This window comes from Lissotriton helveticus, chromosome 8, assembly GCF_964261635.1.
Source record: "Lissotriton helveticus chromosome 8, aLisHel1.1, whole genome shotgun sequence".
In the NCBI taxonomy this organism is placed as follows: domain Eukaryota; kingdom Metazoa; phylum Chordata; class Amphibia; order Caudata; family Salamandridae; genus Lissotriton; species Lissotriton helveticus.
In genome coordinates this window covers 33,437,911-33,509,999 of record NC_136069.1, presented here as the reverse complement: position 1 = coordinate 33,509,999, position 72,089 = coordinate 33,437,911, and the positions used below count along the sequence as shown (strand labels likewise).

General features: G+C 44.0%; 1 protein-coding gene across 1 annotated transcript; it reads left to right on the top strand.

Annotated features, from left to right (window-relative positions):
• The first annotated feature begins 43,162 nt into the window (after window positions 1-43,162).
• Window positions 43,163-59,405, top strand: LOC144771449 (uncharacterized). Its single transcript, XM_078655886.1, has 2 exons — window positions 43,163-43,273; window positions 55,300-59,405. The coding sequence occupies exon 2, from the start codon at window positions 57,106-57,108 to the stop codon at window positions 57,595-57,597; it is 492 nt and encodes a 163-aa protein (XP_078512012.1). The 5' UTR covers window positions 43,163-43,273; window positions 55,300-57,105; the 3' UTR covers window positions 57,598-59,405.
• Window positions 59,406-72,089: the final 12,684 nt, after the last annotated feature.

Below are 72,089 nucleotides of genomic sequence, written 5' to 3'. Positions count from 1 at the left end.
CCTCCCAGGGCAAAATCTGCAATTAATGCGGGGGTCCTCGTGGCCCACCACAACCCTGGGGACCACCAACTTCTGAGGTAAAATAAAACATTAATGTTGGGGAGACACCACCTCCCTGGGACTAAAATGAAATTCTTTAAACTTAAATTTGGGGGCCCACACGGCCCCTGCAGCCCCGGGGACCACCACCTCCGGGGCTGTTTTGTGCACTACATGGCCCTGGGGAGCGCTACCCACAGGGACTTCTCCTGCTATGTCCAGGGGGCCCACCCCTGGGACATAGCTGTTTGCTGTGGCTTGGAAGGAACTTTGCTCCTCCCGCCAAGCCATAGCAAACTGTGCTCCTCTTTCAGCACGCAAGAACATTAAAAATGCTCTTGCTTGCTGAAAGCAGAGCACAATTGCTTTTACAGAGAGGGAGCTGCATGTTTTGCAGCTCTGTCTCTGTAAAAGCAAGGTGGCTCTGGAAGGTGGCGGGGACCATAGGGGCCTTGATGATCCCCCCCAGAGTAGGTGTCCTGGGTGGGAATAGGGTTCCCAGGCCAAAATCGGCCTAGGAGAAGGGGCACGCAACCCCTTGTTTTTTTTAAACAAAACGAAAAGAAAAAGGCCGTAAAAATATATTTTTTTTAAAAAGGCCGGACCCCAGGGGATGGAGTCCCCAGGTCTGAAATTGGCACAAGGAAGGGGGTCACACGGCCCCCTTTCTCTAATAATAAACATTATAAAAAAGTGCTCAGCAATCACCAGAGGCCCTGTACCCTTTTACCACCACTCTGCAAACGCACCTCTTGGTGCATTACTAGTTGAGGGCCAACTACCCTTGCTGTTGCCTCCAGTGAGTCCCACACAGTGAGATTGCTGAGAGGTTGTTGGAGGCCACACCCCATGTCTCCACCACTCTGCAAACGCACTTCCTGGCGCACTACTATCTGGGGGATAAAGTCCCCATCACTTTGAAGAGTCCTTGAGGGCCATCTACCCCTCCTGTTTCCTCTAGTAAGTCCAACACTGCAGGATTGCTGAGAGGTTGTTGGAGGCCACGCCCCCTTTCTCCACCACTTTACAAAAGTGCTGCTTGGTGCGCTGCTGGTTGAGGATGAAGTCCCCATTGCACCAGGGGGTCCTTGGGGTCCAACAGACTCTCCTGTTACCTCCAGAAAGTCCTACATATTCCTGAGAAGTCTCAGGAGGCCACGCCCCCTTTCACCACCACTGTGCAAACGTGCCTCCTGGTGCACTGCAGGTTGGGGGATAAAGCCCCCTTGGGTCTAGAGTGTCCTTGGGGGCCACCAAGCCCACCAGTTACCTGCAGTAAGTCCCACACAGAGGAATTGCTGAGCGGTCTTCAGAGGCCACGCCCCTTTTCTTCACCACTACGCAAACGTGCCTCCTGGCGCACTGCTGGTTGGGGGATGAAGTCCTCTTAACTGCTGAGGGTTCTTGGGGGCCAAGAAGCACTCTGGTTACCTTCAAAAAGTCCAAAACAGCAGGATTCCTGAGAGCAGGTCAGAGGCCCAGCCCCCTTTCTCCATCACTCTGGAAACATGACTACTAATTTAAAAACCATAGAAATTCATTTAAAAAAACAAAGGTTACAGGGACATTATAGTTAGGAATTAGAATTTTAAAAAACGTAGAAGTTCACTGAAAAATCAGGGACATTATAGTTAGGCTCAGATTTCCCTCGTACAAAACCAGTGGAATTCAGCAATTATAGTTACCTGAGTTAACTGTAACTTATTCCCCCGCAATGCACTGCTTATGACCTCACATATCACATCACTCATGACATGGTGAATGAAATCAATGGTGACATCATCAGCAGAACCCCTCACATACCCACTCACACCCCCATACAATCTCTTGTATGCCCACTCCCACACAACCACTCACATACCCATTCACAGACAAATACCAGAACTCACACACCCACTCACTCCTCCATAGAGGCACTCACACACCCACTCACCCATACAACCACTCGCACAACCATTCACTCACCCATAAAACCACTAATACAACCAGTCACTCACCCGTCCAGCCACTCACCCATACAGCCACTAATACAACCATTCACTCACCCATAAAACCACTAATACAACCAGTCACTCACCCGTCCAGCCACTCACCTAGCCACACACTCACTCATACACCTACTTACACACCTACTTATTTACCTACACAGAAACTCACACACCCACTCACTCACATATACAAGCTTTCACACTCACTCACACACCCATACAACCATCCAAAGAAGCACGCAGACATCTGCTCTCTCACCCATACAGCTATTCACACAGACACTCACTTAACTAAACATCCACTCAATCAGCCACTCACTCACCCATACAGCCACTTACACACAATGGCACTCACTCATAGAGCCATTCAGACGCCCACTCACTCACCCATGCAGTCACTACACACCCACTTACCTACCCGTACAGCCACTACCACTCACTCACTTAACCATACAGCCACTGACTCATTCACTCAGTCACCAATACCGCCACTCACACAGCATCTCACTCACCCACACAGCTACTCACACACTAACTTATACACCCATACAGACACTTACACACCCATACACACAAGGATACATACAGTCACACAGTCACCCACTTAATATATGTTAGAAGTAGTATTACTCAGTAGTAGTGCACCTACTATACTAATTTAACTTTTGTAGTAGGTTGGCATGGATGGCACTGTGCTAATCCTATTTTGAAAAACTTTGCTGTAGAAATGGCAAAATTATTTGTCCCTTTCTATCTCTGCATGGGTGGCACTGTGCTAATCCTATGGGAGGCAGGAGCACTTTCCTCGCTTCGGCAGTTTACGACAGGGAGAGTGAGCGGGGAGATAGCAGCGGCACAGCTTCAGGTGAAGCGAGGTCCCCCTCAATGACCCCGAACACCTCGTCATTACCAACGGTTCCTGCTTTCTTCACGGCCGAGCTCAGCTCCGCCGCAGCGCCGCAGCACCAGCATCAAAGGGCCAGGCCTTGCTCCGCCTGTTTCCCAGCCGGGCTTGGCTCCGCCGGGCCCCTCCCACCACCAGCGACACCCTCAGCAGCGCCAGGAGGCTCCTAAAGGCAGCGCCAGTCCCTCGTCCCGCGGGACGTGCGCGGGAACGCGCCGGGAGAAGCCTGGGACAAGGGCGGGACAGTCCAAGACAGTCATAGACAGGAAGAGGCAGGGCTGGGCCATATACCCTGGTCAAATCGTGTCAGGACTTTCGGAGTTTTAGGACATACAGATCCGGTAAAGTGTTGACTTGATATAGCTTATCTTTTAACCACCTTGTTCTGTTTTTGGTCATATATTTTGTTTTATATTTTAGTATTATTAATTTAGGTAATAGGATAAACCATGCCAAGTGGCACAAAAGAGAAATTCATATTGGGGGTCGGCCCTATTGATAATTACCTGGTGAAGATGGTGAATAAAATCAATAATGATAGGAGGGCCTCCTTGGGAAGGGGTAGCCCACCTAATCTTACCCAAGATCTCCCGATCCCCTTGGAGAATCCCCAAGAGGTTGCTATCACTGAAATGGATCCCACTGTGGTTACCACGGTGGTTGCCCAGGTTCACATCGAGCCTCCAGTAGTTGACTTAAACATAGTGAGCGATGATAGTGAAGAAGTATTGCCTAGCACTAGACCGGTCAGAACCTGTAGGAAACAACAAAATAAAAGTGGGGGGAGCACTCAAAAAGAAGGGCAGATACCCCCTTACCAGTAAAGAATAATACAGATGAGTCCATAAAAGTACAGGGTGAAAGCAATCTGGCCAATAACATATTAAATTCAGATCATATTTCCCAACTACTTTGTTAATTGGAAGCCAAGTCTGAAGCTAAATTCGAACAGTATCTTCAACCCCTAGTGCGCATACTTGATAGTGTCACTGCCGAAGTAAAGAGGCTAGGAGGGCTGTTATCCAAACAATTAGCAGTGGTTGATAGTATTAAACAGGGAGGGAAGGACATAGGAGGGACAGTAGAGGAAGTTAGAGCTGCTAATCTGCAGCAATCTACCCTGCCCACAACTAGAACAGATCCAGTTACAACGGCCCGTACCACTGTAGTGAGTATAGCTACAAGACCGACTACAGGGCCTGATGTCACCTCCAGCGTTAATTTGGCAAGAAGACGTAAGTCTATAAACCTTCCCCCAGAGTGTACTCCCTACTTAGTTGTCCTAACCAATGTTCCGCCACATGATAAGAATTCAGCCCAGTCACCTGAGGAAACGCATGACTCCCTTAAAAACAAAACCGTGTCATGGTTGAATAGGAGGTGTGGTTTCCCTATAAAATTTGCCCCAGACATTATAACAACTAGAAGGGCAAATTGTATTGGGCCCTCTAGAAAGACGTGTATTGGGGACTGCATAATTGTACATTTCAGACACCCACAACATGTGGCTACAGTTCTGTTAAGGGCAGCCTCCTGGACGTACGATGCAAATAGTATTTGTGTGCGACCACTTGGTTTTTTTTATAATCACAGCACAAGAGTGCCCCCACATAGTGAGAGAATGAGATCATATACTCCTGTCAGGGCTCAGACGCCAGGCTCATCTCAGGGTCCCGGTGGAGATAATTTTTTTAATTATGGGCCTAATATTGTCACACATAACAGATTTGATGTACTGTCTGGTTTAGAGTTGTGCGATTGACGGGAGGATGATGAGGGTCCGGGGGAAGAGTCTCCTCCAATCCTGGTTCCCTCGGTCCATGATCACCTTACTTTGACTCCTCTCGTTATCCACTGTAACCCTGTAACTAAGTGCAATGTTGTGGGAGAACGGTTAAAATGTTAAGTTGGAACGTTGCTGGTTTGCGTTCCAAGCGAGAGGATAGTAATTGGTTAAATTTTGTTAAACAACATGATATTGTGGCTCTCCAAGAGACATGGGATAAGAACTGTGACTTTTGGATGGACGGCTTCACCTAGGATTCTGTTCCTGCATTAAGATCGTCAGCTGGGAGAGGTAGAGGGGGACTCGTGCTATTGGTATATGTAAATGTAAGGGGGAAAGTCAAAAGGGTAAACTGTGCCACCCACAATTTTCTTATCCTGGAAATAAAGCTCACAAACAACATAAAAGTAATTCTAGTGAACTGCTATAACTCGCAGAATAGGGAATCCCCAAATGAACATTTGGTGTGGCTGTCAGATTTTCTAAGCACCTTTAACCACTTGGATGCTGAGCCTGTGCCTGGACTTTAATGTAATTTCCATTGAAATCAATGGAAACTCCATGACGAGCTGGGCTCGTCATGAGCGTCGAAGGGGTTAAGGAAAAGCAAACCACTTTTTGCCAATACATTTTGTTGGGCGATTTTAATGTGCTCTTATGTAGTCAGAATTGTTTACTAACTGATAATGATGGGCCAGACTTCACATCCCCGCAACATTTTGAGCATACCTGTAAGGGGGAAGCCCTGGAGAATCTCCTATCTAACAGCGATTTGTTTGAAGCAGGGTTTTTTGATTAAAAATACTCGTGTTCCCACGTATATAGGCAGGGATTGTGAAACAATAATCAACTACATATTTCTTTCTTCAGGACTTTTAAAATATGTAATTTCATATAACGCTATACCTTCTTGTTTTAGTGACCACAATCCAGTGGTCATTGAGCTGGTAAACGTTTTTTTTCTTTTAAATAAAACTGTTCCGCCACAGGCAGTAGTGGAGGTTAAAGCCAAAGATCAGGGGAGGAGGTTAAACTGGAGTAAGGTTGTGCTGGAAGAGTTTTTCAATATCATCTCCATTAAGGCCACCCAGGATCTAAACATCTGTGGAGATCCCCTCTTAAATGGGGAGGAAGTAATAACCTCTTATGAAGCTATTTGCTCCCAAGTGGCTAAAGAACTTACGCCTAAAAGTCGATCAGCTAAAAATAAACCGGTAAAGGTCTGGTTTGATCATAAATTCACTAAATCCTATAATCTCCTCAAAAAAACTCTTCGGGAGCAACCAAGGAACAAAGCTCTGGTTGCCCAGCTTAGAAGAGAGTACAAAAAAGTAGTACACGAAAGGAAAAATGAAATTAAAGATGACGCGTGGGTTGAGCTTATGGATAAAGCAACCCTAAAAGATAGTGCAAAATTCTGGTCTATTAAAAACACTCCCTTGTTTTCCAGTACTCAAAATAATGTTTTAGAATTAAATATAGCAGAGGAGGACTGGTTGAGCCACTTTGAACAAATTTATGGAAGTCATCTAGAGTTAGATACTTTTGTGGTCCCAGCCTCAGAATCTCCTGTTATGCCAGTAAGGTCTCATTTGGCGGAAGTTGTTAAAGCAATTGAGGGCACAGCAGGACGAAAGGCACCAGGCCCAGATGGGGTACCCCCAGATATGTTCAAGGCAAACCCGTTGTACTGGGCTAATATCTTGACTAATGTCTTTAACACTTCGGCTTGTGCAGGATTCCCTAAATCTTGGTCTCCATCAACAATAATCCCAGTGCAGTGGTGGAGGAGTTACGCGGGCAACCGAGATGGCCGCGTGAGCACAGAGTTCTCCGGACCCCCGCCGCTCCCGGCATAATATCCTGCAAATATCCTGAATTCTTGGACGGATTATTGAATAGGAACCTGGGCTGAACTCATAACTCGTTTCAGATTTTGATTTGGACCAGGGGAACCGAAACTACGTCGACTCGAAATTTCGAGGCCCACTCTGGGGTGAGCCGGGGGCTTGGTGGCGTGTGAGGCCGAGTCCGAGTTGAACAACAACGGCAGCGGGGTTCGTCCCAGGCGCTTCACTCGGACTTTCGGTTTAGTTTCTGGCTCTGACAACGTCGTGGGACGGCCGCATCTGGCTGGAGTTTTGTCCAGTCACTGAGAGATGTGAGAGAGACCTTCGCATCCACTTGGAATGGTTTGGGCCGTGTCTCATTTTGAATCGCCCTTACGAGTGACTTTTGTCCGGTGGTGCCCTGTTCGCCTGCGGCCATTTTCACCAGGTCGCGAGGGTCCCTCTGGGGCTCATCTTCCAGCATGGCTGCCAGGGGAGATACAGAGAGACGGAAGACCAAGACGCCGCTTCGTGGGGGTCCGGTACAGTCTAACATTATGGACCGGTATACCCAGTCTAAACCGTCCCCTGGAGCTGTCGGTCACACCCCGGGTGAAGCAGGGGACCCTCCGGCCGCTCCTGCTGATCTGTCCCTGCAGGACGTCATGGGCGCCATTTCCAACATGAAAGAGACTATCGGCCAACAATATGAAGCTCTGGCTCACAAAATCGACACAGTGGCCATAGATGTGAACCTGATTCGAGCCGATCTGTCTAAGACCAACGAGAAGGTGAAGTCGTTGGATCTCAAGACGACGAGTCTCACGACCGACGTGTTGGAGCTCCAGACGGAGCTTGGCAATCTTAGATCAACTAACTTGTCCCATCGTCTGGAGGATTTCGAGAACAGGGCGAGACGCTGTAACGTTCGTGTCATAGGTGTTCCGGAAAATCCTGAGGCCCACTCTGTTGATCTCCTTGTCGAGGACCTGGTCAAGAACTACCTTGCTCCGTCCGGACTGAGCAAGTTCTTCGCGGTGGAGAATGCCCATCGTGTGCCGGGTGGAAAGTATAAACCGGATGCCTTGCCGAGGCCCATTGTAGCCAAACTTTTCCACTACAGAGATCGAGACGCTATCCTGCAGGCCTCGAGGGTGAATGGCCCGGTGGCCTTTGAGAATGCTACTGTGAATTTCTACCCAGACTTCACCCAGCTTGTTCAGAGACAAAGGATGGGCTTCCGCGGAGTTAAAAAGCGCCTTCGGGACTTGGGACTGAAGTACGCCATGCTTTTTCCTACTAGGCTGCGTGTGGAGTACGAGGAGCGGACATTCTTCTTCGATCGACCTGAAAACGTGAGTGACTGGCTGGACTCCTTGCCGGACCGGACCGACCGGACTGATCGCACCGAGCACCCTGGTGGTGCTGAGAGTGGCGTGTCTTGATGTGAGCTGTGCATCGGCCCCTGAGCTCCGGATACAGGACATTGTTTGCCGGGGTTCCGTTGAGGTTCCGTAAAAATTATTACGACGTTCTGGGCATTACCGAATATGGACGAGTTTGGTATCTACGAACCGTAAATGGTGAGTTCGGTAAGTGTACGCATTTTCGCTACACTATCTGATAGGGTTCGCCTAATATTACGTGTTCTTCATCTGAACCCTCGGGTTCCATTTTAGATACGGCATCCATTTTGTTTCTTGCCCTCACGTAGTCAGCGAGCAGGTAACTGTTCGCCCCCTGACCTTCTAGTTCCCAAGCCTTGCGGAAGATGCATATTCCTTTCATGCGTCTTTATGGCCGGAGGAATGACACAGCGAAGGCAGATGGCTCAGCTTGAGGGTAATCTGGTCGTGCCGGTCTATTGTGACAGCCGTGCAGGCGATGGGATCCAGCTCTTTGATCCTACGATCATGCTTCCGATATTGCCCACACACTCTTTTCTCTACACGTGTCTGACTTCCTTGCAGCTGCTCTTGTCTCTTCTTCTTGGTCATTTACAACTCTAATGGGTGTGCCTAATGGTGGGAAGATGTGCTTATACAGTTGGGAACCGGCATTGCTACTGTAATTATGTTCCGGGATTCTGAACACATGAAAGCGACCCTTTTGAAGTTTACTGTGGGAACTGGATTGTAACCTTTTGTTCACATGTTGTGCAATGGCAACATTCTGTATAAAAGAGAGCGACCTGCATATGCAATTTGAAGCAGACTCGCAGAACCTACATGCCGATGTACTTCTAATGACTCTTGTTTCCCTGCAGTAAATAAACGCTGATCTTTGACGCCGAAGGAAGTGTCCCGTGTCTCTGTCATTGTGCGCCGAAACAGGTATCCCATGAAGGTTATAGGTGTTGTTCCCTGGCACCGATGGTTCTGTTAAAAGTCCAGTCCTTCAGTTGGCGCCCAACGTGGGGCGACATCAGCGGTACTGGTCCAAAGCCTGACGATCGTGAGGAACTTCGTGTGAAATCTCCGAGGGAAGGTGCACCCCGCTTCATCGATCCTGTTGTCGAAATAAGTGGCCCGAACATTTTCCCTGCGAAGATTCCCGCCTCCTGACGGCTACGACGGACCGATGCCCTGACTGTCGACCTGTCTTCGACGCCCGGCGCAGACCTTACGTACAAGCGAGACGATAGACGGGCCTTCCTGGTGACGACATTGAAGTTCTGAGTTAAGTATTTGTGGGTCGCTCCCAGTCCTTAGTGGTTGTTCTAGCTTCTTGAAGCTTTGTTGTTAGCTTATTAAAGCTTTGTTGTTCTAGCTCATTGAGCTTTGTTGTAGCCTTTTAAGGCTTTGTTGTATTGCATGGTTCCATTGCATTTGTGGTTCTTAGTTGTGGTTCTTAGTATTTTATTTGACAGTTGCAATTGCCAAAAACCGAGGGTTTTGTCTTACACGAGGATTTAGCACTTCGGTAACCCTTGAAGTTTGATACTAGGTTAGTGTGCACGATGCCTAGCCATAGTGGTTTGTTTGTTATCTTCAAATGTTGCGCAATGGATTCCCGGTTGGAGGACTCGTGTCCGATACCTCCAGTTGGAACTCCGATATATGAGCTCTACAGTCGACATGGTGTGGGTCCTATTATATATAATGAATACTGGGTCCGTTACACGAAGAAAGATGGTGTCCTTAGTTGGCCACCACATGGAAGTTTTGAACTTACGATTTTAGATAATCTTGAAGCTAAATTATTTCAAAAGAAAGCTAGGCCAGCTATGTTTGATTCTTTTCGGCTGTGGCGTAAAGAGGCCAAGCAGAAGGAAATCAAACAGCTTAAAAAGGATCGAAGAGAAGGGTTTGTTCCGATAATGCAAGTTGTACAACAAAGTAAACGAGAAAAAGAAGAAAAAGAAATGGAAGTTTCCACTAGACTACATCACATGAGTGTAGATAAATGTTATCCGGTTTTACCGACTGGTCTAGATAAGAAAGAAGAAGATTCGAAGGAGGATTCCTTGTTAGCGTATTTAATGAAATCGCCACCTCCTTATGAACAGGGTGCTACGGCTCCTGTAGCTCCTCCTATAGCTCCTCCTGTTGTTCCAGCGGCTGCGGGTCAGCCCGTTGTTAATCCTACGTTTGTCCCACCACCTGTCCTCTTTCCTACTGCTCCTGTACCTGTACCTCCTCAATCTGTTATTCCTGGTACTCCGACTATCTTGTCTGTTTCTACTATGCCTTCCTTCGCTTCTAATGTTGTTGCTCCTGCTCTTCTTTATTCTTCTCCTTCTGTTCGTAATCGTATCCCTAACACTGTTGCTACCCTTTATTCACCGCTTTCTGGTCAGCTATTCCCGTCTGATCTTTCGGAAACTCCTCAGAGACGGAGTCAGATCCCTAGTGGAAGGGAGAAAGAGACGTTAGTGACTATGGCACATAGATGGATAAGACACCCTGCTAACTACACTCCACGTGTGGTCTTCGACACGTTTTCTCAGTTTAATGAGCCTACGCAGAGATTCGTGTTCGAAGAAATGTGTAACTTTTTGAGGGAAGAATGGTATAACGATGATCTAGATAACGTACCGCCCGATATAACTGAACTCCAGAGTCACTTTTCGAACGGTATGATTGTAGGGGGTGATGTACGACGTGCCTTTGAACGTTTGTTAGCGTTCAGATCCACAGTGCATTCTCGAGTGTCATTTGATGATGCCACTGAGAATTGGAAAGCGGCTCCTGGTCAGTATCCTATGAGAGAGGTTCCGCCACTTTGGGTGCCTGGTGATCCGCAAGCTAACCCTGCGGTTTTACCGCATTTTCGAAGAGTGTGGATACACCTCCCATGGAAACGATCGGAAGTTTTGCAAGTGAAGCAATCCTTGCCTGATCTGCGTAAGAATCCGGCTGGTTATTATAAGGAGCTATCCCAATTGGTGGAAGCTTCTGTTATGAACCTTGCCGACATCGACATGTTGTTTGGTAATGTCGTACCACAACCAGTTTGGGCGAAAATTCGTCAAGCAAACCACGCAAATGAGTTAGGTGGCGATTGGGCTGCACTGATAGCGGCTGATGCATTGCAAGTCGGTGGGGCTAAGCCTGAGCAGTTGATCTTGGATTTACCTCAGAAAATCATTACGCTCATGAAAACTCTCATGCCAGCGATGAAGGTGAACTGGGATAAGTTATCAGCTTGTAAGCAAAAGAAAGACGAGAGTGTCTCGGATTTCTTCACAAGGTTTGAGGAAGCGTTTGTCGACCACAGCGGTCAGGACATGGGCGCTGAGGGAGGCCAGCGGTTATTTGTCGACAAGTTCGTGTCGAATTTGTTGCCTGAACTATGCAACAAATTGAAGAATTCAGAAAGTGCATGGGCGGTTTCAACCACTGCACAGATATTAGCAACGGCTCAATACTATGAAAATAGGGAAAAGGAAGAAAGTGATCGTGTAGATAAGAAAACGAAGGAGCTCAAAACGAAGGTGTTGTTGCAGCACGCGTATCCTCCACGATCAAACCAAAATGATTCACAACAGCAGTATCGACCGCGAGCACAGCCCGATAGGATGCAGCCGCGTTCTGACAACTCTGACTATAGATCTTCACTTGGGTATAATCAGTGCGCATATTGTAGAAGAGAGGGACACATAAAATACGATTGTCCTGCTTTACGGGACCGTCTAAATGGTGTGTCGACACGAGGAAACCGTGGTGGTGGTCCTCAACAGGCATCACAAAGTAGAGGTCGTGGTTCACCCCAAAATCAGATTGCTCGCCATCAAAATCAATTAGACACGAATAATTGTTTTGACCAGCGAAATGCGGGGTCAGTTCGATCTGCACAATATAATGTGGACGATTATTACGTAGAACATGAGACTGTTGCAAACGACCATTACTAGGACAGCCACCGACAAAGAGAGGGAGTAGTATCAGTTCCGGTTGATCAGAGTGGGCCTTACGTTGCAGTGGCTACATCGGGCATAGTTGAGCCTTTTCTGTTAGACACTGGTGCGACGAAAAGTTCCATCATGCATTTGAAACTCCCTGGCGCACCTATGTCTGGCTTAACGAACGTTTCCGTTGGATTCTCTGGCGCCCCTGTTAGCAATCCTGTCTCTAGCCCTTTGCCCCTTACGATTGGCCCTCGTGAGCTGAAGGCTCCGCTGATTCTATCTACCGGCTGTGGTGAGAATCTTTTGGGTCTGGATTTGTTGAAACGACTATATGCGACTTTGTATTGTTCTCCCGAAGGAGTGGAGCTCACATTAGGTCGGAGAGTGATCTCTCCTATGTACTTGTCGAGCGATAAATTCCCACCGGAATTGAGTTCCCTTCCTGCGTCTCTATGGGCAACAGGTCCCAATGATGTGGGTCTGTTAGACATTCCACCTTATGTGATTCAATTGAAACCAAATGTGCGATTACCACGTTTACCTCAATATCGTATCTCTCTTGATGGTAAGCGAGCGCTGTTAGCAATCGTTCATGATCTAATTAAGAAAGGTGTTGTTGAAGAAACTCGTGGAAACGTGTGTAATAGCCCTGTATTGCCTATTTTGAAACGAACTGACCCATCCAAACCTCCTGTGTATCGTTTCGTAATAGATTTGAGAGAAGTAAATAAAATAGTGATTCCACAATTTCCCGTGGTCCCTGATATCACGGCCTTACTAACAATGATTCCGGCCTCTGCCTCCTGGTTCACGGTGATCGATCTAAAGAATGCTTTCTTTAGTATCCCGATTGCTGAGGAAAGCAGAGACCTATTCGGATTCGCATTAGGTGGTCGCAGTTTTAGGCTAAAACGCGCTCCACAGGGCTACTGTGAGAGTCCGTCAATCTACAGTCAAGCACTTAAAAGTCAGCTTGATGCCTTTGTTTTACCGACGGGTGCGGCTTTGATTCAATACGTTGACGACCTTCTAGTGGCAGCTGATACAGAAGCTATTTGCAAAACGGCTACAGTATCATTATTGCATTATCTGCATGACTTACATCACAAAGTATCACCTTCTAAGCTACAATATTGTTGTCAAGAAGTTACCTATTTAGGTCACTTATTGTCAAAAGAAGGGAGAAGGTTGACCCCAGAGAGAATCGCAGCGATTTCCCGAATGACTGTGCCAAAAACCCAGAGAGATGTTCGTGCCTTTTTAGGTATTACGTCCTACTGCAGACAATGGATTCCAAATTTTTCATTGTTGGCGAAACCATTGATAGCCCTTACGTGCAAGGATGTTTCATCTCCTTTGCCTTGGACTGAAGAGTGTCAGAAAGGTTTTTCTGAATTGCGTGATGCGTTGTGTTCGGCTCCTATGTTGGGTACTCCTGACTACAGTAAGCCGTTTACACTATACGTTCACGAGAGGGATGGTTGTGCATTGAGTGTTCTGACACAACCTTTTGGCGGCAAACAACGCCCATGCGCCTATTTTTCCTCGACTTTAGACCCAGTAGCTAGAGCCTTGCCGAGTTGTTTAAGAGCAACAGCGGCAGCTGCGGCGTCCATTCGACAGTCCGCAGGTCTGGTCATGGATAATATGCTTACGGTGATGGTCCCGCATGCAGTTGACACTCTTTTGAACCGAACGAAGACTCAACATTTGACGAGCGCAAGATTGTCTGGGTATGAGTTAACGTTACTGGCAAGTCATATACGGATAAAACGATGTAATGTGTTGAATCCAGCAACATTGCTGCCGATCGACACAGAGTCAAGTGGTGAAGCACTACATGACTGTTATCTAAAAACTGAGGAAGAAACAAAGGGTCGTATTGACCTAAAAGATACTCCATTGGTAGATCCCGATGGTACTTTGTATGTGGATGGTTCCTGTTTTTTTTTTCTGTTTGAAAGCTTTAATAAAAGATAAACAAGTAGTACAATAAAGTGACATTAGCCAAGTATGATAAATGAAAAAGAATGTTCCAAAGGAAACAGAGATAGCCAATATCACAATGCAAGAACAAGCATTTTAAATTATTTTTGTACGGGGAGGAGGGGGGGAGGGGAGGAGAGGAAGGGAAAAAAAAAACGTGATAATAGCCTAGTGAATGAATAAAAGACAAAAATCAAATACTATGAGGATCAATCATGAATAACAATCAGAAAGTACAGTATAAAATATCATATTAGTAATGCAAAAAGGAGGAACGTTTATCAAATAGAAAACATGTTTAAAGTTAATAAAATGACAACAGTGCAATGAAAAAAGACCATAAACTACAGGCAAGAGTATTTGTATTCAAGGGGGTTTGAAATTATCCGAGGAGAGCGGAGAGTAAGCCTTTTTGGCGGATTGATCTAGGTATAAAGTCAGAGGTAACCAGTATAATTCAACATTACGGGAAGGTTTGCAAGAGGATGCAAAGGCGACATCAAGTCTGTGTGATTGACATACCAGATTCCACCAGCAATTTAGAGACAAATTGGTAAGGGATTTCCAATTAGAGACAATGTGTTGTAGTGCAAGGGCTAGCATAAGATCAAAAAGACCGTGGGAATGTGAAGGAAGATCCAAGTCCTCTGAAAGGCTGCCAAGAAATACAAAAGAGGCGGAGAAGTGAACAGAGACGCTGAAAATACGGGAAAGGCGAGAGCATAACTGGGACCAAAAGGTACGAGTTGAAGGACAGAAAAAGAAAAGGTGTAGAAGATCTGCATTAGGAGCATTACAGGTCCAGCAGTTAGGTACAGAAGTAGGTTGAAAACGAGAGATAGAGAGAGGAGAAAGGTACAGTCTGTGATAAAAGAAGAATAGGGATTGAGTAAGAGAAGCAGTACGGGAAATCCTCAAAGATCTGGCCCATATTTTGTTCCAAAGAGAGGTTGACCATGAGGAGCCTAAATCTGACTCCCAAGACAGTTCCAACTTTGACTTAACCCGGTCCGGGTCGGGGGCTGAGAAATAACGGTAAATAAGGGAAGCTTTAGGAATAAGTGAGAGGATGTTGAGTAAGGGAGAAGAGGAAGATGATATCGTTTCAGAAGGAAGAGAATAATAACACTCTAGAATTGTTTCCATAAGGATGAGGAATTTCTTTGCAAAAGAAGGAGGGCAATGGAATTGAGAACTAAATTGAGGAAACGAGCAAGGGGATGAACCATCAAAAAGATGATGGACCCAGATGATACCTTTCGCTCTCCATGAAGGCCATGCGATAGGTCTGTTATTTATCAATATGAGTGAGTTATACCATATAGGTAATAGTAGGAATGATTTCTGAGAGACCGAGGTAGAGGAGACTAAAGGCCGTAGAAGAGAAGAAGTATGTTTGAATAAAAGGGGGTTGAGGCACGGGGCTTTAGAAGTAAAGCGAATTGCCTCTTGGAAAGAGTATGGGAGTAATAATTCCTGTTCTACAGAAAGCCAGAGGGGAGAAAAAGGGGAAGATTCCTGAGATAGCCATCGGGAAGCTTGTCGAAGGGCAAAGGACTTGTGGTAGAGGCGAAAGTCTGGAAAGTTAGTTCCACCAATAAGTTTAGATTTACGAAGGTGTAATAAAGATATTCGAGCCTTTTTCTGTTTCCAGAGAAATTTGGACAGTATAGAATCAATACGACGGAAATATAAGCTCGGGATGCGGACTGGAAGCATGGATAATAGATAGATCAAAATCGGGGCAATCATCATTCTAATGGAGTCAAGACGGCCCCACCAGGAAAGAAATAAAGGATTCCAAGAAGATAGTAGAGAGTCTATTCTAGAAATAACTGCATTCATGTTTAGTTGAATAGACGAAGAAATAGAGCTAGAAAAAAGAACTCCAAGATATTTAATTTTCGTAGAATTCCAAGCAAATCCGGTGGCTGTAAAAAAGTGAGGAAGGCAAAATTTGGTTAAGGGAAGAATTTCTGTCTTGTCAGAATTTATTTTATAACCCGAAACCAGAGAAAATTTTCCAAATTCATTTAATAAAGATGGGACAGAGGTAACCGGGTCCGAGATAAATAAAAGAATATCGTCAGCATAAGCAGATAACTTAAGATGTTGTTTACCGTAAGGGAATCCAGAAATGGAAGGATTATTACGTATGGAAGCAAGGAAGGGTTCAAGCGCCAAAATAAATAAAAGAGGGGACAAAGGACAGCCCTGACGAACTCCACGTTGGAGCGTGAATGGGGAAGTGAGTTGACCATTGACGAGAACAGAGGCTTTGGGCATAGAATATAGCAAAGAAATATAAGAGATAAATTTGGGGTTGAAGCCATGCCATTTTAAGGAGGCCATGAGAAAGGACCAGTCAACCCGGTCAAAGGCTTTCTCAGCGTCTACCGAAATGGCTGCAAGGGGAATTGATAGTGAGGGGGCTTTACTTAAAACATTAAGGAAGAGTCTAGAGTTATCTGCTGTTAGACGGCCCTTAACAAAACCACATTGCTCTTTCCCTATAAGATGTGGTAGGAGCGGGTCAAGGCGAAGAGCAAGTAGTTTTGCAAAAATTTTATAATCTACATTAACTAAAGATATAGGCCTATAATTTTTACAAAACTTAGGATCTCTACCATCCTTAGGAATAAGGCATATGGTAGCATCTTGAAATGAGCCTTGGGCTGAACCAATAGAACAAAAAGATTGAAAAAGAGACAGAAGTTTAGGTAAGAGGAGATCCGAGAAATGTAGGTAAAATTCAACTGGAAAACCGTCGGGTCCTGGGGTTTTGCCTTTAGTGAGGGAGGAAAGAGCCGTGGATAACTCCGAGGTAGTGAAATCAGAATCCACGGTTGAAAAATCAAGGTGGGAGGTATCCGGATGAGATATGGTAGCAAAATACGATTGAAGAAGGTCTGGGGTGGGAGGGTTTTCAGGGGTATATAAAGTTTCATAAAAAGAATGAAATTGTTCTAAGATTTCCGCATCAGTATGTAAAAGAACATTGGAGGGAGAATAGATAGAGTCAATATGAGTTCGTTCCTTACGCGATTTCAAATAATTAGCCAATAATTTCCCTGACCTATTGCGACCTCCATAATATCGTGCGCTGCTCCGGAGGAGAAAAGAGGAAGCTGAGTCTGTAGTAAGTTTGTTAAAAGCAATCTTAGCCGTAAGCAGTTCCGGAGGTATAATCTTAGTAGAGGAAGTATAGAATCGATGTTCCAGTGACTTAATATGTGCAAGAGTAATTTTACGCTTTTGAAGGAATTTCCTCTTTTTCTGAGAGACAAAATCAATAATAAATCCGCGGGCTGTTGCTTTGAAGGAGTCCCAGAGAATATGAGGGGGGGTATCAGGTGAAGAGTTGAGGTGAAAGAATTCAGAAGCAAAGGAACGAAATGAGGAAGAAAAGAGAGGATCAGCAAGCAGAGAAGGGTTAAAACGCCAACGAGAAGACTTAGGAGTAGGAGGAAGAAGATCAAAAACAGTAATAATAGGAGCATGGTCAGAAATAACAATAGGCTCAATAGAGGAAGATATAAGGTGTTGAGATAGAGATGAAGATAGAAAAATGTAGTCTAAACGAGAGAAAGAAGCATGAGGAGGAGAGAAAAAAGAGAAATCCATAATATCTGGGTGAGTGAGTCTCCACGAGTCCACAAGATGAGTTTGAGCGATGGTATCAAGGAATTGTTTATGTGGTTTGTGAGGGGAGAAACGGACAGAAGATCTTCGGTCTAAAAAGGGGTCAACAATTTGGTTACAATCTCCACCTAATATGAAAGAATCATCCTTATATTGAATACATTTTGCTGTAACGGAAGGCCAAAAAGAGGAATCAAAACAAGTAGGGCCATAAACATTGAGTATCGTAATTGGGATATTATTAATAATTAGTTTAGCTAATACCCATCGCCCCTCATCATCCTTTTCCTCTACAACCACTTTACACTGGAGACGTTTATGAATTAAAATAGCCACCCCATTCTTTTTTTGGGAAGCAGGAGAAAATAAAACAGTGCCAACCCACAACCGCTTCAACTTTAAGGATTCAATATCTGAGAGGTGGGTTTCTTGAAGAAGAACAATATCTGGATTGTAAGAGGAAAGGTGTGAGAGTACTCTTTGCCTTTTGATGGGGTGATTAAATCCTTTCACATTCCATGAAACAACTTTGAAGGTGAAAAATTAATGAACTGATCAAAATCAAACATTGCGAAAAAATACTGTACAATTACTAATTCAAACTGTAGAGAGACAATAATCATAATGATTATCAAAAAGATAGAAAGAAGAATAGGAAGAGGATGAAGCTGAAAAAGGAAAAGGGAAAGGGAGAGGGGCAGGAACAGAAAAAGAAGAGAAGCGAGGGAGGAGGAGGGAAGAAAAAAGAGAAGGCATAGAAGACAGTACAAATCCAAAAGGATGACTGTATTGAACATACCTGGACGGGGTGTTACAGACAGGGGGGAGGTGGGGAAGTGGTGATGCTTACAAGACGAACGGACCAGGATCAGGAGCAGGGCCACACCGAGACCGCACAAAAAGGAACATAGATCGGGACAACATGGTGAAACATCCCCTATATATCCATCTGGGGAAAAAGGAAAAGTTATTAAGATATGGAACATGCAACGTAAAGTATAAATCCAAATTTGTGAAATATGAGAAAGACATACATAAGGTATACAAGAAGGAAGATATTGAAAAGGAGGAGAAACAAAATGAGAGAGTTACAAACTATGAGGAGGAATACGTAGGGAAAAATGCAATTAGAAACAGATTACTGGGAAATCAGGACATGCAGACAACAAAAGCCCAATTACTGGGAAGGCAAGACATGCAGACAACAAAAAACCAAATTTCAGCCACTCGTCGAAGCAGAGGAGGAGGCGTCCATCTCGTTCTCGCTATGTAGAAGGAGAAAGTTCCTTAGTTCACCAGGATCCTGAAATGACCAAGTCTTATTGCGATAAGTCACTCTGAGAGTACAGGGGTGGAACAGGCCATATCGCGCTCCCATGGAGCGTAGAGAAGGGCGCATAGCCAGAAATTCTTTACGTCTGGAGGCAGTGACATTAGAGACATCCTGGGATAAGTATACACGTTGACCTTGCCAAGTCACTTGCTTTTTATTCCTGGCTGCTGAAAGAATCATAAGGAGATCTGTGTATTTCAAAAATAAGATGATAACTCCACGAGGTTTGGAAGAGGAGTCAGTTCTTGCACCTAATCTATGAGCTCTTTGTAGACTAATGGAGGTAGAAGGTGGTAAGTCCAGAAGTTTCGGCAGAAAGGTGGTAAAGAAAGATACTGGATTGTCTCCCTCAAGATTTTCCGGTAAATTGTAAAGACGGAGGTTGTTTCTTCTATTTCGATTTTCCAAATCTTCTGTGTGTTTTTGTAAGGAGAGGACAGTCTTTTCTGATGCAACTATACGTTGAGTGTTGGACTGAAGTTCAGGGATGTGCTGCTCCACAATAGAAATCCGGGCATCCATATCCTCCCATTTGTCTTTCAAGAGTTGCATATCTGTACTTGTTTTCTCAATAAAGGGACGCATTGCTCGTAGTTCCTCCAAAATTTGAGCAATAGGAGAGGTTGAAGAGTCGTCGTCTGGTGTAGGAGAATGCTGTTTAAAGCGTTTGCCTGTTGGAACAGGTGGAGAAGGCTTACCAGTAGTCGTATGAGCCAATGACGTTTTCTGTGAAGACATGTTTAGAGAGGTCTTGGATTTATTGGCACCAGATGTAGAAGCCACCGAGGTGGTCAACGAGGGCGTGAAAAGAAATTGAGGTTGATGTATTTTGACCATATAATTAACTGGTAGTACCGCTATTCCCTGAGAGGTAAAGAAGGGTGCACTGTAAATTGCCAGAAGGACCTCTGAAGAAAAGGTGGTGCACCTTGAAGTAGCAAACGTATCTGGATGTCAAAATGAGAACAAAGATATGCCTCAAAGAAACGTGTGGAGCTCACATGAGAGGGCGCCAGGGAAGCAGAGCTAGAAATACACTGGTGGCTCAGAGAAATAAAACAGCAACAGTGGAAACTCCTGGAAGTGTGTCACATAATAGCAGAGGTGAAGACAAATAGCCAGAAATCTTCAAATTATCAGCGGAGCATGAGGAGGAGCATGTAGAAGGAAGAAAGCCGATAACATCGAGAAATGACAGCGCCAGTCGCAGAAGTAAAGCGCTGTGAAAAGCGCATGTGAGCCTGTCCTCTCAAGTCAGGAAATAAGGAAAACGTAATAAAGGCTTCACATAATGAATGTGCTCACCACTGGAAATCAGCGCTGAAGGATAGGTTGGTGTCTGGTGACACTTCGTGAGGCGGCAGAGCGTTGCAGTTAGAGCTCCGATGTTGAAGAGAGCCTCAAAATGGCGGCTCCGTGAGGGGATGCGAAACCATCGCGGAGAATGTTGAAAACGGCATAACAGGAGCCGCAAAGCCGCTCCGCCGACTCCAGCGATGTTCCGCCAGCCAAATCCGGCGGTAGAGATGAAAAGCGGTCCCGTTTACATCAGGGAAACACGCTGTGTGGTTCTCGATGCGGCGGAGCTCCGCAACTAGCCGGCCATCTTGCGCGGCATCCAAGCCACGCCCGATGGTTCCTGTTTTAAGTTGCCGAATGGTGATGTGACGACTGCGTATGCTGTAGTAACATTGAGTACGATTGTAGAAAGCGCAAGATTGAGTCAGAATTCGGCTCAGGCTGCTGAGCTGATCGCATTGACAAGAGCGTGTGTGTTGTCTAAAGATAAACGGGTAAATGTGTTTACAGATAGCCAGTATGCGTTTGGTGTGGCACATAGTTTTGGGCGGTTGTGGAGAGAAAGAGGATTCCTTACGTCGCATGGCACGAAGATTCAGCATGGTCAGCTTGTGAATGACCTTTTAGATGCACTCACATTGCCTAAACAGGTGGCCGTAATCAAATGTAGTGCACATCAGAAAGTGACGGATGACGTGGGTCGTGGTAATGCGTTTGCGGATGAAACGGCTAAAGAGACAGCTAAAGATTTGACGAATCGAATGTATGTTACGAGTTCAGTGAGATGGCCAACGGAGACTAGTATGTGCGAAGACACGATTGAGAGTGTGAAGGGAATACAGAATGAAGCCACTGAGACGGAAAAGACTAAATGGAAAGAGAGCATGGGAAGACTGGATGAGAACGGATGTTGGGTTGATTTGTCAGAAAAGCAGAGATGGATGTTACCGGATGCATATGTGCTCGCTGTCGTTACAATGGCTCATGGTACAGCACACATAAGCACAAAAGGCATATGCAAGTTGTTGTCTCATGTATGGAAGAATGATGGGATTACTAAGTGTGCAGAGAGAGTGGTTAAGAATTGTATGGTGTGTTTGATGCACAATCCCGGTAAGGGCACTCCCACTCCACCTGGCCATTTTGCCCCTCCTACGTACCCTTTCGAAGTTATCCAGTTGGACTTCATCCACATGGAGAGATGCAACAACTTGAAATACGTGTTGGTTGTGGTATGTGCATTCCCCAGATGGATTGAGGCTTACCCCCTTAAGGATAATACTGCCTTATCCACGGCAAAAATTTTACTCAAGGAGTATTTTCCCCGATATGGAATGCCTCGGGTTGTATGGTCAGACAACGGAAGTGAGTTTGTGGGAAGTGTGATGAAGAGTGTGTGTCGTGGCCTCGGTATAAATCAAAAATTTCATAGTGCCAATCATCCACAATCAGCGGGCTTGGTGGAAGGATACAATGGCACCCTAAAACTAAAATTGGCTAAAATTCAGGCAACAACTGGTTTATCATGGCCCGACGCTTTGCCTCTAGCTCTCCTATCGACCAGGGCAACTGTACACTCACGAGTAGGGCTTAGTCCATACGAGATTGTGTTTGGCCGTCCTGCTAATATATGGGGAGTCCCAAGGCCTAAAGAGTTTGATAGAATCGAATATCCAATGTTGATTGATTATCTTCATGATCTGACTGCTAAATTGAGTTTGATTCATCAACAGGTCTTTGAGGCTCTGCCGTCACGAACAGAGGGTCCTGGTCATCGGCTTCAACCAGGGGACTGGCTCCTTGTCCGCAACTTCGGACGAAAACGGAACTTTGAGCCGAGATTTGTGGGACCATTCCAGGTGCAACTAGCTACGAGGACGGCAGTTCGGCTGGAGGGACGGAAGCACTGGGTACACGCTACCCACACCAAAAGAGTCCCGCTTCCTTTGCCGTCGGACACCTGGATGAGAAGAGGTCTTTCTTCATCTGAAACCGACACTCCACAATGCTTTGTCCCATTCAGCGAAGCTCAGCTTGTATCTGACGCCCTTGTTGATTCCCCTCAAACAATTTCCTCTCCGTCAACTCTGGAAAATTCGAGTACTGAACAATCATCTGAACAATCGAACACTCGTTTGCCATCCAATTCACTATTTGAAGATCAAACTCGCCCTGGGAGCAGCCGATACTTTCTTTGTCCACGAACAAGACACTAAATAAAAAGATTTTTTTGTTTTTAGGTTTCACACTTGCCCTGAACATAGTGGACATTGTATATTGTGTATTTTTTTTCCCTTTTCGTACAGCCAAGAACATTATAATAAATTGAATGTTCAATTTAGCTAGAACCTATCATCCAGGTTGGCCGTAGGGCCGTGCGGGTACTTCCTTCTGTTTAGCAGCTATCGACACTAGGTCGGTTTCTTTTGTCGATTTCTGGGAACTCCTGGGAATTGATAATCGCTACTAAGAACGAAGTGCGTCAAGAACGTCGCGGACGGTCGTTAGGGGATGGAATCGTCATTGTCTGAGCTGTCGAAAAGAGAGAAAATGTTGGCGCAAAGATCTGCATTAGGTAAAATGTTTCGTACAAAATGGTTTTTGCTACAGGTTTTCATATTGTTCCTGACTGTATCTATGTTACTGGTGGGGGGAGTATATTTTGGGTCCCAATTCTTACTGCCTTCTACTATACCTACTCTTCCATCTCATGTGCTAAATTTCGTTTCAACTGTCTCTCCACATTCCTTTCATCTTCTGCCTCAACACGAACAAGCCAGACGTGCGGAATTTAGAAACAACTCCTTTATTCAACTCTTGCATCAGCATCAGTTAGTGGTAAACACTACCAATTGTTGGGTGTGTGGGTTAATGCCACATACCATGGATAAGGGTATTCCGTACTTGGTGCTGCCTTATAGTTCCCACGGGTCAGCTCGAGCATTGCAAACTATGTTCCGTAGCGCACTAGATTCCTACCCCCATCGAGAACCACGCTCAGCAAACTTTGGTCCTGGCCCGTACCACAAGACTCTGGCGAGAGCTATTGCTGATTTAGATAGAGATATTTTTGACGCATCGCTTATCCCAGAGGAGGAGGTGCGAGCATATAAGGAACTAAGTGAGGCTAAGTATAGTGTATCAGTGGGTGATAGGCAGCTTAAAAGCTCATCACCGATATGGATTGTACCTCACCTTGGTAACTTCTGCCTGACAGGTCTTGGTCGAAATCCGAGAGCTCAGTTTGGGGAGAGTGCGTGTACTGGGACATATGTCTTACCAACGCTCTCATCCCCTGTCTTTCTAACTGCCAAGGGTACCTATTTTGTATGTTATGATCGAGCCTATACGTGGTTACCTCATGACTTCTCGGGTACCTGCTACATTGCAAATCTTTTGCCTCCGACTTTCACTGTGGCCTCAGATTATCACAGAACTAGAGTTGTGAGAGGTGTTGTCAACAAAGAAGATACTGCCGGTCAAGAAGCAGGAGACTTCTTTAAGGGTTTCCTACCGTTCTGGGGCCCTATGGTCAATAGCAGGAACCTGAGGCAGTTAACTCGTGTAGTAGAATCAACTGCCAACATAACTGCAAGTGCCCTTGGTAATTTGACAGCCGAGCTTCAGGCGGATAGACTGATGACGTTACAGAACCGTATGGTTCTAGACGTTGTTCTAGCAGATAGAGGTGGTGTTTGTAAGGTCATCCATTCGAGCTGCTGCATATTCATACCTGATAACGCTCCAACGGTTTATCAAGCCATCTCTAAGTTGCACAAAATTTCGGAGTCCATACACGTGGGCGAAGGAAATTGGACGCTTCTGGGATGGTTTTGGGGCCTGATGGCGACTTGGGGTTGGAAGATTCTGATGATCATAGGGGTTGTTGTGACGTTTCTATTCACATGTTGTCTTTGTGTGCAATGTGGTCCTGCTTTATGTGGCCTTTGTGCTACAACGTATATAAGACAGCCAGTTGTCACCAAAGAGGCATTGATGGATAGAATAATGTATCAACAACATCTAAATGATCTTATGAATATCGAAATCAATTATGATTCCGACTAGTGCTTGCCTACATGAGGGCAAAAGGATCGTCTGAGGTTCCGTAAAAATTATTACGACGTTCTGGGCATTACCGAATATGGACGAGTTTGGTATCTACGAACCGTAAATGGTGAGTTCGGTAAGTGTACGCATTTTCGCTACACTACCTGATAGGGTTCGCCTAATATTACGTGTTCTTCATCTGAACCCTCGGGTTCCATTTTAGATACGGCATCCATTTTGTTTCTTGCCCTCACGTAGTCAGCGAGCAGGTAACTGTTCGCCCCCTGACCTGCTAGTTCCCAAGCCTTGCGGAAGACGCATATTCCTTTCATGCGTCTTTATGGCCGGAGGAATGACACAGCGAAGGCAGATGGCTCAGCTTGAGGGTAATCTGGTCGTGCCGGTCTATTGTGACAGCCGTGCAGGCGATGGGATCCAGCTCTTTGATCCTACGATCATGCTTCCGATATTGCCCACACACTCTTTTCTCTACACGTGTCTGACTTCCTTGCAGCTGCTCTTGTCTCTTCTTCTTGGTCATTTACAACTCTAATGGGTGTGCCTAATGGTGGGAAGAAGTGCTTATACAGTTGGGAACCGGCATTGCTACTGTAATTATGTTCTGGGATTCTGAACACATGAAAGCGACCCTTTTGAAGTTTACTGTGGGAACTGGATTGTAACCTTTTGTTCACATGTTGTGCAATGGCAACATTCTGTATAAAAGAGAGCGACCTGCATATGCAATTTGAAGCAGACTCGCAGAACCTACATGCCGATGTACTTCTAATGACTCTTGTTTCCCTGCAGTAAATAAACGCTGATCTTTGACGCCGAAGGAAGTGTCCCGTGTCTCTGTCATTGTGCGCCGAAACAGGTATCCCATGAAGGTTATAGGTGTTGTTCCCTGGCACCGCTGGTTCTGTTAAAAGTCCAGTCCTTCACCGTAACTGTGTCTATGATGTTTTCCTGATGTTCCTTTCGGGGTGGCGGGTGGGACGGGGCCCTCTCCTCCTCCGAGGTCTTTTTGTAGAATGGGGGTGTTTGGGCGACAGGCACACTGCATTTTGGGGTGGCTATTTAGTCTACTGCAGGGGTGCAGGGAGGCGGGAGTTGTAACGGGTGTTGGTGGGAGGGTGGGCGGGGTGTTTGTGGTTGTGTTTCTTTTTTCTCGAGGCGACGTATTGTTTGCATTTTCGTTTCAAATGTCTTGCTCTTTGTGGGGTGGCTCTTGCGTTACTTGTTGGGATGGGGGTAGTGGGTTGAGGTTCATATCTTGGAATGTCAATGGCTTGGGGGATCGTATCAAGCGGGGGGTGGTGTTGCGATATCTGCGACGATTGTCTCCTGACGTGGTGTTTTTGCAAGAGACGCATCTGGTGGGTAACACTTGTCATGCTATGAATAGGTGGGGTTATCGTCTAGTTGCACACTCTGGGTTTACTACGGGTGCCAGAGGGGTTGGTATCCTGATTCGGTCTTCCCTCCCCCTTGAGATTGATGACGTACTCCTTGATGATAGGGGGCGCTACGCCGCCCTCACGGGCAGATACGAGGGTAGGACCCTTTCACTCCTAACTGTTTATGTCCCCCTGGGCCTTCACACCTCCACCTTTTCAGATGTTGGCCGTGTGTTGCTGGAGCTTCCTGATTGTGTCCTTCTCATGGGTGGTGATTTTAACTCTGTGTTTTCGGGCTTGGTTGACCGTCGCCCCCCCAGAGATACTCCTCCGTCCCAGTCATGGCTTGGTGGTTTCTTGGACACCTTTGGTCTAGTGGACTGCTGGAGACTCATGCATCCCACCCAGCGCCAATATACCTTTCACTCCGGGGCACATGGGAGTCTATCTCGACTTGACTATTTCCTCATGCCCGCTGTTCAGACTTCCTTGGTCCGGGAGATTAGACACTTGGCCCGGGGCATTTCCGACCATTCTCCGCTTTGGCGCTGCTTTGACATGGGGGTAGACGCTAAGGGGCGGGTTGCCCCTATCAATCCTTGGTACCTGCGTGCTCCTAAGACTCGTAGCCAGTTGATTAAATCTCTGGATCACTACTTCCTGGACAACCAGGGGTCAGTTTCCTCCTCTGTGTCTTTGTGGGAGACCTTCAAGACTGTTATCCGGGGGCAGGCGCTGTCCCTTATCGCTGAAACTAAGAAAGCCAGGAATCGGGAGGTGGTGGGTCTGGAGGCCGAAATATTGGATCTGGAGGCCGAATTGTATTTGGGTGTTACCCATGAGAGACTCCATGCCCTTGGTCTGAAACAGCTTGACTATAAGTCCCTTGTTACGGATGCTGCCAAGACGATGTACAGGGAACAGCAGGGCAGACTTTACGATGTAGGGGATAAGGCGGGAAAATTGATTGCCTGGCTAGACAAGAAGGAAAGAGCAAATCGTGTTGTCCCTGTGGTACAGACTTCGGATGGTGTGAGTGTGACTGACCTGGTTGAGATTGTGGAATGTTTTGCGGCTTATTTCCGTACCGTATACTCTCCAGTGTCTGACAGAGATGAAGAGGACTCCCACTTCCTGTTACGCGACATTGAGCTGCCCTGCCTCTCCGAGGTGGAGCGGGTGTGTATGGAGGCCCCGTTCTCTACTGATGAGATTGCGACTGCAATTCGATCTCTCCGTCCGGGCAACCTGCCTATCGAGGTGTATAAACTGCGACCGGATAGGGTCGCGCCTTATCTCCGCGATATGTTTATGGAATCGCGTGCTATGGGCGCCCTCCCTTACGATCAGCGCCTGGCCACGATTGTGGTCATTCCTAAGGAGGGTAAGCCTCGGGATCTTTGAGCATCCTACAGGCCCATCTCCCTGCTGAACGCTGAGCCTAAGGTCCTTGCCAAGGTTCTTGCCACTCGTCTACTTACAGTGATGGGTGACCTGATTCATCCGGATCAATCCGGATTCATCCCGCACCGAAACACAGCCCTCAACTTGCGGTGTCTGCATGGGGTCCTCGCGAGGGCGGGGTCTCTTTCGGAGCCGGCCATCTTGGCCTCGTTGGACGCCTCGATGGCCTTCGACACGATAGAGTGGCCCTATCTCTGGGCGGCTCTCGCGAAGTTCGGTTTCGGCCCGGAATTTATCGGGTGGGTGAAATTGCTCTATAAGAATCCACTGGCCCAGGTGGTGGTTAATGGTCGAGTATCCGAACCCTTTGTCCTCGGTAGGGGTACTAGACAGGGGTGTCCGCTGTCCACATTGCTTTTTGCTCTCGCACTGGAGCCGCTCGCTGCGTGGCTCCCGTGGGAACCATCCATCAAAGGTATTAGGTGGTCCCCTGATTTAGAGGATCGTGTCTCGCTGTACGCTGACGACATTCTTCTGTATCTTACTTCCCCGCGTAAATCTTTAAATGTCCTGTTCGATGTCCTCACCTCATTCGGCAAGAACTCTGGCCTTGTTATAAACTGGGCAAAATCCTGTGTATATGTCATTTCTGGTGGCCTGCCTCCGCTACCTCGTAGATTTCCCATCCAGATTACTCAGTTGGGCTTCTTGGGGATTTTTATTACGCTGGACCCGGTGGCCCGCTATGAACGAAATCTTCTTCCTCCTCTCCGTAGATTGCGGTTGGATGCGGCTAGGTGGCGTAGATTGCCTTTGTCTCCGCTTGGCAGGGCTGCTCTCTTTAAAATGATATCCCTGCCCCGGTTTCTTTATGCACTCCAGAATTCTTTTGACACTATCCCTGCTAGCTATTTTCGGGAGGTGGAGGGTCTGCAGAGACGACTCGTTTGGGACGGGCGTGCATGCATCGCCCTCGCGAAACTCACTATCCCCTGGTATGACGGGGGCATGGCACTTCCGGATATCAGACGGTATTACTGGGCCTCCCAGTTGTCGGCGATTAACCATGCAATGTACTCACCTGGCCCGAATCCTGCTTTTGAGATGGATAAGTTCCAGTTGCCGGGTGGAGATTATAATAGAGCGCTCTATTCCAAGACGGCTGGGCGAAACCTTACGGGACCCACCAAGATCGCGGTGAGTGTGTGGCGGGCGGCGAATGTGAGCATGGGCTGGGATGAACCAGAGACGCTGGCGACCCCACTCTACACGTCTGAACGATTGGGATGTCTCTGGACGCCGAAAGGGTTTGAAAGGTGGGATATGATTGGTATCAGTAGAGTGGGTGACCTCTGGGTGAAAGGAGCGGTGAAGTCTTTTGAGGTGCTTCAGAATGAGTATGAACTGAGTGAAAGGGAGTTTTTTAGATATGTGCAGGTCCGTCACGCCCTGACGTCAGTCCTCGTTCCCGGCACTACTGTCCCTGAATCCTCTCCCCTTGAGGACCGCATACTTGACGGTCATCTACCCGACAGTACGATTTCTTTAATCTATAAGAAGTTGATCAACAGTCTGGCGGATCTCCGCGTTCGTCTTAGAGAGGTCTGGACCGGAGATGGGCTGGAGTTGGACGACGAAGACTTCACATCGAGTGTACATTACTGGCCCTCGTTTGGTCGCAATGGGATTTTCCTTGGATGGGTTGTGCAAGCGTGGGTGTGGTTTGAGTGCTACATTCCTCCATATCATCTGGGAATGTCGAGAGGTGGCTGTGTATTGGAAGAGGGTGCATGCGGTGATGGCGGATGTCACTGGGGTCGCCTTGCTGCCTGAGGCTCGCAGATGTCTGTTGAATGTGTGGGAGCCCAACGATTACAACGTAGCCCAGACCCGGTGGGCGGCCCTTGGGTATATGGTTGCAAAACGTGATATAATGCAGCTGTGGGGTTCCCAACGGCCCCCCACTGTGTCACTATGGGAGGAGAATATGGACTGGTCTATGTTTAGGGAGAAGACGGTGTATTCGGCTAGGGGCAGACCGAGGGCATGGACGAAGATCTGGAGTCAGTGGAATGCCTATCGCGGGAACATCTGTACGCCCCCGCTTGAGGAGATCCCTGATGTTCCCCTGTCCCCTTGAGCTGACATTCCCGAACGAAAATACTCCTTTTCTGGGTTTTTCCTGACCTCCTCACAGTTTCTCCCCCACCCTGACTAGCTCCATTGCTTGCAAATGTGTTTTATCCTTTTCACAAGTGAGTCCCCCCCCCCATTAGGGCTCGACTTTGTTCATTACGCCATTCGCCTTGAAGTTTTATGTGTTTGTTTCCTTAGTGTTTTTCTAAAAATTAGAAAAGTATGTTATCCTGCTCGTATCCTGTGTGCCTTGCCTTGGATCCTGTTTTTGCCTGGCCTCTTGGTGCTTGACCGCCTATTCCTGCTGTTAGAACACTATACTTCATGTTTTTAGCGGCTGGCCCTAGTGGTTGTAGGCCCATACTTGTACTTATATAACTCACTGCACAATAAAAGTTTTTACCCAAAAAAACAAATAACAATAATCCCAGTGTTTTAGAAGGGTCAAAGGGGAGACCCTAGATGCTATAGGCCTATTTCCTTGCTGGACTCCTCTATAAAAATCCTGGGGAAGGTTATTCTAGCAAGGATAACAGGGTGGGCTTCGGACAATAACATACTGTCCGATGCCCAGTATGGCTTTAGAGCAGGGAGGAGCACGGAGGACCAATGTCTGAATCTTCACCTAATTATAGATAAATACACGAAGGCGGCTAGGGGCTCTATTTTTTTGGACTTCATGGACTTGTCCACGGCCTTTGATCTAGTCAATAGGTCAAGGCTATGGACAATGCTCCTGGAGATGGGCCTTGATCGGCCCCTTGTGTATTTTTTGGCAGAGTTGCATAAAGACCTAAATGCCTCAATTAGGATGACGAATGAGGGGAAATGCACATCAAGTTTTAAGTCCAGTAGAGGGGTGCGTCAGGGATGTATCTTGGCCCCCCATGCTGTTTACGCTGTATGTAAACTCGCTGGAGGTAAATCTGTTAACTGCGACGCCCGATATCCCACGCATTGGAGGTACAACGGTTTCGGTGCTCTTATATGCGGACAACGCTGTCTTATTAGCAAGGACCCCGTTGGGCCTACAAAGATTGCTGGATTCTTTCGGGGATTTTATGAAAAGCCTGGATCTGGTGGTAAACAATGGCAAATCTCATGTTATGTCATTGGGTGCCTCACAAAATAAAGTCAAGACCTTTTACTGTGGCAGTGAGGAAATCACCAGAGTAAAGGTATTTACCTACTTGGGAGTAGTTTTCGATGATAGGGGTACATGGTCCCCACAGCTCTCAATAAAGGTAAATGCGGTGAGAAGTTCCTCAGCTGCAGTGCTAGGTTTTGCTAAAAGGCTGGGAGGGAAACCATATGAGGCAATCTTGGCCATCTATAAAGCCAATACCATATCTATCGCAAGGTATGGGGCAGCAATATGGGGGTTTACCAAACCCGACCTCATTCAAACAGAAGAAAATACATTTTTACGGTCCCTCCTAGGCCTTCCGCAATCTACAGCTACCCATTCAGTCCATCTTGAATTGGGGATAGGTTACATAGCAGATATAATTAAAATAGCCCCCATCCTGCTATGGATCAAGATTTGGCTGAATTCAAACCTTTCCCTAAACCACAAGATTTTAAAGGACTGTATCAACCTTGATAATATGAAGGAAATCCAGTGGCTGTTGTGTATTAAACTGTTAGCTGTGTATATGGGGCGACCTGAGATTTTCTTCAATCCAGAATCTCTATGCAAGGCTGACCTAGAGTGGGTAAAAATTAATTTTATTAAGCTAAGGGAGGCAGAGCGGGAAACAGTAGAACTATGTAAACCTTCTGTTAGGGGCCATGTTCTGGTTACTTTGTCATTAGCGATGTCACCTTACTTGTCTATAGTGACTAATTCTTTTCATAGATGGCTATTGACAAAATTCCGGTTCAACCAAATACATATTGTATTATGGGATGTAGAGGGCTGGTGTAGACCGGAGGAAGCTGCACCATGTAAATGTGATGATTTCTCCCCCAAGACACCATGCACTTTATGATCTTTTGTTCTTTGTACCATGATGCCAGGAAAAGGTTTATCCTCCCATTACTGAAAAAGATTAATTTTATCCAGTGTAAACCTGCTCTATTGTTTTTACAACTATTGGAATCCCCGATAATCATGTTTTGTTTTGCCAGCTTTCTTGCAGCGTCTGTTAGAAAAAGGAGGGTTAGACAGAAAGCCGCACAAGAAATCCAATCATGTTAATTATATTTGACAACGTATACCAATCAGTGGCTTTAAATTCAAGAAAAGTCTGTTAATGATTTTTAAATGAATTTGTACTACATTTTTAGCTTGTATAATATATTTTTAACAAAAATGTTTAACGTTTTTGTATATGTATAGCATACTTTTATGATTTTAAGTAATCGAATAAAGTGGTTTGACTTGACTTGACTAATCCTATGCTTAAAGATATTAATAGAAAAGCAGACATTTGAGGTGAGCAAATTTAAGGTGCTGCTGGTGTTGATGGTGCTATATACAGGAGCTGTTCTCCACCTAAACTTGGGAACTACCTAGAGCTCTCTGCTTCTTGTTTGCATAATTTATGGCCACTCTATGCCTGAAAGGGTATTGTTTTGACTTATACTGGGTGCTCCTTTGTGTCTGGGCAAAGCTAAACCTCTCTGAAGAGCTATAATGATAGCGAAACACATGTCAGTATTTTTCAATTGATGGCTTAGTAGTTTCCTTTTGGAGAAACTAGTTTTTGATGTTTCCACTGATGCCGGATTAAGTTGGCAGTTTGCTATTATGTTATGTAAAGGCATGACGATTCTGTATATGTGATTTACTGAGTGAGCTTCCTCTGTTCTAATTCCAGCCCTGAAGAGTCAGAGTTGACTGTTCTCTGACGAAACACATGTCAGCTGGCTGGTCTCTATGCAAACAAGCATTAAAAGAAACAAGAAAAGTCATGGAGGTCTTTTTCTTTCCATCTGTACTTAATATGAACATACTCTGTTTTTGATCTTATGTGTGCACAGGTCCTTGGCTAATATTGTGTGGGTTTAGAGTTAAAAAAATACTAGATATGGGGTTAGTAGGGTCACCCCTTTCCTGTTAGCACCAATTTAGACAGCCGTCTATACTGCTGAGTTCAATTGTTCCCTTTATACTAAAATCCCTTTTTGTGGATACTACATGTCAGAGGTTGCTTTTATTCATTTCAGGCTGGCTTGGTTGGTACTTTGCTCATTCAAAGCTGTAATACTGTGACTGGAGTGGTAAAATGCTTTTGTCATTTTACGGCTCGGCATGGATGGCACTGTGCTAATCCTATGCTTAAAAACTTTGATAGAAAAGCAGACATTTGAGTTGAGCAAATTTAGAGTTCCCCAATATTAGCCGTTTATATCCTATGTTTTCTACACTCCCCCCGGGGGGGGGGGCAGATCAGCCAGATTTTAGAATCACTAGACACCAGGGAATATGTCCCTGTATGTTAGAGAAGCTGTCCCTGGGGTCACTTCCCTTTGGGGTGCCAATTCTTTTCCTTCACTTTGTGTCCCCCTTGAGGGAAGATCAGACATTGGTGATGCTGGTCTGACCCAAGGAGCAGCCTTCATTGTGTTTTATAATGTTAACTGTTTCATTTCTTATCATTATTTGCATTTGTTAACTAGAGGCGAGATGTACTAAAATTAGTAATACCGATTTCCTAATTGCGATTCTCTCCGAATCATTATTCCTAATTCATGAAACTCTTTGGAAAGGTTTCTTGTTGTGAATCCATGGACCGTCTGTGAGAGTATTGCTTGGTGAAGCCTAACCCGCATCACCACATAATACTTCACCTTCCTACACCAGAAATATGAGTTTTTGATTTGCCTTTTCATAAGCTGTGCTCATTTGAATGCAGGTTTCATGCTCAACACTTGTCCCTTCGTGAATGGAGATCAGTGGTTGGGAGTCGAACTGAATAAAGGTCAGGAATGAAGTCTCATCTCGCGATAGTTTTAGCATTTTGCTAATTAAATAAATTCATGGTTACTATAGCTACGAGTGTAGTGTGAAGTGTATATTGTAAATCTAGGGAGGGGCTGACAGTAATGCCTACAAACTCCATCCTCATTGACAGCCTGACGTTGATTACTGGAGACGGGCAGCCCCTTGTAAGTGACAGTAACTAAAAAAGTATAAGGTAAAAAAATACAGGGCAATATATTGCTGTGCTTCGATAATTATCAGTATAGCCTTGAACTTTAAATTACTGGTGGTACTGGAAAGATACCGGCCAAGCAGCGACCCTAAAGACCAGTAGACACATGAGCATGTATGACATTATTTCCTAATGTGCTAATGAGTGTCTCTTAAAAACCGAGACACCAATTTATTTTAATGGGAACAGTTGGGATGCTGGGAAATAATCTTCAAAAAACAAAATCCTCCAGCCAAATCCAGGATGTCTGGTCACCCCGGAGGTCGAAGTAGCGTGATCGGAGGGGCACGATGTGTCCAAACTTTTTATAATTTTGAAAAACAGTTCCCCGACTTATTATGAAAAGACTACTGCCCCCGGATGGTCAATTCAGACAGTTTAAGTGCTTCAGCTGAAGTGTCAGACAGGGAGGGCACTTCGCACAGTCTAGCTATTACTAAAATCTATATTTTGGAAGCACCTTTTGATATTAAACCTTTTTGCACATGTTGTAGCATCGTTTCTTATACTGCGTGTAACACAAGTTTAAAATAATGACTTACATATTCACTTTGCGTTCTGTCACAGGCTGGGACCTCGTAGCACTAAAAATACACAAGTCACTATTCTGCACTGCACCAATGAAGACGCTCTCTGGTTACACACTGATATCTACAGCGCATTAACTAATTATGTTCATGATGTACCATAGTGCATTTCCGACTGATTAACTTTCATCTATTTTTCGGGGAGAGGATGTAGCCGTACGGCTAGAGCTGCTGACTTTGGATCTGGGCAACTGGGTTCGAGCCTCAGTGTCAGCTCAGCATCCTGTAATTTTGGGCAAATCACTTAATCTCCCCGCACCTACCAAAAAATGAATGTGTCCTTGTGTAACATAAGTGGTGTTCATGTAAAGCGCTCCAATACCTTCAAGCTGAGTTCGACCTATATAAATCTACAAAAAAAAGTAAAAATTAAGCAGCACGTTATATTAGAAGTAGTTATATGAAGGTGATTTTTGGCTACACATTTGACCCCGCCTCTCACCTCACTGACCCCCAGTACCCTTAACGTGTTTTTTAATGCAGTTTGACCGCTTGTTCACTCCACGCCTAGAGAGAAGGGCGCACTCTTGGGGCAGTATCAAAACACTGTTGTTTTGAAATAACAAACTTTTCACGCTAAAATTGATGTATATTCAGTGAGGACCTAGGTAAGTAACCCAGGAATGACCGTACACCATATTTAGTAAAGCCTAGAGTTCTTTAACCCCTCCCATGCTCATGACGAGGTCTGCTCGTCATGAGCCACGGTTCTTGTGTGCTCATGATGAGTTGAACTCGTCATGACCGTTAGAACGCTCAGGTGCGGGGTTAATTCCCCTGCTGTCCTGGGCGTTCTAAGGAACGGGCGTGGTCATGACGAGCACGAGAAACGTGGCTCATGACGGGGCGCTGTGCGCGCCGCACCCCATCTCCCCCCAGCACAGCGGCATAATTTTAATTGAATTAATATGCTTGTGGTGAAATATACTAATCAACTTAGTTTAAGGAATTCATACATCAGTACACGCGGGATAATTAATGTGCTTTATGTCGCAGATGCAAAGAGAAAAATAATAAACTAACCTTGTCTATTGTCTTTGTCAGTATTAAATGCGGCTGTTTAACTAGTGGCATGTGCTTTTTTTGTGTGCTTATGTTATGTCTTTCTGTGACAAAAGCATAAAAGAGTTTGTGTGATTCCTAAAGGAAAGGTAGATATAATGCTGCTTATATGTGCTTTGCTAGGTAACATAATTAATGGGATTAATTAGAAATGGGGGCGGGTAACAGAATGGGTTTCAATTCTTTAATTAATTGATGTCTTGTGTTTGTTTAATTATAGTTTCTGAAGTGAGGCCTAATGGTGGTTCAGCTTGTCTAGAGCGATGCCTTGCACATGCGTAGCTGTGAAGACTTTTACTGCACAATCATCATATAAATTGAAAAAAACAGTTCTTCAGCTGAGTTAAACGTGCACTCGGAGAAAGGCTCAAGGACAGGAACTTGATATGTCTGCCAAGGCTAGGAAGTAATATGTTCAAGACTCGGGAAAAGTATCAATCTTGAGGAAGCCGAAAGACATGGAAGTGAGAGACAATAGGGCTTATGTGAAGCCTGAACTTGGTTAAGAATTGGTGATGACCTAATTGTGGACTGACAAGGGTCAGCCAATGGCAAACTTGGATTTCCTCGAAAGAATGCAAATGTAGAAAGTTTAGTTAGAAAGAACGGTATAAAACCTGACACTATGAGCAGGTAAAAAACGCTTGCTGTTCTGATTCCTGATTGACGTGACATGCTGTTGGACTTTTGGCGCACGTAAGGACAGCAGACTTTAATGATTTTTCCCTTCTAGGTGAAGTGAGTGAAACAGACAGGGAAAATAGATTTAGGGAATGGAGACTGTTATTCTGCTATTAATTCATGTTTCTTAGCTTGCTTTAAAAGTGTCAGTTCATTAATTCATTTTCTTATTAAAATGCTGCTTTCTTATTTGCTATAAAATAAAGATTTTTAACGTAAATGCTTTTATTCTTTGAATAACAAAATTAATAAAATTAGATTTGAAAAGACAAGCTGGTCTTGTTTATTCATGGTCTAGTTCCATCAGTTGTTCCAATCGTCATTTAGTGGCCTGATTAGAAATGATATATGTTAAAAACCATGGTGAAAATAGATAAACTGCAGTTGTAAATAATAGTGTAAATAAAATATGTGTAGTTTTGATTAATCAGGCCACATGATTCAGTCGCTCAAAAATTGTCTCATTGGTGTTATGGGCCTTTATATGTGATTCATGATTAATGGTAAGTATTGAGGTGATAGATAGAGTTATTGAGACAGTTTTTCAAACAGAGCGGTGGATCACAGCCAATGGGGTTATTAAACACTGAGCTTTGTTGTGTTCTTTTAATGGTTTTATTGTTATGCAATGGTTTTAATTAACTTATGCAATAAATAAATTGAAGTTGCTGGAATGGTAAAAAGTGTAATTTTGGGGATTTTTAAAAATGGCGTGCCTGACCTAAACCGAGTGTCTGAAAGCACATACTGAAACCTCATTCGCTAAACCACTGCACAGGGTCAAGAGGAAGAGTAGACACTGCATCTGGTTTGATACAAGGTGCAACTGTACACTACTGCGCATGCTCTACCGAGTGCTATCTCAATTCTATGTCAGGAAGCGGAGGCGAGGATTTTGCTTGTCCTTTCTCCATTTATTGGACAGCACATTTAAAGAATAAAGAAAAAACTACATAACATGAACTACCCAAACCAACATGGCTGCGGTAGTCATGGGAACACATAGCCAATCACAGTCCATACAACAGCATATAGGGATCCCACGTCGGTAGTCCTTCCTCTTTCTTCATTGCTGCCGCGTCAAGATAAGTCCTAGTGTATTCCTTTTCTTGTGGCGTGGCAGTATCTTCTTATATTGTGACAGCGCTCTATTTATTCATTTGGGTTACAATTCGCCTTTGTTTAGGCTTTGTTTTCCCTATTGTTTTGACGCGGTAGGCCTGAACTGCCCGAGCGTCTTTGTTGCGCGCGTGCGCAGGTCTGAGGTGTCGGCTTCGACGCCGACCGGCTTTTCTCCACAGCGCTCTTCGCGCTTGTGGCGGTCACGCGCTGAGGCACAGCGCTTCACTATTTGGTTCATTGCCTCACTTCCCCACATTGACGCTGTTCATTACAGCAAGTTATATTATTCTGGGAAAAACATATTTTACCTCAGAAAATTGTTTCTTTTTGTGTTCTTTTAATTCCTGAGGGTACCTGTGTTGGGGAAGAACCCCTTTTATATAGTTTTGGGGTGTTTTACTGGTGTATGGGTGCCCATCCCTCAGCACAAATGCAAGCTCGTCAGGATCATGATTATGTGGCTGAGAATTCTGACCAGCCTATTCAACCCCTATTGTGCCCTCCTGCAGAGGTGGACAGACTCCTGTCCACGGCAATTGCCCAGGCGCTGGCCCCTCTGCAGGACAGCGTCAATAAGCTGTCTGCTCATGTATTTAAGGGTACTAATTTTTTCAATGACAGCGGGGCTGGGCCCAGTGGTGTGACTTCCCAGCCACCACGCACGGCCAAAAAGCGTAGCGCGGGGCACCTGGAGGGTTTCAGCAAACTTGCTGAAGTTTTCCACAAGAGTGCGCGCACGCTGAGAAGCGCACCCTACCTGGGGGACGACTCACCCGGCAATATTGGTGATGAGATCACCCAGGACCTAGACCCGGAGGAAGGGTTTCCCCTAGAGGGAGATGATGACGAGGAGGGTTTCCAAGATGATGACGAGGATGAGTCCTCTGAAGACATGTCAGATGTTAGTAGGTCTTGGCGCCCTAAATCCAATATCTCTGAGTGTGGTGATAGTGAACTGGTTTCATCTGACATGTTTGATCCCAATACTATATATAGACCCCGTTCTTCCGAATGGACTCCAGAGAAGTCTACAGCGGACTATGTTGCCGCCAAACTACGTCAGCCCCTTTCCCAGGATGTACGTTTACGGTTACGCTCGGAGTGTCCTCGCCCGAATCTTCCAAATAGAGTGGCGGCTACACCCGAGATTGACCCTAAACTTTGCACTTTTTTCGCTAAGTACATTAAAGAACCTAAAAAAGGCATAGACAGGTCCTGGAAAGCTTGCCAAGTCACTTGACGTCGTAGGACCATTAACTAAGATTATAGAACTATCACAACGTTCTAAGGAGACAGGCATGCCTCTTCCTGTAGAGGATGTAGCGGGCTGGGTACAAAGAGCGATGTGCCTTCTTGGTAATGCAAATTGTGCTCTTTCCGCTGAACGTAGACGTTCACTTTTGTTAAAAATTGACCCCAAGTTGGGAGAGTTATCTTCCTCTGAAGCGGGTGCTGTGGCGCAGGGTGCTTTATTTGGAGACCCCTTTGTCAAAGAACTGGGAAAATTTGTAGCAACCTTTTCGGCTTTAGACAAAGCTCAAGCCTCTATGAAATTTTTTTTTCCCAAAAAGGTTTTTGGCGGGGCCGGCAGAGGCAGGGGTCGCTCTTCCGGCCGTCAATTCCAGCAAGGCTCCAACAGAGGACAACCCAGGAGGAACAACGGCTGGAATGATGGACGACAGGGTTCCTTTTACCCCTCCCGAGGTGGCAGAGGCCAGGGCAGAGGACGTGGTGGCAACCAGTCCAATTCCAAAGGATTTAACGGTAAGCTTTACCATAATTTCTCCACTTCGTCTGGGGGGGAGAATTGCCTTGTTTCTCAAAGCCTGGTCAGATCTCACATCGGACTCTTGGGTCCTAGAAACAGTTCAAGGATTTCACCTAGAGTTTTACGGTTCTCCCGTCCAGGAATCTCGTCCTCGTCCACTGGTTTTTTCCCACGCAGAACAGGATCTCATAGATTTAGAGGTTCAAGCCATGCTGTTGAAGGGCGCAATCATTCCTGCGGTTCTCCATCCGCACGGATTTCTAAGCAACATCTTTTTAGTAGAGAAAAAGGACAAAGGTTTCAGACCAGTCATCAACCTACGCTCTTTCAACGAATGGTTGATTTACAGACACTTCAAGATGGAGGGTATCCATCTTCTAAGAGACCTTTTACTTCAGAACGACTGGTTGGTTCGTTTGGATCTGAAGGATGCGTACCTTTCGGTTCCAATCTTTCCTCCACATTGTCGTTTCCTCCAGTTTCTATGGAGGAATCAGGTTTACGAATTTCGTACCCTTCCCTTTGGTCTATCATCAGCACCATGGTGCTTCACCAAACTCCTTCGACCTGTGGTCGAACATCTCCGAACTATGGGTTTCCGTCTAATAATTTATTTGGACGACATTCTCTTGATGAATCAGTCCAAGGAGATCCTTTTGCGACATCTTCAGGTGACCATATTGCTTCTTCAAAATCTGGGATTCATCATCAATTCCCAGAAATCGGACTTGATCCCCAAACAGGAAATGATTTTCCTTGGGTTTCTAATAAAAACGACGGATGCAACTCTACATCTTCCTTCTCAGAAGATTTCCAAAATCAAGAAGGAGATTCGCAAGGTCCTCCGTCGGGACCGTATTTCTCTCCGTCAATTGGCCAGGATTGTGGGCTTACTGTCTTCGTCGATTCAGGCAATTTTTCCAGGCCCTCTTCACTACAGGGCTCTCCAGAGGCTAAAAGCGTTCCATCTTCGCAAAGGCCTCACATACTCGGAACTGATTTCCTTGTCCATGGAGGCCAGGTCGGAACTCGCCTGGTGGTTGGATCACATGGATGCTTGGAACGGGAAGGCGATTTTCGGCTCCCGTCCGGATCTGGTGATCGAGTCGGATGCCAGTCGCCAAGGCTGGGGAGCCCGGTGCGGCTCCCTCTCGGTGGGAGGCAGGTGGACGGAAGAGGAACTTCATCTCCACATAAATTGCTTAGAACTCCTTGCGGGTTCGTTCGCCATCCGCTCATTCACCACGAACAAAGTCTCTTGTTGTGTTCTTCTACGGATGGACAATACAACTGCTGTTCGTTACATCAATCGACTGGGGGGCACTCATTCCAAAGTCCTAGCGGATCTCGCGAAGGATTTTTGGAATTACTGCCTTCTACGTCAGATTTCAGTCATGGCAGAATATCTCCCCGGAGATCTGAACATTGTAGTGGATTGGCATTCCAGGAACTTTCGGGATGTCAGCGATTGGAAGCTGGATCCTTCAGTCTTTCAAATGATTTCGAATCGTTGGGATCTTCCAGAGATGGATTTGTTTGCGTCCAGATGGAACGCCCAACTTCCCCGATTTTACAGCTGGAAACCGGACCCGGGTGCGGAAGCAGTGGATGCCTTCCTACAGGATTGGTCCCGGTTTCCAGCGTATGCATTTCCCCCGTTTCTGTTTATTCAGAGAGTTGCAGCCCAGGTCCGCAGACAGCAAGCTTCTCTGATATTGATCACTCCGATCTGGAAGGCTCAGTGTTGGTTTCCGGCCCTTCTGGAGTTGTCCTGGGACAAACCTCTACGCTTTCCGTTTTTCCACAACATTCTAACGGATCCCTTGGGTCATCCGCATCCCATGGTCCTCCAGGGCCATCTACATCTCATGGCCTGGAGGGTTTCAGGGGACGTTGGTCGAACGACACTCTTTCGAGAGACGCTGAACTCCTCATCCAGCGAGCTTGGGCCCCTAGTACCACGAAACGATACCGATCAGCCTGGAACAGATGGGTTCGTTGGTGTGTGGCAAAACACCTGGATCCCGTGGGCTCCTCTATTACAGAGGTGATTAATTTTCTAGCCGAACTTTATAGCAAAAATCTGGCGTACTGTACCATCAATTCTTTCCGTTCGGCTATTTCTGCGTGTCATGCCCTTGTGGATGGTTCTCCAGTGGGTGAACACCCTTGGATCTGCAAACTCCTCAAGGGTGTCCGTCTCTCACGCCCCCCGGAACCTCGTTATTCCGGATTGTGGGATGTTAATGTGGTGTTACGTTTCCTACGTTCTTGACAGGATAATGAATATCTTTCACGAAAGGAGCTTTCAGCTAAATTGGCTATTCTCCTTTGTCTAATATCTTGCAAAAGGGTCTCCGATGTTCGTGCACTCGATATCTCGGCTAGAGTCTTTACCCCTGATGGAGTTACTTTTACCATATCCAGAATAACTAAATGTACTACCAGGTCAGTATCCTACCCTGCTTTTCCAGATTCTCCTAAATTGTGTGTGGTTCGTTGCCTCAAAACTTATGAGGATGTCACTTTGGAGGTGCGTCCTCAGGGTGAAAGACAATTGTTGATTGCAATTAAAAAAACCTTTCAAGGCGGTTTCTTCCCCCACCATTTCCAGATGGGTCAGATGGATTATGTCTGAGGCTGGTATCAACATTTCTAACTTTGGAGCTCATTCCACGAGAGGTGCAATGGCATCTAAGGCTGTACAGGTTGGTGGCAGATTGGAGGACATTATGAACGCAGCGGATTGGTCTTCGGATTCAACTTTCAAAAAGTTTTATTTCAAACCAATTCATGAGGCTGCTTCTTTGGTGGTGAGTAAGCTTTAAACAAGCAAAATCCTCGCCTCTGCTTCCTGACATAGAATGAGAAATTTCCTAGTTCACACAAAGGAAAGTTTCAATTCTATTAAGGACGCGGAGGCGAGGATTTTCCCACCCTGGCTTATCTAGCCTTCCCTCCCTCATTTGTGGTTTCCAGTGCTATTTCTTCATTTGAGGGACGTATTTTTTCCTGTATCTTCATAATTACATGGAATGACTTGTATTGCATGATATTCTTATCTCTTATTGCAAGTTTTTTATGCTTTATCCCTTGGCAATGTGTTCTGATTGATTTCAACATTGTACTGGATGGGATATTATTATTGTTTCTCTTCCCTAGGCTCCGATCAGAAGACGGACTAGTGGATAAGAGGACTTCTTTCCAGCAGCAGCAACGAAAGAGGAAGGACTACCGACGTGGGATCCCTATATGCTGTTGTATGGACTGTGATTGGCTATGTGTTCCCCTGACTACCGCAGCCATGTACACAGAATCTTCCACCAAACATCTGGCCCATCTGTATGGGTGAACCCCCTGCCCCTAAGATGGAAGTTAAGAGTTTGGGAGTATGGTTAGAGAAAGATCTCACCTTTAGAACGCAGGCAAGGAAAACGGCGGGCACTTGCTACGGCCTACTTAGATCATGCAGAAAGGTGCTTTCCCTACTCCCTTTCCAGTCCCGACTACTACTGATCCAAGGTCTAGTTGTGTCCAGGCTGGACTACAGCAACGCCATTTACTTAGGAGCCCCGGGAGCCACTCTCCAAATATTACAGGAAACCCAGAATGCCGCTGCCCGGCTGCTCACGAATACCCCAGCCAGAACTTCAGCCAAACCCGCACTGAAAAAACTACACTGGTTACCGATCAGGGAAAGAGTCATATTCAAGGCCCTGTGCCTGGCTCACAAAGTACTACACAACGTAGGTCCACCAATCCTAAGCAACTGGATCACACCCTACAAACCTACCAGAGCGCTTCGATCGGACCATGAAAACCTTATTGTGGTCCCCAGGGTGAAAAAGGCCCGCACAGGAGGCCGCCGCTTCTCGGTCCACACAGCGCAACAATGGAACGCGCTCCCCTTGAAACTCAGATCAGAACCCAACCTCCTGCGCTTCAGGAAATCTCTTAAAACCCTCCTTTTCCCTTAATTCACCCTCTCTCCCGCACTTCCATCCTTCAGGACCACGAGGTTCAGCGCTGGGATACCCGTTGGGTGACTACGCGCTCTATAAAAACCTAAAATAAGAATAAATAAATGTTGGTTTGGGTAGTTCATGTTATGTAGTTTTTTCTTTATTCTTTAAATGTGCTGTCCAATAAATGGAGAAAGGACAAGCAAAATCCTCGCCTCCGCGTCCTTAATAGAATTGAAACTTTCCTTTGTGTGAACTAGGAAATTTCTCATTATCCAAATCACGGCAGCAACTCCTCTCTGCGCATGCGCCAACGAGGTGTATCTCACTTCTGCGCCTGTCAGATCAAGAATCGTGCTTCTCTGCGCATGCTATAATGAGCAGTATTTCATTTCTACGCATGGCAAATTTTGACCTCGTCTTCTGTGGGCATGCTCTGATGAGCGGTGTCTCGCGCATACGTAAACTTTGCAACGCAATACGACATTTGCGTCTTTTGTACGCATGTGCTACAATGGTTCTGCGCATGCTCAGTAGCCCGTGCCTGACTATTGCATGAACATGTCCTGTTATGGAGACTCTCTAAAGAACAAATCTAAACCCACGCTTAAGTGGTCCTGGCTTCTGTCTGTTGTAAAGAGTGTGTAGGTTTATGCTTTTCTGATCCTTATTTAAAGCCTTCCCGGGGTCTTGTTGTCTGTCTTCCATCAGCCCTGCTGTCCTAGTCTGATGGTAAACTCTCTTCTGCAAACAGAGAGGAGGTGACCCAGCCGCGTTAAGATCCGGTAAGCAAAGCTCACTGAGGTTGGATAAACCTCTTCTAAATAACTAAACTGCTGCTCAGTTTACAGGAAGTGGATTCTCAGTGGGGGAAGCAGTGTTGTTTCATGGATGGACACACTCAGTAAATATGTAATATATACTTGTCCAAGCCGAATCGCTGGTAAAATGGAACCCTGAGAAAATCTACTATTTGTATATGTATATAGAGATAACTCTAATCACTAGTATATGTAGTAGACCTTTGTACTCTCTACCATTCCCATGTGACTCTTCGAGTATATCCATTCGTATCCCTTCCCTATGTATATAGAGATAACTCTAATCACCAGTATATGCAGTAGACCCTTGTACTCTCTTCCATTCCTATGTGACTCTTAGAGTATATCCATTCATATCCCTTCCCTATGTATATAGAGATAACTCTAATCAATAGTATGTGCAGTAGACCTTTGTACTCTCTACCATTCCTAGGTGACTCTAAGAGTATATCCATCCGTATCCCTTCCCTATGTCTATAGAGATAACTCTAATCACTAGTATATGCAGTAGACCTTTGGACTCTAACATTCCTATGTGACTCTTAGAGTATATCCATTCGTATCCCTTCCTTATCTATATAGAGAGAACTCCAATCACTAGTATATGCAGTAGACCTTTGTACTCACTACCATTCCTATGTGACTCTTAGAGTATATCCATTCGTATCCCTTCCTTATGTATATAGAGATAACTCTCATCACTAGTATATGTAGTAGACCTTTGTACTCACTACCATTCATATGTGACTCTTCGAGTTTAGCTATTTGTATCTCTTCCTTGAGTGACTTTACAACGTGTACATTTGCAATTGTTTGTATTTGTATCTCTTCCGTTTGTGACTTTACAACTTGTACATTTGTAATTTTTTCCCTGTTTGTATCTTTTATGTAACTCATGTAATCCTAAGACCTTATGTATCGCAACTGGTTCTTTTGTTACACTGCAACTCCTGGAGGTAAAACAAGCTTTTCTAGTGTGGTGTGCTTGGCAGTTCAAGGCAAGCATAGATCAGGCAGTCTCTGAAGGCCCATCCTTCCAGGCCGTGATCCTCTGTGCAGTTTGGACATAATACTAGGCTCACAGGGGAGAGTGTAGGGACAATTAGAAACAAAGTGAAGGTGCTCTCAAGTGAATATAATAATGAAGGAATTCCGCACAGAAAGAATCTCCCCTGAACAATTATAAAGAGTCCATCAAATAACAGTCATTTCTGGCGATAAGAAGAAATGCACAGTCGTTGTATTGATATTTTCTACCCAAATATCTCTCTTTATTGACAATGATGATACATCAAACTTGATCAAATCCAATAGCCTATGACTGTGAATTTCTTCTTATTGCCAGAAATGACTGGTATTTGATGGGCTCTTTATAATTGTTCAGGAGAATTTCTTGGTGTGCGGAATTCCTCGACTTCGGACCTGGGGATCTGGGTTCGAGTCTCGGTAATGACACTAAACATCCTGTGATTCTGGGCAAATCACTTAATCTCCCCGGGCCTAACAAAAATGAATGTGTGTCTTCATGTAACATAACTGGTGCTATGTAAAGCGCTCTGATACCCGGTTCGGGTCAAGTTCGCGCTATATAAAACTCTGCAACAAAAAAATAAATCTTTTTTGGTCCTCCAAATAGGAAGTAGAGAGGGGTGGACTCCCTGGTCTTCCTGCACCAATAATACTTCCCCAGATTTGGATTTTGCCAGGTGCAGCTGTTTGCTTGTGCCTCAACCCTCGGTTCTCCATTTGTTATATAGTGCTCTTAAGTGAAGTTTGTCCAAAATGCGCATCTTCTTTATTTTTTTCTGATCTCTGTAGTTTAACTATTTTCATCAGTATAAGAATCTCATTACCTTAGAAAATGAGATATGATTTGGCTGTAAATAAAGTTTGGATATTGATGGTGATTAATTTCACAGCACTTGGTGTATTTATGATGATGTAAATTAACATCTGGCGAATAAAAGTTACATTATGTCTTGTGATCACAGCTGAAGGAGCTCAGCATATCTGTTAATACACAATACAGTGAAATATTGAAACTGGGAATCTGTGTAAAGTGCGATCTATGTAATTTTATGGGAAGTTTACCTGATAGAAGAGCAACCACCAGATGCGTGGGCTTCTGATAAAAGGAGCAAGGACTTATAATCACATCCATCCAGTGGTGGTAGATGCGTTGTAACACATGTGATGTAATAGCAACCATAGTAAAAGTTGCGTTGTGATGACAGTTTCCCGTGGTAGATGTACAGTGGCTGCCCCCTCAAATCTGCATCCTCTTCTGGACTTGTTGCATCACTCAGCACTCCGACCCCTCTCACCCCCTTTTATAAAACTAAACAGCTCTGGACCTCTGCATCTTATTCCAACATAAAGAGAGAACAATTTTAAATTAAAAAATGTAATGAAGGCAAAGCTAATCCAGTAATGCACACTCAATCTTGGAAAATGTCCCTCCTTATATCAGACGTGTCACATCCGTCCTGCAGTTCAGAGCCACCGACACATCAAGGAATATGTCCATACATATGATGCAAGCATTTAATTCACACTGGAAAATGTCTCACAATAAAACTGAATGCTTGATGGCAGAACATGTACATTGATCACTCAGATTCATGTTCCTGATAATTATAAACGATTGGCCCATCAGAGAGTGTAGCAAAATCCTTTTCCCCTCGGCATCTTTACCCCTTCTGCAACAACTACAGTGGCTCCCAGTGCGGAAGCGGATTACATTTAAGATCCCCTGCACTGTTTTCAACGTTTTTCATGACCTGGGTCCTAATTATCTATCAGACAATTTTGTAAGGTACTTACCTTCCAGGTCCCTACGGTCAGGATCTGAATCACTTCTTTGCAACCTTCGATTCGAAAAAAGCCTGCATGGGTGGCAAAGCCTTTTCTCATCTAGCCTCCTTTTTTTGGAACCAACTTCCCCTTCACTTATGTCAATGTCCAGATTCCTTACAATTTAGAAAGCTGCTAAAGACTTATCTGTTCTAATGTGTGCTTGCTTGGCTGATGTTAGCTGTCCTAGCGCGGTGATACCCTTGATGGGGTGATTCAGGCGCTGTAAAAATTATTCAATATCAAATATATCAAGTACCTCCCTGTCCAAATCTTTAGCATTCATCCTATTTTTGTAACTTAACTTGAACCATCACAATCACCCAATTCTCAAATTGACCACTTGATAGTTAGTTACACCTCCACAATATTAAGGATGTTCTCACTAATAACCCTGTTAGGTTATGGTCATAACCAGACTTGTGAAATGCAGTCTAAAGAGTCCCTGCTAATTCTTTCGTGGCTCTGAAATCAAATTTCCATGCACCACACACACTTTAGAGGGGATAGATGCAACACATCACCATAATTGTCAAAGATCCTAAAAGATTCATTGCGTGGTCTGTATTGATAGTTTCTTTGCATAGTGTCATATTTCAATAGTTGTATTTACTATTTGATACAGCCACAGTTTGTTGAGTTCTAATGTGGACGCAGTGATGTTTATACTTGTCTGTTTTTTGCGACAGGTTTATTAATAAGCATTGTGACTGCTCTCAGGTTGACCGCACAACAGGTTTTTGGTTTGCTTTTGGAATCTGGACATGGCTCTGAGACTGACGCTGCAAGTGAGACAGAGGACCAAGCGCAAGATTCTTGCAGTGAGATATCTGTTTGAGAAGATTCATCTGGTGATGAATCCACTATTAGGCCTAATGAAGTGCTCTGTTTAGAGAAGGACATTGATGTGCGTGTAGTGCCGCATGAGAAAGCTGGATTGTAGCCAGAGGCTGGAAGGCTTCCAATTTGAAGTGCTGAACCCTGGGTTGCCTCGAACAGGGTGCAGCCTGTTTTTCCTGTTTTTAGTGGTGCAGCAGGGTAAAAAGTTCTTGCCTATCAATTCCTTCAAGCTCTTTATTGCTGGTGGGTTTTTTGGGTTATATTGTTGAGCAGATCAATTTGTATTCAGAACTCACTCTAGAGCTACCTGGTAGACTCCTACAAATCTCCATGAGATAAAGTCAGGGCCACATTGCAGAATAGCAGTGTATATCTCAACAGTGTTGTTTCTCCTCAGAATGCCAGGATGACCAGCGTTTGGGTCAGAGCACACTTTTCCCCACCACCCTCGTGATCACTTTCTCCACTTGCACCCAGTAGGAGAATAACTTTGGACAGTCCCAAATTGTGTGAAGCAGAGTACCTGGGGACACAGCAGCCTCTCATACATCTGTCATTGTCTATCTTCCTCTTGTGTCATAAATTAGTTCTGGTGAAGTATGCCCTGTGTAGAATTTTGACTTGGACTAGGGGAAACCCAACCCTAATGGCCACCTCTCTGGAGTATCGGCATGATTCATCCCAGCCCCCTCCTCTAGGATCCCCAGATCCTTATCCTATCTCTCTTTCAAAGCCACCTACTGTGGTTTAGTGTGTGGGATAAGTGTCTTGTTTATCTGGGAGACTGTGTGTGTCCTCAGTGAGGCTTCAAGCAGTATATTTTGTAGAGGTGTCTCCTCTGCTGTGTCTTGCTCTTTAGCACTGTATCTCGTGAGTGTGTAGTGTACTTGTATGTAGCTCAGTTATAGACTGTTGGAGAGCTCAGACTGTCCCAAGAGCTCCAGGAAGGACAGCGTCCCTTGGGAGCCCCACACATCTCCCACCTTGGAGATGCCCAGCGTCTCCCATAGTTTCCGCCACTCCAGGGATCGGAGCTCTGTCAGCTCGTTCGTGTCCCACAAGGGGGTTTCCAGCATCATCCTCCCGTCCCATCCAACGTGTTGCTGTCCTTCATATTGTAATTACTAAGTCTATCGGGGAGAGAGGTCTGACCAGTCGTGTACGGTACAACCTATAGACGTATCCCTCCAGGTCCATAACTCGCATGCCTCCTAGTACTGCTGGCTCCTGCTGGGCAGCGAATGCACTTCATTAACCACATGCACTTGGGCCTACCAGTAATAGAGATGCAAGTCACTGTAAGGGCACAAAGCTAGACTAATCAGGGATACCAATTAATCTATGACAAGTAGAAGACGATTCGCAAGAACCTTCGCCAAAATCTTAACCTCCGTGTTAAGCAGCGTAATCTGCCTGCAAAAGTAGCAGTGCTTCGCTGGTTTGCCCTGTTTATGTATGAGAACTACAGTTGTGGATGATAGACCACACGGAAGACATCCCCTTTCTTTAACCACGTAAAATATGTCTTGGAGTGGGCCCATTAGCTTCCCTCCTACACTTTCAAAAACAAAGAAAAGGAAACATTTGGGCCTGGAATTATTCCCCTCTTAAGTTGTCTGATTGATTCCCCTAACTTGGTCACAGTCGAGTATTGGTCTGCCATCCTCTTTGACGATCAGTAGGGGTGTATCCACTACAAATTTCTCTCTCACTCCCCTGGTCCCCCACACTGGGCCCAGTACAGCTCGGCTAAGTGCAACGCAAATGTCTGGTGTATCTCAGCGCCCTGCTGACTAGCATACCCCCTCGGTTTCTAGTGTTCTGATCCACCTCGGTCCCTAACCAATCTTTCTACCCATGTCAGCAGTTTCTCGGTCTTCTTTCTGACTTCCTACAGTGTTGGTGTGCTCTGTAATGTGCCTTTGCTGTATCCTCCCCAATCACTGGAATTCAACCCTGGCCATGTGGAACTGATGTAGGAGTAGTGGTGTGAGGGTCACCACATATTGAGCCTCACGGAAAACCAGTCGGCCCTCAAGAGCCTCCACCTCCCTTATCTTAGCCCTCCTTTTCCTCATGGTATGTGCGAGCAACTATTCAGTACTGTTTTGAAAGCTTCCCAGACCATTGTGCAGCGTTTCTGGTGGTGACTGGGGACAGAAAAGCAGAGTTGGTGCTCTGGAGGACATTCTGCGAAGCAGTAGGCCTTATATGTGTTGAGGGCCTTCTGCACATGCTGAGTATAGTCCTAAAAGCTACTAAAAGGTATTACTCTCAATATAGGAACGGAGCTATGGTAGGAAGTCAAAAGAAGCTGTATAAACAGCAAATCAGCCCAACAAATAAGGTAAAACATAGGCAAACAATTTAAGATGACTAAAAATAGCAGCACAAGATTGTTGCCTGTAGGCTGGCAGTAGACTCGATCGGCTAAATTACACTATAGGATTAATCAGCATACGCGTAATCATTGTGAACAAGAATTCAGTACGATCACACAAAGGTTTGTCCTGTATGTGTTGAGGGTCCGCTGCACATGCGCAATACGGTTCTAAAAGTTAGACCGCAGTATGGACAGAGGCACTATGCCCAAGATGGAAGAGCACTAACATTGATGAGGTCTGATTAGGTCAGAAGTGGCCGGTGTTGCTTGTGTTCCCGTTTTTATGGGATCTAGTCTAACCGTTATGCTGAACTGCTCCTATTAGAGCACATATGACTGGTCTTAAGTGGCAAAGTGGGTGATAAACAATAGGTTGGAATGTGCAACCAAGCAATTAGCAGTAGCTGAGGACTCATTGCATCCTACGCATCACTTTTGTGTTTTCTTTAATGTTATGACATAAGTTCGGTATGCCCAGAAATGGACCACAGGCTTATTGCGCCACAGGACACAAGCTCAATGCTAAGTAGGCCAAAACTAGTGTGAGATTGCTTGTGTTTCCATGCAGAGAGGACCTGGCCTGACCATTTAGCCTGGACTGTTGTTACTGGTGCAGGACGAATGCTGATTTACATTGATTGGTCTCTGGCTGAGAGGTGTAGTTGATGAAAAATGATAGATCGCAATGCGGCCCAGAATGATTGCCAAAGGAACAGGCTTTTGTAAGCATCCCACCCATTACCTCTGAGTCTTCATTAATACTAACATGGATCACTGATACATTATGACGATTGATACGTTATATGGGATTTTACTCTGACAAAGTTAACATATTTAACCCCTCCCATGCTCATGACGAGCTCAGCTCGTCATGAGCCACGGTGCGCGTGTGCTCATGACGAGCTGAGCTTGTCATGGCCGTTAGAACGCTCACACGCGGGGCTAATTCCCCTGCTGTGCTGAGCGTTCTAAGAAAACGGGTGTGGTTGTGACGAGCTCAGCTCATCATGAGCACCGTGGCTCATGACGAGCTGAGCTTGCCATGAGCACCGGGGCGCTGTGCACGCCCCCCAGCACAGCGGGGGAATAACCCCCCCCAGCCAAGGGGATAATATGCTGCCTGGAGGGGAATACTTATTAAAAGAGGTGGTTGGCAATAGTTTAAGGTAATTAAAGCTAAGGATATGGGTAATATTTAGGTTTCGAACAGAGTATTGGAGAGGGACCGGAAAAGAATACGTTTAAGAAATAGATATGGGTATAAAAGTAGGGGATGGTTGTGCAATATGGTGACAGAAACAATTTTAAAAGGGTGAGTATTAAAGATAACTTAAGGGTAAAAAATGTAAATGATAGACTTGAATATGGGCTAATCTGTTTACGGCTTGTATGTTATTTCACTAATATAACCATGAATTCATCTAATCTTAGTGGAGTTTTTGTGCCTCAGAGCCTTACAATTCATAGAGAGGATATACCATCTGTAACAAAACTTAGTGCTCTTGTAAAGCGCTCTGATACCTGATATCTTCTGGTCTAGTTTGCGCTATATACAACTCTTACAAAAATAGATTATGAGGCGAGAGAAACTTTAGAAAGGGTGAGTATTAGAAACAACTTGATGGTTAAAAATGTTAATGTTCGACTTAAATGTGTGCTAACCTGTTTATGGCTTGTATGTAGCATATAAGCATGAATAAATCACATTTTAACTGAATTTCTTTGCTAACTAGTCATATAATTTGCAAATGATGAGAAAATCAATGCTGGTCACTTGCTGATTGCATTACAGATATTTTGGTTTCTTTGTAATTCAGTTCTGTGTACATTTGATTACAGGTATCTTATGGGTACATTTAGAGTTTGGTGGAGAGAGTACTACATCATAAATGTGATGGAGCACCCTGTATGCCAAACTAATGGTCCCTCCTGCCACCCTATTTAGGGTTGGGAGTATCACCATCTTTCTGTTGACAGTGTCCTCATTGGCTGTGAAGGAAAACACCCTCCAACAGCCAGACAGACAGAGTCGGACAGAGTAGTGGCCGACAAAGAAAGGACATTGCACTGCCCGTCCAATTTAGGGTGGACAATGTGATGTTTTATTTTCTGTCTTTCACCTGGCAGTGAGAGATAGGAAAAAAACAGATAAGGACGCCCACACCCTGGATAAAAACTCTCAAGGTGTGATGGTCATTCTATTTTTTTATTTTATTTTATTTTTTATAACAACTCCCTATTCAGAAGTTTGTTTTTGAAAAACAAACTCTATAGTTAAGTTTGGTGAACAGCCGTCACGACTGACAGTGGCTGTCCATGTTGGCCTTGACAGGAACTGCCATAACTGTGGTTCCTGATAAGGTACAGAATCACAGCTGGGGCGGCAACAAACTTTAAATTAGGCACAAAGTAGTCCCTCCGCCAAACAGTAGATCAGGCCCTTGGTTTTTATGTTAACTGAAGTTCTGATCATTGTATTAAAATGTATCCATGCTGACCATGCCTTTCCATGGCTTATCCACTTTTTTCAATTTTTATTGTTTTCATCATGACCTACAATGTTGAGAGAATTAGCAATGGAAAGCCTTGACATATTCAGAGCAGTTTGGCATAATACAATATTGCGGTAAGAAGTAGCTGCTTCAACATATAGGTATAATAACAATAACAATCAAATTGTAGTCCACCACAGCAAGATAGTTCTCCCTACGGTGATCAGTGTCCACACTTGGTCAGGTTCGCTAGTATTGATACCTTCCTTGGGTTCTGCCTAATGAAAGAAAACAGCCCATATCATTGTACCTCACAGGGGGACGAACACTCAAGGCTCCAGTCTCCCATCCATGACTTATCCATGTTGTTATTTAGATCATATGTTTCAATGTTTGTGTTTTAATCTGTACTTTTGCATTTGTGACAAAAAGCATTCATCATGGAGTTGATTTCTGCAAGGGTTTTGAGGTAGCAGGTTTGTTGCGCTCGGGCAGGTAACAGTATAGGGTTATAAGGAAACGAAGAACAAATGCTTTAAGGTGCAACCAGGTCAGGGGAGAACCCAAACCCCTGAGTAAGGAATGAGTAAAGAGCTCATAGCCAGATAAATATGTACAAATCCTAGTCACACGTATATAGTACACAGTTGATACAAATCTGAAATTATAGTACAGTCGACACCGGTAGTTTCTTGAAGGATGTTTTATGCAATAATGTTCATAAAAGAAAACAATGCCAGCCGACATAATTTCAACCCGGTGTACGGGTGCAAGGAGCCGCCGCAGATGAGGGCGTCTGGGAAAACGAAATACAATGGGCGGGTGCGTCCGTGTATGAGCGGAGGCTGGTGCCATCGGCGAGACAAGCAACGGCTGAACCATGTGCCACCAGTCTCCGCTCAAACATGGACACACCCGACTGTTGTATTTCGTTTTCCCAGACGCCCTCATCTGTGGCGGCTCCTTGCACCCTTACACCGGGTTGGAATTATCACCGGTCCTTCGATTCTGGCATAACGCGTTTCAAGCCCTGAAAAGTCACAGGTAGCGACCTGTTGACGAAAAACACGTGTCGGCTGGCGTTGTTTTACTTTATGAACATTCTTGCATAAAACAACCTTCAAGAAACTACTGGTGTCGATTGTACTATAATTTCAGATTTGTATCAACTGTGTACTATATACGTGTGCCCAAGATTTGTACATATTCATCATGGAGTTGTTTTGTTACTACTCTCTGATCCTGAATTTTCACTCTGTTCAGCCTTCCCATTGCACATTCCAGTAAAGCAGATGTGCCTTTTCAGTCACTGTTGCCAAACTCAGGTATTGCCTTCCTTTATATCTCTGATTTATGCCTGATCACCTTGGATTCAGGAAGCTTCTAAAACGTGGCTACTTATAGCTGGAAATACCTTAACACCTTGGCTGCTTGAGTGATTCTCCTGCTGTGCTGAAGGTCAATAGAAACAGGTGTGTCATGACGAGCTTAGCTCGTCATGAGCATGGAAGGGGTTAAATCCAATGTTCTCTAACTTATGTTTGCTTGAGGTTGAACTGCCCAGTTCTTGGCCATGGAGAGACCACTTCACTATGTTGGCCAAGTTGGTGGTCAAGAGCGTGGCTTCTACACACAAGAATGCTAGCATTCCCAGGCCTCATTGGGCGCGGCTTGATACATTGGCATTTAATCTCCACCTCTAATAGCAACCCGTGGTTGGAGGTCTCCATCGATAATATGGCGCCGTAAGCTAATGATTGAGTGTAATCCATGCATGGTAATCTTCTGTTAAAAACTATAGCTATGAAGAATAGGTCTTGAGTCCTGGCAGCCTGGTTTACTGCACAGCTTCTTCACAAAAGAAACTTTGAAAGCACGTCGAATGTATTTGGCACAGAAAGTATAACCCTGATGATAAGTTGAAGTACTTCATTGACACTTTACCACAAAGCTTGCTGAGACACGCGTGTGAACTATCTCAATAAAAGTGTAAATTGCTCTATGAATCCAGCCGTCTATATATTATAGGGGTTGTGCCCTACTCTGATTTCACTCCGTTTTGCAGGAGTGAATATTTCAAATGATCTTGAATACCTTTTCCACCTCACTTTACAAGCTGCTTTATGGGGTTCCTTAGGGGTCTTCCCTGAAACCCAAGTTTTTCAATGTATACATCCAACACCTGATAGATCTTGTTGAGGCTTTTGGTATTACCTTGTTTTCTTAAGCTGATGATACTCAAATATTTTTTTATTTATCCCCTACAAAGTATAAAAGTGGCCTTGAATTACAGCCCTGCCTAGCAGCAGTTTCACTCTGAATGAAAAACAACTGCTTAAAATTAAATGGAAATAAAAATGAGGTCCTGGTGGTAGGCAACCAGCCTCAGCTTTGGAGTTCATGCTCGGCTACTCTGTCATGTCCTCCTCATATTTCAGTCTCCGCTCACTTGCATGAGCTTCACTGGTTACCCATTGAAAAACTGATTCAGTTCAAGCATTGTGTATCATGCACAAAGCAATGGCCCAGAGTGCTCCTGAGCTTATTAATAAAGCTGATCTCCCTTATGTTCCTAAGCTTTAGGCTTAGGTAACCTATGCTTTGTGGCTGTCCCCAGAGTAAAGCAGGTTAGGCTAGGAGGCTGGTCTTTTAAAGATCTCGGCCCCAAGCTGTGGAACATGCTTCCCTGTGAAGTTCAAACTGCTGCCTCCCTTGGGGTTCTCCATAAGAAACTCAAAACATGCCATTTTTTAACCATTGTGTGTTCCTCAATTCTCTGGTTTAGCGCTGGGAAGCCCACTGACCAGCCATGCACATCACAATGTCAAATTTAGTCATTCATTTATTAAATCCTTCCCCTCTTGGTGCAGCTTCCTCCACTTTAATGTTCGAAAATGGTAACTGGTATTTGCATGCTCTACGAATAACTTAAAATATTTCATAGAAACATTCTTATTTAACTCAGTTTAGGCAGCGCATGTCACCATTTAATGTCAGGTATCTTCATGTCAGTGTTAATTTTTTCTATAATCATTGGATATCCAGGGTTTAATTTTAATTCATGTTGTCGAGAGACTCATGTTTAAAAGTTTTGCATATTCTTTTTGCTGCATCAATGGTCATTGGGTTTACAGGTGTCGCAGTGGCTGTTATGTTTTGAGCTGTGGGCATTGTCAGTGGATGACGTTTAATCTATTCTCTAATAGGTTTGCTAATATTTTGGTCTATTTGTGAAAAATACTGTGGTCATTAAATCATATTTATACTATTTCTATGCTAATCTGTGCTGTAAATATCACTTTAAAAACCATTCTTGGCTTTCAGTACTTCAGTTCAATATATGATAAACAAATGGTTTATTTCAATGCCTAAATGTGTATTTTTAGGCCCATAAAATGCTAATGCCTTTTTTTGTCACATAGGTGAAAGAGTTCCAGAATGAAATCAATAGTCACAGAAATATCATGGACACCAGAAATTACAATTCCACTTTGGAGACTCTAACCCCCTGAAAAGGATGAAAGTGCTTTTGGAGACTGTAGTCCATCAAAAGAAGCTCTACGATTGTTACTGATGTGTGTTCCTTATGCAGACAGCCGGTTTCGTTACAGAGTTGGTACTAGACTCCAGTTGAAGGATGTGTCTGATGAATGTGACATAGTGCTCTACAGCAAAGGTGTGAGGAGTATCTGATGAATATGACAACATATTAACATTCCAGGGAAGCCTAAGCTTTCAAGTGACATACAAATGAACAAGGCCACACTAATGTATAGAATGTGATAAATCTTTCCAGGCTAAATTAACTAGGAACTACTTATTACTGTCTTCTGTATAAAAGGTAACTCATTAATAACACATGAGTATATCTCCTAATGAGAGGCTAGCAAGAGTGATGTCTGGCAAACAAACATTGCAAATGAGAAATGTTCCTATTTATAACACATCAAGTGCCATATAGAACAAATACACGCTTGCACTTCATCTGATATCAACGGCCAGCTTTGAAGTTACAATAGTGCTGAGATTTTACATTTCCATTAATATATGTTGGAAAAATGCACCTGACTTGAAAGTACTATCACAGACACATGAGAATGTACATGCATTTACTCGGTGTCTATGGGACTTTATTACAGGGGCATAATTATATAAACATAGTGTGTCAATAATGGAGGAGGTGCACAAATGCATGAAATGCGACATAGATTTCTATATAAACACCCATCTGGAAAACATCAAAGACGTAGCATATCAAGACAGAATAAATATACAGTGTTTACCAATACTTTTATTAGAAAAGGCTATTTAATGGTAGACAAACAAATCCATTTTGAAAAAATATTTAAATGTCTTGAATGTAGATATTTGATCACAAATGGCTCTCCCACTGGCAAACGTCAGGCTGTACTTAACCAAGATCATATAAATGTACTGAGTATCACAAGATACGCATTACAAAAACACAGCTGACGATAAATCAACAAAATCATCCTGGTGAGAAACCATATGAATGTTCTAAATGTGCTAAGATTTTCAATTGAAAGAATGCTTTATCGTCACAGAAGACTATTCACACTGTGGACAAGCCATATAGATGTTCTGAATGTCATAATGACTTTGTCAAAAAACTAATTTAAGAAGACATGAGAGACCACACACTGGTGAGAAATCATATCAATGTTCTGTGTGTGGCAAGTGTTTAATTACAAACAAAAACAGCTAACAGTACATCAAAGAAATCATACCGGTGAGAAACCACAAAACTGGTCAGTATGTCCATAAGCTTTCAAGCATAAAAGCGCACTTTCATTACATCAGAGAGTTCACAATGGGACAAAACCTTAGGGATGTTCTGAATGTGATAAGGCTTTCAAAAACAAATGGAATAAAATGCAACATCAGATGGATCTCACTGGGGAGAAACCCTATAAGTGTACCGAGTGTGACAAGGCTTTCAAGCAAAAATATGTGCTGTCATTGCACCAGAGAAACCATCACCAGGAGAAGCCATATAAATGTTCTGAATGTGACAAATGCTTCATTACAAAGACTGAGCTAATAATACATCAAAGAAATCACACCGGTGAGAAACCGTATAGCTGTTCTGAATGTCACGAAGCTTTCAAGCAAAAAGGTGAGCTTTCAGTACACCAGAGAGTTCACACTAAGATGAAACTTATGGATGTTCTGAATGGGATAGGACTTTCAAAAACAAATGTAATCTAATGCTACATCAAATGGATCACACTGGGGAGAAACCCTATAAGTGTACTGAATGTGACAAGACTTTCAAGCAAAAATATGTGCTGTCATTACACCAGAGAAATCACAACGGAGTGAAAATATATCAATGCTCTGAATGTGACAAAGCTTTCAATCTGAAGGGTGAACTAATAGTACATCAGAGATACCACACCGGAGAGAAACCCTACAAATGTTCTGAATGCGACAAGGCATTTGTTAGAAAGAACATGCTGACAATGCATCTGAGAACTCACACTGGAGAGAAACCATATAAATGTTCTGAATGTGATAAGGTTTTCAAGGAAAATGGTAATCTGTATGCACAACAGAGAACTCACACAGGCGAGACACCATATAAATGTACTGAATGTGACAAGGCTTTCAAGCAAAAGAGTGGGCTTTCAGTTCATCAGAGAATCCACACTGGGGAAACGCCGTATAAATGTACTGAATGTGACAAGGCCTTCAATTAAAAGATTAGTCTTTCAGTTCATCAAAAAATCCACACAGGGGAAAAACCATATGAATGTTCTGAATGTGACAAGGCTTTCATTACAAAGGCAATGCTAATAATTCATCAGAGGATTCACACTGGAGAAAAACCATTTAAGTGTTCTGAATGTGATAAAGCTTTTAATCAAATGAGTCTTCTATGCTATCATCTGATAACCCACACACCTACAATAAAGTGGGAGATCCAATGATGGGGTATCATTTACAGTAGGGAAACTGTGCTAATGTTCTGAATGTGACAATGATTTTGAATAAAAAGGTCATCTATCGCTCAGTCTGAGAATAGATAGGGAAGAAATATCCTATGATATTCCTAGCAGAGTAAAATCGTGTAAATATTCTGAATGTGATAAAACATTCATTATAGAGATGTAGCTAATAATACATATGAGAACTTGCTCTAGTGAGAAACCATATACGTGTTCTGAATGTGACAAGTCCTCCAAGTAAAAGAGTCATCTCTTATGCCAACAGTAAGTTCACATCATAGAAATCAGTAAATCATGTAAAAAGTCTGCTTTTCAACAATATTTAAATTGAAAAGCTACTCCTGACAGAGCAGACAGAGACCCGGGCAATAATGAATGTTGCATGACTACAGGAAACCATCCTAAATCTACAGAGGTACTGACAATTGTACCCTAGAATTCTGGGTGATGTGTGCTGATGCCCTGGCCCAAGTCTTAACCTTGTTTTATAGTATGGTAAAGACAGCTGGTGGTACTATTGGTGCCCCTGCTCAAGAAGGGCCTAGATGGGGAAAAAGTGACGTCTTAAAGACCTCTTTCTATATTAAATGTAGATTATAAAATACTCAGCGAAATCCTCGTTACCAGGCTTCTCCAACATGTTAAGGAGCTTAAATATCCAGATCAAACAGAATTTATACCCATATGCCGCATGATTCCTAACATCCGTCAATTACTGTACATTCTCACACCTCTCCAGCAGACTATCGTAAGGCTCTTGCGATATCCATAGATATGGAGAAAGCTTTTGATTCTTTGTGCTGGGACTGTATGTCACTATGGCCAGTATGTTATTGGGGAGTGGGTTCCTTACCTTGACACAGCTTTTATACTTGGAACCAACGTATGGCCACCCCCTCTATGTTTCTGTATATGCATGTAATGTCTTACTATATCTCCGATGGGAACGTTCAGATGTTGAGAGTGCTTGCCGCGCCCTGGAGATATTTAATCGTTTATCTGGTCTTCATGTGATTCGGGGTAAATCGAACGGTTTCCCGATACATGCCTCAGAGACAACTCTTCACTGTCGGAAGTAGGAATTGATCTCTGTTGGGAACCATGCTCATTTCGCTACCTGGCTGTCCGTATCTATCATATGGTTGCCAATATACTTGTGCTGTCAAAAATGGTATTTCTTGCCCACCTTTTGTACTACTTTGTAGCACTCCTGATTCGGCTTATCTCATTTGGGGGATGGGATGTCGACGACTGGCACTGGTCAAACTCTAGCTCCCCATTGACAGTAGCAGTTTGGCAGTCCCTGATCTAGAACTTTATTACTTTATTGCACAACTAAAATGGGTGGCTTATTGCATGGGGTGTGCTTTAGTTGCTTTGTGACTATTATCCTTTCACACTGGGCATTACTTCACCTCCTCTTCTGGTATATCAGCTTCTACATAACATGTTCAACTGCCTGTCCTCGGATGGGTGAACTCTCAGAGGTTAACACCTAAAACCAAGCAAGGATGTTATGCTGCATTACCTTTGAAGATCTTGTGTACTGTAATGTAACCTAGGTCACTTAACTCTGTATTGCCATGATGTTATTAAAAACAGTTTAAAAAAAAAGAAAACATAATCTGGTTGTTGACATTCTATTGGTGGCATTCTACTAAATGATTTAGATGTATATAGAAAGACGGAATATTGGAAAGATGCAGAATATGCAATACAGGAAAGATGCATGAGATGGTGCTTACACTTAACAAGATTCAGATATTGTCCGGGTACTATATTTCAGTATGGCAGAAACACTGGAACCACGAGCTACAGAAAATTATGAAATTACAATTACTTCTAAACTCCTTTTTCACCACAACACTCTGCATTTAATCTAGAACAAGTATATAGCATAACATTAATCTATCTTATCATATGAAAGAGTGCTTTCATATGAGTTTTGCCTTCAAGGTGCTGCATGCATATATTGAGAAAGACAGTTAATCAGACCCTCCAGGGTTTCGGGATTTCGCGATTTGCCGCGAAATTGGCACTTTTGTAAAAATGCCTCAATTTTTACATAAGTGCCCGCGAAATTGAAGGAATGCGTCTGGAATAGATTATTATCATATGAAATACTACTTTTTCTAATCTATAGTTTGTTTTCAGTTGGCCAGCCAAGGCCCCTTTTAAAGTGATCACTGAAATGGGACTTTTGTCCCCAAAAATGCTGCACTCTGCATGAAACTAGTATTTTCCGTTTCGTCTGACAGGTTGAGACATCTAGTCTAAGTGCGCCCTCTGTTGACCAAGACTGGACAGACAATAGATGTCTATCTACTTCCATGTTTGAGATCCATGTTGTGTGAAAGGAGGCGTGCACCTGGGGGGAAAAGATGGTAGATAACCTGTGGGTGTGAGGTGAAGTACTCTGACTGTCGGGAATGCAGAGGTTAAGAAAAGGAAGCATTATGGCTGCGAGCAGAGAAACAACGACTGTAAGTTCAAATGCCTTAGGCAGTGAAAATACGAATTTGGTGTTAACAGGCTTCATTTCACGTCCAAGAATGACAAGAAGTGCATCTGCCCTGCTGAATACACATGTTAATTTTTATGATTTTGATCAGAGTACCCTTCCTGCCTTGAGAATAACCACAGAATTCCTGCTGCTTTTAATGTACAATAACGTGGCTGTGAGTAAAATATCCATGGATACAACCAGCGTAAAAACAAACCATACCCTGGCTGTTAAAATGTATATAGCAGAAAAATGATTACAGATATTGCAAGAACTGAACTTGCTGCACTGCTTTATGTCAACAGGAGAGATCAGAACAGTGCTGTATCTATTAAGATATGGCGCTGTTTCTCTCGCTTTCTGATGCAATATAGTCTGCCTTGTGCCATGCAGTACAATAGTGCAAAAGCGTATGCTTGATGTCTACCATAGGTTTCGGACTGTAAGGCAAACCAGCTAAAGCTGCTTTGTCTTGCAAGGAGACGGATCTGCCCATTCTGTTAATATGTTTTTTAACCCCTTCAGCGCTGATGACAAAGCCAGCTCGTCATGGGCGCTACGCGCATGACGAGCTGGCTTTGTCACGTTACGCGCGATTTTCAAATTTCAGCGCACAGCGGGAAAACCCGCTAGCGCGGTAGAGGTTAAATTTGCTAGTTGACAATGAGGTGTTTCATAAATTGTTGGCTTGTAATGACTGCATGTTGTCGTCTAAAAAACATCTACATGTTGGACTAGAATTTTGCATTTTCATTTCGAACAAGACACATGCAGCAAGTGTGTTTTTCTTTTGTCAATTTAAGGGTGTGGCACATCTTGAGATAGGTATATTTTGTGGCCCTAGTTACGTTAGGGTGAACTCCAAGTGCAGTTGCGCCTGCGATGTATATCTTGGAAGTCCTGACTACAGACTCACTACATGGGGGTATGCAGCTCTTTTTGTGGGGACAAGCACATCCCTAATCAGGTGCAAGTGTCAGTTCCTCCCTCGTTGACTTAGCAGAGCAAACCAATATTATGCTAAGACATATGACTCAGCATAGAAAACAAATACTCTTAGACACTTTAAACATGCCTATTTGAAAGTGGAATACTCTGATAAAACAGTTTCCAATGATATAAGACTGAAAAGGAATGATTATGAGTAAAATAAAGTGCCGCTATAATGCCGCTAAATTTCAATTTTTGTGCCGCTAAATTTAGATTTTTGTGCCGCTAAATTTGCAAATCTATGCCGCTATATCCTGGGGGGTCTGGTTAATCTGCCAAAATTCGTCTCTCTGAGTTGCGGGGGAGGCCCAACACATTATAGAAAAAGCTTTGACCCTGCAGTCCCCCTATGTGTACTCTCTTCTTTCAAGGGAGTTGTGTATGTATATATCACATAAAAATCACCCTCCAAAATCACCCTTCGTAAAACAAAGATGAAACCGGCACTCCTGTAGGTTTCACTCAAGTTTATTTAATGAGCTGCATAACTCTCTAAGTGTTTCGGCTGACAGCTTTGTTCACGACGACGAGCACCAGTTTTTTGTAGCCTTTTAAATGTTCAAACTTGTTTACATCAAACATAGAGAGAGAGGACAAATGTGGTACATCTCCTTACACTATAGATGGTAAAAACAAGAACCATTTTGAAACAAGCATAGTTGCTTCTTTTTTCTTTTGTCAGGTGGCTTATGGATACAGAGTTTAAAAACCTACCTAACATAGACATTTCATGGATGATACATTTTTTTAACTTCCTGAATGTTACTCAATAAATAAAGATCAATTCATTACAAATCATAATCTTTATAATACAATATATTCCACTGGGAAAGTTCCCATAAAAAAGCCATCCTCCATATTAAGAGAATGTTGCACGCATGTAAGTCTTTTCCTTGGCTAGTGCCTTTTAGTGTGCATTCTATAATGTTCTCAATAGATTTATAAAGTGCTTTATACAAATAGTGCATACACTCTATAAATTGCTTTATACCTAAAGTGCAGAAACTGTATAAAGTGCATAGTACTAATAAACATCCTCATACATCTTAGCTGATTAAAACCAGCACCATTTTCTACAATATGCAAAAGTGCTCTTTCTTTCCTCATATTAAGTGACCTATTTCATTCCAGTTTTTACTTTTACCCTTAAAATAGACATTTCATGAATACTCCATTTCTTCAACTTCATGAACGTCTCTTATTGGAACAAATCCCTTCATTTTACTTGTAATCGTTGTACTAGAGTGTATTCAATCTGGAAAATCCCCCCTTTTTTTTTTCAAACAAAAGGGCTGTCCTCAATGTTAAAAGAGCAGTATGAGCATATCAGTCTATACACTTGGCTAATGCCTTACATAATGTATTAGCTGATGTTATAAAAAAAATAACTAAAACTTGTGTAAAGTGCTTTATACATAAAGGGCCTATACTCTATAAAGTGCTTAATGCTAATAAACATAGACCCTCCTTTTTATTTTCTCTATCCTGATCATTTCATTTTGCTCTCTCTGAGGATTGTGTTTAATGGGATGCATTTTTCAATATAAGCAGGTGAGGAGTTCTGCTTCCATATTAAAACCATTTGGTTCCTTGCTATCTAGCTCTAAAATGAGGAAAGTTTCCAATTTCCTCAATTCCCTTTCTCTATCCCCACCTCTTTTTCTCTACGATATCTGTGCAATGCAGCTATATCTCAGTAATGTTGGGTTACTGTGATGTTCCTTCTCAAAATGCCTGCCCATTGGATAACTATGATTTTTGTTAACTATGGCCCTCCTATGCTGTAAAATTATTTTTTGTATTAGTAATGTAGTACTCCCTACATATAATTTCTCACACAGGCATTTGAGTCTATACACTACAAAACCTGTTTTACATGGTAGTATTCTGTTTACTTTTATAGTTTATTAAACGCTATTTTTAATGTCAATATATTGTCCCCATGCTGGCAGGCCTTGCATTTTAAACACTTTCTAAAGCCTTCCTTTTGTTGAAGCCAAGTTTTTTGATGTGCATCCCCTGAGAGCTTGCTTGTCACCAAATAATATTTTAGCAATTTGGATTTTCAATATGTAATCGGAGGTTGCTTTGTTGTCATCTGACTTATAACTGGGTCCTCCTTAATAAAGCACCAATGCTTGTTTAAAATCTGATGAATTTGCAAATGATCCTCACAATATGTAGTTATAAATTTGTGTGCATTGTGTGTTTTCAAATGTTTCCTTTTTCTAGCAGTTTTAAAGGGTTAAAAAGTACACTCTCCCTATTCAATACCCTTCCTTTTTTTGAGGCTGCTTCCCAAATTGAAGATGGATAGCCACTTTGTAAAAACTGTGTATTCATCTTATGTTCTACTTCATCGCACCCTTCTATTTTACAACATGCCCTCCTTGCTCTGTAGAGCTCTCTAAACGGTATACTCTTTATCAATGCGGTTGGATGTGAACGACTGGCGTGGAGAAAGGTATTTCCCGCCGTTGGTTTTCTAAATATTGTTGTTTCCGATTTACCCAGATTTTAATGTCGAGAAATTCTACAGATATTTTACTTTTGTCTTCTACAAATTTCAGAGTCAAATCATTGACATTTAGTTCTGAAATAAAATGATCCGCTCCAGTCTCTGTGCCCTGCCACAGTACAAAAATATTGTCAATGAATTTTAGTCACACCATCATTTTTTCTGACCAGTGCTCCATTGTCGGACCCCCGAGGACCTGCTCCTCCCACCAGCCTAGGTGTAAATTAGCATAACTGGTTGCGAATCAGGTGCCCATGGCCGTTCCCTGTTCTTGTTGGAACAACTCATTTCAAACAGAAATATATTTCTTGTCAAGCACCATTTCATCATTTCCAACAACATCTTATGGTGCTCTGAAAATCTAATAGGCTTAATGCATAAAATATGCTTAGTTGCACTTATTCCATCCTGCTGTCTTATACATGTATCTAGGGTTGAGACATCTTACGTCATCAACACCATATTTTGCTTTCACTTAACAGAATTGAAGTACTTTAAAAAGTCTGCTGAATCCTTTATGGATTATGGAAGAGTAGTGGTAATGGCATTTAAGAAAAAATTAATATACTTGGAGAAATTTTCAAAAATGTTATTCTGTGCTGAAATTATAGGTCTCCCTTGTGGCTTATTCAATTCCTTATATATTTTTGGAGGCATGCAGAATACAGGCAGAACTGGTCTCTCTTGTTTTAAGAAAAAACTCATTCCCAACTTGAAAGATTCAGATTTTTCAATGTTATTAATCTGCTGGTGAAGCTCTCCTTGATCTCTTCTTATTGAGCCATCGTTATCCTTTTGTAGCAATCCCTAATATTTAAATGGGTAAATGCCTCCATGTTATGCAGTTCTTTGTCCCACTATATTTCCCCCTTTGTCAGACGGTTTCACTATTACTTCAGACATGTTCTTAATTTTATCAACTGTTTGGAATATCTTTCTTTCCTTTAAATGTAGTTGTTTTTTTCGATTCCCAACTGTCTGATATAAATATTTTAAATCTCCAATGACATTTTCCGAAAAAGAATCCAAGTTGTCCTTTATCATCTTTCTTGACTACGTTCATCTGAGGAATATACCTTGATTTCGTTCGAAACAGGGTGATCGCTCCAGTTGCCAGATTCAAATTTTCTTGTTCCACATTTTGAATGCTTGATGGTTCAAAAACATTCTGTGATTACTCATTTTCCTCCTGTAATGACCACATATCCTCTAAAATATATATATGTATTTGTGAACATGAACCAATTTTGGACACATTGTTGGATCAACAGAAACCTTTAATTTGATCTGAGAACAAGTCAATGCACAGATGAAATATCTCCCTTCTTTGCAGTTCCTCATTTAGATGGCCAATTCAGATCCCGAGGCACATAGCAGTACATTTTTCACGTTCTCTGTTGGAATACATTTTCAAAAGTCATTGCCGAACAATTGAGCACTCCTTGTTACACATAGTTTCTCCCCGGGTCAACCTGCTTCTCCGCTCTGCTTGTCACCTCCCAGATTCAGTTTGGTTTTTCTCCTTTTCGCTTGGAGTCTGTGGCTTGAAAAATCCAGAAGACACAGCTCAGAGTCTGACCATTAATAACATCATCGATTGTGAACAATCTGGGTTAAAACCCAATTGCTTAATGATAATATAGCAGTTCTTGAATTTATTCTTGATAAATATGTTTGGCTGTGAAAACAGTGTGTATGCAAAGCATTTATAGATGTTTCAATGGTATTTGACCAGGTGGATCAACCCTTACTTTGGGAAAAAACAATCCAACCTTAGCATGCCATCCACTCTGCTGAGTTTACTAATCGCTCTTCCACCTGAAGCAAAGTGCTGTTAAGCAGAGATAGAGCCCTCTCCTCTAAGATAAGTACAGAATGGTCTCCAACAAAGAGGAATTGTGGCTCCACTTTAGTTTTCATTACATGTGTATGATTTACAGAACATATTTTCCAATGTAAGTAATTCCCCCCACAATTAGGGACTGTCCACTCCTACGCACTTTTTAATGCTAACAATTTGAATGTATTCAATCTCACACATATTGGCGAACAACATGTACAGGCATTAGACTATTTCAATGTTAACATTTTTCTCAAGATAAATGCACAAAAAAGCAAAATATTAATGTTTAACGTAGGGCAGAAAAAAGTAACAACTGCTTGCTGGTCAATGACAATTTGAAATGTGTAAAGACATATACTTATTTAGGTAGATTGTTCTTGCACAATCTTAGCCAAACAGATCACACAGTGCAGCAAATGCCTAAGGCGATCGCACATGGAGCATTGAAAAAACATTTTCAATTGGAAGCCGACATTTCAAACACTTAATATGGCCTATAAGTCAAAGATTCCTCAACATTATCATATGGGGTAGAACGTGTACACTGAGTGATTGATCTTTCCGCCCCCAAAAAATGGAGCAGAAGATTTTGCGTTCCTTCTCATGGGTCTGTTCCTCAACTCCAGTACAGGTACTGCGAATAGAGTTTGGTCTGTCTTGTGTCAATGTCTTCTGTCTGTCATCAGTGGTGTGCTTGGGATACACTCTCCTGCTTGTCAAGGCTAGTTTATTCCAATGGTATTTTAAAAAATAAACCTGTATTAAAAATGATCCAGTACAATACTTTCATTATGTTTTCAACTTCTTTTATTTATGCATTTTACCAGTACAATATGCCATGGCAGGATATTGAAAACATATCATGCTTATCAGAATTGTCATAAGGCAACATGAACACATCAGTCTAAGGGTAGGTCCTCTGTGGAGGTCAGAATGGGAGCATAGTGGGGCCTAAGGCATGTACAGACCACCACTGCAGGTGAGTGACTGCTGACTCACGCGGCTGGGGCGCTGATTGAGACTGCCAGCCATTGACTGCTTTATCATCAGTCTTCTGTCTCTCTGCTTTTCTGCCTTTTCTCCTGATCTCTTTTTCCTCTCATATTTTCTGCTTTTGTGTCACTTTCCGCATCTTTCTGCTCTTCTGTCACTTTCTTTCGCTTTTGGCATTCTTCCACTTTTCTTTTGTCCCTTTTGCGCCTTTTTCTCACCATGTCCCAACTGCTACTCTCCCCCTGCGACCCTGCCCCCCTCCAGTGCTGCTCTCCCGCTTCCCATTTTTCCCACCTCCCAGCTGTCCAGCCCGCCCCCTCACGCTATTTAATGGTGGCTTTGCTCAGTGGGCGCACCGCCGGTGTGCAGAAAGGACCTGGATTGTGCCCAGCGCCACGGACCCTGGTCCTTGGACCATCCACAGCTACAACACCAACACCCTCCACGCCCTTGACACCGGATGCCACCCCACCCGCAACCGGGCATTGTCAAATGACACCCAGGATGCTTTTCCGTTTCAAAACTGCAGCTATTCCTTCGCCTGCCACCACACACACACACACCAGCCCCCCCACCACACTGCCGACCAATACCGGACCCAACTGTCTCTGCTGTATCCCGCTCCCACCATAAAAATGCTGTGGAGATCTGGGACCTACTCGACTGTCTACTTCAACATCACCGTCCTCGCAGAAACCTAGATGAACCCGACCTCTGCCCCAGATATCGCCACCGCCATCCTGGATGGCTACAAGATTATTTCACAAGGACTGCATCAAACTGGGTGGAGGCATCGCCATCGTACACAAAAGCACCCTCCGCCTCACCACTTGAACAACATGGAGCAGCTCCACTTCCAGGTCCAGACCAACCCGAGCATCACCCTCTGCAGCACCCTCATCTACATCCCCCCTAGACCCTGTCCACCCTTCAGCGACTGCATCATCAACTTCATTACACCCCACGCTCTCGCCTCCACAGACTACTTCATCCTCAGTGACTTCAACTTTCACCTGGACAACCCTGTCCCTGCTGGAGAACCTCACCACCATTGGACTCAAACAACGGGTCACCTCCACAATCCACTCTGCAGGACACACGCTCAACCCCATCTTCTACCCCAGCAACATCACCTTCAGCCACACCTCCAAGCACCTTTGGACTGACCACTGCTGCGTCCACTTCTCCTTCAACAAACTCACCATTACCACCACACCCACCGCGTGGCTTCCGGGGTTGAGAGCATGGAGGGTGGCTGAGTTGTAGCGGTGGGGACCAGGAGAACCATGGTTCCTGGCGCTGGTCACGGTCGGGTCATGGACGGGCGCAGACGGGCTTGCCATAGGCACGCCTTCAGCACGTCCGCTGCGCGACCGCACAACGGTTGCCATTTCGTTGGGGACGGAGGCGGGAGCAGAGGAGTGGGAGGCAGGAGCGGGGCTGAAACGGGAGCGGGCCGCAGCAGCAGCAGCAGGGGGAAAAGAAGCAAAATACAGGGACAGAAGCAAAGTACAGGGACATTAAAGATATACATAGGCTGTCCGGTTTTAGGTTTAAACCAATAATAACTGAAGGAAAATATCCCTCACCAGTGTAAACATATAAACACTGAAAAAAAAACCTGCACAACCACAAACTAAATGTCATTCAAAGAAAGGAAAAGGAAAGTGAAAGAGTCATTTTTATTTCTTCCTGAAGGGACCAATACAATGTAACTTTGTTATATAAGGGAGCAGTAAGAAAGACTGGGCTAACATATTCTGCTTGAGTTTTGTTGTTTAGGCATGTCACTAAAATATTGTTTCTTCTTTCTTTTTTCAGTTTGGCGGTCTTTGGTCTAAATATACAGGGGTTAGAAGCATGTTTTAGGTGTTTATTTAATATCAAAATCACATTTGACTTTTTAACTAAGCTTGAGTCTTTCACTGATAGGAGTAATGTAGGTTGCATAGGAATCTTTCCCAATATGTACCATCACATTCACCCACAGAGAATATGTAAAAACCCTTGGTATATCAGCCCCCTTTTCTAGTGAGTCAGTATTTATAGTAGGTGAATTGCCAAACACACCAGGCTTTAAACATTCCATGCAAGGTATAGTGACAGGTATATGTGAAAAGAGATCTGTCACCAAGCATCTGAGATATGGTGAAAACATGACACCAGACTTTTAGAAAACATGGAACGCAGTGTCACTTGGAATGCTGCTGTAAAAAGTTCATACCAAGTTCAACAAAGATTGGAGTGATTTTGTTTGTATTTGCAGTGATTCAGCTACATATATGAATAAGTTGTGTGATGACCTGTCAAAATTGATATCTGAGCTGAAGTGCTTCCCTGTAAGAGATCCTTGCCACTTGTTAGATGGTATGCTGAAAGCATCTTCACAATCTTCAGAGTTAATGAAGAATGCTATTGACTTTTTAGTCCATTCTGGTGCACTGTTTTGTTATGCACGGAAACTAAAACGCAAATATTTCTCATTTTGTGCTTTGTGGCATCAGCGAAAGAGTCATCCCAACTGTGTCACTTAGCTGGTGGTTCATAGTCCTGGAGGCCATGAATGCTATATTATCCATGTGGCAACCATTTACAGAACCTTTGCTGAGTGATTATGCCAAAGGCAAGAAATGTGAGGATCTTTGGTCACATATTGATAGTGATTTGAAAAAAAGTACACTCTACTGCATTCTTAGATTTTTCCCGGAAAGCATTACTGCTGTAGTGGACATAGTAAAACAAACTGGAGTCTGAAAACACCATTGTCTACCAAGTGTTCAGCATAATTGGTGTAGGTGTGAAACATCCCTTTGAGAGTAGGTGGGGCGACACTTTTAGTGACTTTGGCACTACAACATATTCCATGTTAGTAAGCAAAGAAATGTTGAGGAGCAATTCAGGAACTTTTATTTTACAGTGTACGAGAAACCAACCATGGCATTTGAAGTCAATGAAGCCTCTCTGTGGTGCTCTGCATAAGTTATAGATCCTTTCCGTAAAGGGACATTTTCTCAGGAGTTTCAAAAGTGCTTCCTCATTTTTGACTGCTTCAATAACTCGTAGGGCATATGTGTCCAGTTTAACACATATGTTGCAGAACCTGTTGCAGAGAATCACAATCTTCAGGTGCACCAGTATTGGCATGGAAAGCTATGTCAGTGGCCAAAGTTAGCAAATTGTATACTGGCTATTTTGGTATTGCCTGTCTCAAGTGCCAATGTAGAGAGGGCCTTTTCACAGATAAAAGTTTACATGGGAAGGAAAGAGTGAGCATGCATAACCAAAGACTCACTGAAGAAGTATTGTATGGTGTAATACGAATATGATTGGTAAAAATGTATTTGGACCTCATTTTCTCCGTACAAACACTGTCTGTATACCATGCACTATCAGTGCAGAAAGCAAACAATAATAAAAGCAAAAAGTTCCAGAAACACCTGAAAAACACTGTTTCTGTTGTTTTTAATGGCACGAAAATGTGTAACCACTGATAACCACTGTTTTTTAAGGTATTGAAATCACTTGAAAACACTGAAAAAACCCCACCAGAATTGACCAAAAAATAGAAACTGAAAACAGGAAAGCCTAAGTATAACCAAAGTACAAGACTCCACTCTATCAAGGCGAGCAAAAAAGAAGCTGAGTAAACAACGGAAAAAGACAAAGACAAGAGGGAGGCAACTGCAGTTGAGGAGGAGCATCCCCCAGCCCCCGCAAGGGAACATCAATCCCCCCAGCCCTATCCTATTTTCATTGGTAAAAAATGGGGCACAAAGCCTGCCCATGCTGCTCACCCCCGGGCAGAAGATCAAAGTCAACCAAGTTCTCTGAGTACCTCATCTGTGATGGACCACAAACCTTTAGCAAGGTCAGAATCTCCCGTAAGGCCAAACGATCCCATCGGACATGTCCCAACAGCCACACTAAGCTTGGCACCACGTGAAGCAAGCCCCCAGACAGCGACAGCCACAACAGCGCCGCAACTGCTGGATCTGTCCTCATTTCAGGTAGAACCGGGACAAGAGGCTGACGCTGGGGCCAATCACGGTTACAACAATTGGTCCCAAGCAGGACACTCATCGAGCAAACAACGAAGTCAAAACTCAGGACTGGGGCAGGCAGACCCCTCCCCATACAGGGGAAAAGTAGCCCCAATCCCAGGCTCACCATCAGTAGTCCAAGAGGTAATCCTCACCCTTAGGCATTACATCATGGGTCAGCACAACATCTTGAACAGGAGCAATATACTCCGCCTTTTTAAACATCTGGCAACCCTAGACCAAATACAAACGGGTGACATAGTATGGGTGAAATTCCTGAGTATGAAGGGGGACACACACAGTGTCTTAACAGTGGTGGGTTTAAATCATATAAAAATACAACTCGCCGAGTGGGGCATCGATGTTCAGGTGGTGCAGCATCCAAAATATCCTCATGTCCTGGCACCGGATAACAGGGCAAAGGCCCCCTGGTCAATCTTGCATGGGACAAATAGTTCAGGCTCTTCGGGCATAATTCAGACAGCCCCTAGGGTCCCAACGGGTATCAGGATTTCATGCCAAAACAACCACCGGGTCATCAGTGCAGGCCCCTCTGCACTTAACCAGGAAGCATAAATGGGGGGCACCAGTATGCCTAAGATCAGAGAACCCGGGCTGGCAAGGGAAGGGATAAGGCGAAGAGCAGTCCACAAAGAGAAATTAACTATAATCTCCTGGAACATAGCAGGAATAAGTAAAATCAGTGGCAATGAAAATCTGAAGCAGTTCCTGGAAACTGCTGACATGCTCTGCCTCCAAGAGACCTGGACCCTGTCCAGCGCCGCATTGGCAGAATACTACAAACACTTTATTCAAGCCATAAAAAAGAATCGATTTGGCCGACCGGCCAGTGATCTATCAATTTTTATAAAGGATGAAAGTGCTCTTGAAGCTAAAGCTATCAACTTAAACACACCTTGATTGCAAGATCTAAAATTCAGAGGTTTGAATATTAACTTACATCCTACGCCTCTTCTAATAATTAACTGCTACATCAATCCGGCCCAGCTTACGACGAAAGAGAAGTTGGAGGGGCTGCTGGGGAAACACCTCTTGTGCAAATATAAATCTCACCAGGTTATCCCAGTGGGGGATTCAATCTGAGGGACTTGGACATTATCAAACCCCCTCCCCTCAGTTCCGGCAGGGATGCACCCTTGTTCAACTTCATCAGTGACCATAAGCTGACCTCAACTCATGCATTGAAAAAATCCCACTCGAACACAAGGGACCCTCCCCCCACCTTCAGAGACATCTCAAGAACTGACTACATGATGGTCAGCAAAGCATTTGCAAAAACAACAAGTGATGGACTGAATGTGGATCAATGTCACACACTCCCCCAGTCAAAAGATC

Coding starts and splice junctions, on each gene's coding strand:
- LOC144771449 (XM_078655886.1), top strand. CDS start 57,106: ATGCTACATCAAATGGATCACACTGGGGAGAAACCCTATAAGTGTACT.